Raw genomic sequence first — 72,089 nt, forward strand, 5'->3', positions numbered from 1 at the left:
CTCTAGCATTAAAATTACGGATTTTCAAGATGGCGGCCAAATTTCAAGATGGCGGGTGTCACAGTAATAAATGATTACTGCACTCTAGCGGGTAAGAATCAAACTAACTAGGTGTCAGCGCACTCTCGCCGCCGATACAATGATGATGGTTTCCAACATCGAAGACAAGATGGCGGACATGACGTCATGCTCACTGTCGATATATATGCTTTGAAAAAAGTGGTGGGGGTCAGTCTGTCAGCAGCCACCACAGGGGGAAGGATCGGTCGCCATTTTTAATTTTTTGACCTCGTCGGGTTCGAACCGAGGACTCCGAACTCCGTGTCTAAAAAGTTCAATATTTATAAATATTTTATTAAAATTTTATTAATTTAATTTTTTTTATAAATTTAAAAAAAATTTCATTAAAATCGGATAATAAATAAAAAAGTTAAAGATGGCGACCGTAACGGAAATTGCAACGGTGACGTCATAATCCAAGATGGCGGAAAACAAAATGGTGGAAAGTTCGAGAAAACAAAATGACGTCATCCAAGATGGCGGATCCAAGATGGCGGATCCAAAATGGCCGCCGTGATCTACTTGTCCCGTTACGTTATGTCCCGTTACGTTATGTCCCGTTACGTTATGTCCCGTTACACTGTGTCCCGTTACGCTCGTCCAAGATGGCCGCCGTGACGTCACAATCCAAGATGGCGGACAGACAATCACAATCCACACAATCCACAGCCTGAAGCCTGGCGCAGGATGCCCTATCCTATACTACTCCCCGAATAAAATCATCGTTTATTCGTTAAGTTCATTAGTCCTTAGAGGGGTATACTCAATTGACTGTCCATATAAGTCCATTTCAGGTCATAGAGCATAGCTCTCGTAGATATACATAATTAATAAAAATATATTTAAATAACTTTTGCGGGCGAACAATATACAAATTAAATAATAAAATTTCATAATAATAATAATAACAATCAAAATAATAAGACTTTATAAATAATAGTATCATTAAAATAAGTCATAACTTTCTGTGCATTATGAAAATAGTAACAGCACACTGGTTTGATGGAGCCATGCCAATATTTACAGTAAATAAATTAAAGGATTGTCTGCCACGATTTCATAGATATCTTAAAAATCGAAGCAATGTTGGTTATTTTATTTTTTGTGAAATTAAATATTTTTAAGGAAATCACTAAATTTATAACAATTGTTCTCTTTCATTTCATATTTATTCGCTCGTCACTAGAAATGTATCACATGTAATTAAATAGCTTTATAAAGGTTTCTAAGTGACCATTATAATCATTACTTTCCATGACATTACAAAAATTAAAAAAAAAAAATCTTTGTAGGTATATACAGTACGGTACCTGGTGACACAATTTGCGACGAAAAATTTCACGCCAGCCCGCTATCAAGATAAATTTATATATCCCTTAAATAAAAGTTACGACAAAAAAGTAAGAAAAAAAACACATTCAGTATTTAGATGTACGATACCCACACCGATTAATAATCATAACTTATTATGATATCAAATCGAGTCAGATATAGGTAAAAGCAAATCCCCATGACAATGTCTATGAACATTAATTTCTTTCTATTTCGTTTCTATTGATACTTCCTTACACAATGTCTATGTTCCATACAGTTTCAAAAGCCCGTGAAAAACAATTTTTCTTGCAATATGGCTCAAATGAAAGAAGAATATCTTCCTAGAACCATAAAACATTTGTGCTGTGTCTATCTCGAACAACTAAATGAATGTGTAAGATGTAGTTATAAGTTTTATTTTTAGCTTATTGTTAGTTGTGTTGGCATTTAGAAAGCATTATATTGCCTCTGAATACAGCTTATTGTAATAATTCATTTCTTAAGAATTTTTCCCCTTCAAAAATCATATAATTTCATTAAATTATTTACCATTAAATATTATTAACTTTGAAATATAACTGGCAAATGTTGATGTGAAAAAAAAATCGTTACTTTTTCATTTGCTAAATATTATTAACTAACATAGTTAAGTAAAAATATTTTAATATTATTACTTTGTATAATCTCATTAGTAGTGAACCTTGCTCTTTAATTAGTGGCACTAAAAGCTTTCCCAGTACTTATTCATGCTGTTATTAATTATTATTAATTAGGAATCAAGATTATTTGAAGTGAGCTAGGTAATTTAGTTTACATAAGTTACTCTTGCCACAAATTATAATTTCAATTAGAACCCACAATAAACCCACAGAATTTTAATCGATAAAATTAAATAATATGTCAGGACTTAAGATGAAACAATTTGGAAAAATCAAAGATAGCGGGTTAAAACCCAACTAATATTTCTGTTTTTTTTTCTTCATTTATTTGATGTAAATAATACAGTGATTGTCAGTAACATTTAACTGTGGGATCATAAATCAATGCCATGCTGTAATAATTACACAATGTCATTTTATCAATCTTTTGTTTCGGGTTCATTTATTCATGTCTTAGAGGCAACCTTGTCGCTATACCTTATCTGGGCTCTAACCCAAATATGACTTCAGCACAAGCCGGCTTCGCTAGCGTAAAACGTCCTCTCCAGTGTTCACCAGGTCCACAACGGTGAGCTCTGGCTTATAGCAGCTTAAGACTTCAGGTTCTTCACCAAATTCAACCTATGTTACGATGAATGAACCCATCGTGTACTAGGTTTACACTATAGGTTATTTCCTTCCTATTCTGGATCTAACAGTCATTTTAAGTTTTATTAAAACTCATAATATTATATAGATAAACACATCAACCTTATTTGAAATGTAGGATTTTTGTGTTTTTCTGTGCATTTAAATGCACTTTAGCCTATTAATGGCTTTTTGAATATTTGCCATCACCATAGATAACACTGACTCAACAGCTCCATACCCTGGAATCAAGTTTATTTCAACCCCATGTGTGTCTTAACATGATTTACAAAATTATCAATGTGCTAAACATTAATTTAACAACCTCATTCATAATGAATGTAGTGTGCAGCCAAATAGCATTTTTGGGCACAATTTTGAATTTGAATTTTGAACCATAATTTTTACCAGTAATTTTGCAGCTAAAACTTAAACTCTGTACACTCCCATTTAATATTTGTCAGACCAGTCTCCCCAAACCATTCCGAGCGCTATATCTGATTTGGCTGAGTTTTTGCTAGTCAGCCTGTGTATCATTTTATCCCAACTTGATGCACGCCCATCGCCTGTAACTCTCCTCCGAGCCGTTGAGGCCTTACTTAAGGCGCTCGAGTTTGAAGTCGGAGATCGCAGAAGGCAGTACCAACTAAATGCAGTGAGATATACGGTCCCTAGGCAAAAAAAAAATGAACTGAATAATAATTGAAAGCATCACTGCCTGTTTACTATTTAATTTTCCCGCTTGGGATTGGCTTGGTACATTGAATACAGAACCATTTACAAACATCTGCAGATCTAGATCTCGCATTAAAAAAAATACATCTAATGTAATTACTCATTACAACCACCATATTACGGTTAATTTTACCAACATTAATAAAGCATTAGTTTTCCCTAACAGGTCCGTTGATTACAATCTTGGATGACGTATTGTCTATAAAGTTTGTTTAGGCACATTCCCAATATTTTGGTTAAACCGGTCTCTAGTTATGACGTTATTATGCGAGTCTAACATCCCGCACCACAGTAACTTGTTAAGTCTGGCTTGCAGTTTACGTAATTTCTCACATAGCATAAAAGAAAAAAGGAGTAGAGTTTAATTCGCCACATTACGATTCAAGATGCTAGCAAGATATGAATTTGAGTTTATGATCACTCAAGCCTCTCTGCTTATTGTTTCCTTGAAAAACCAACCCGGTCTCTGGTTGTTAATAACGGTTGCGTCGAGGCTTACTTGTAGTCGCGCAGCATGTTGGACGATAACCCGGGCTGGCCACTGGTCGATGCGTAGGTGAATGGAACAGCCTTTCCATTTTAGCAGCGGCGCAACACGCCTGCACCCGTGAGGCGAAGTCGACTCCACCAGCCGCCACCACCGTCTATCCGCTCGCCAGCCGCAGACCGTCGCAGGTTAACGCCTCACCATGACGTCATAAGGCTCAGCGCGCCGCGCGGTGTTGGCTCGCGGAAACACACACACGCGCAGCGCCGCGAATGTCCGTAATGCTTTTGTTTTAATCAAGCTTCAGGGCAAGAATGAACCAAGTGCCAAACAATCTATCATAATTAATACCAAATCAATTTAAAATGACGTTACTGTTACAAAAGGACGTTAAAACGAACAAATAATAAAAGTGAAGTTAATGGAGGCGTGGCAAACGCCTCAATATCCCCCCCTTAAAAACAAAATTTAACACCACAAACCAAAAAAAAACTTAGGTAGTTTCGAACCACAATAAGGCGAGAAAACGGGGAAGCACTCAAAACACGCCATTCATGCAACTAACCTCAAAGAAAAGCAAGAAGAAAAAGCACCCAGTGGAAAAAAACACGCGAAGAAAAACACTTGAGAGAGACAAAGAAAAACAAAAATTAAGACCAAACAATGCTTTGTGCCACTTTCCCGTTTACTCGTTAACAAACAGCCACATACTTCAAAAAAAGTCTCTATTCACAAGGCTAAAAGGAGCGAAAGCAATCATTTACTTTGATCGGGTGTGAACCTCTTAAGATGACTAATATGCGCCTTACGTGTCTCAAAACTTTTGTCCACACGCTGCAAAAGAACGGTTACTCCCCCTAAATGCCTTATCACCTTGTAAGGCCCCTGGTAAGAAAACTCTAATTTAGCGGTTTTGTGCAGCGCTTTGTTACTGATGGGAAAACTTTTGCAGAGCACCCAGTCTCCCACTTTAAAAGGATTTTCCAAGCGCCCCTTATTATATTGTTTCGTAACCTTATTCTGAGCGTTCTGGAGATTTTTTATAGCTTCTACCCATTTACCTTCTAATAAACGTGGACTACTGATCGCCCATAATTCATCTCCTATACCCCAAACATTTAAAAGAGGGTGTGGTATTTTCCGCCCCAGAAATAATTCGGCGGGAGTAAAATGAGTGGCGTCATGCTTAGCCATGTTAAAACCTAAACTCAGCATATCCAAATTTTCATCCCACTGGCGATGGTCTTGATGATGATAAATAGTAAGTGCAATCTTAATATTTTTATTCACTCTTTCTACCAGGTTTGGGCAAGGATAATGCGGGCTGGTGTTAATGTGGCAAATTCCCCAACGAAAACACATGTTCCCAAATATTTGACTATTGAAATAGGCCGCATTGTCAGAAACCACATTCTCAGGTGCTCCAAAAATTTGCCATATTCTTTGCGTAAGAGCCTTGACAATTCTCGCCGCTTTCATGTCAGATAAGGGTAAAAAAAAATTAAATTTAGTGAAACCATCCACAATAATCAAAAGACAATTATTTCCCTCTCGAGATCGAGGCAAAGGACCAAAAATATCTATGAAAACCTTCTCCCAGGGACGCGTGGGCAGAGAAACGGAATATTTACCCAATTTCGAATTTACGGTTTGTTTACTTAGCAGGCAACTTTCACACGTGTTAACATGATTTTGCACATCTCTTTTCATATCCGCCCAATAGACTTCATCTCTCAATTTATGATATGTCTTGTCCACTCCTCCATGAGCCCCAAACGCACTATCGTGATAATATTTTAGCACCATAGGCCGTAAGAGCTTAGGAATATAAAGTCTTTTCTCTTTCCCCCTTTGTTGATAATATAATCTATGCTTCACTAACACGAAATTTTTATTTTTGCCCTGCAGTAAATCCCGCATTAAATTTTGCCCTTCCAAATCTTGTTCTAACACCTCCTCTACTTTGTTGAATAGTTCTGGCTCCACAGTAAAACGCCCACACCTAATTACTTCACTCTCGTCTTCCAAATCCTGTTCACCCCCTTCCTCCTCAAACATCCGCGAAAGGGCATCCGCGACCACATTGTCCTTTCCCTTTACATGAATTATTTTGAACCGAAACCGAGTGAGCCTCATTACCCACCGTCCTATTTTCCCTAGTTGTTTCGGATGCGAAAACAACCAGGTCAAAGCTTGATTGTCCGTGTAAAGGTCAAATTCGTCATGCTCCAGATAAGTGTCAAAGCGTTCCAAAGCATACACGCAAGCAAGGGCTTCCTTTTCATATGTGCTATAACCTTTTTCATGTCTATTAAGTGTTCTTCCAGCAAACATAATGGGTTGTAGACCCTTGCCAAAATCCTGCAAGAGAACCGCGCCTAACGCGACACTCGAAGCGTCAACCTGCACTACAAATCGCCTCTGGAAATCAGGTAATGCTAACACCGGTGGGTGGGATATGGCTTTTTTCAAACCGAGAAAAGCGGCCTCCTCTACCTTACCCCAATTAAAATTAACCCCTTTTTTTCTTAAATTATTTAAAGGGTGGCACAAATCCGCATAGTTCTCAATAAAGCGGCTAAAATAGCCCATCATGCCCAAAAATCTCATGATGCCTTTAAAATTTCGAGGTCTCGCGAAATCTACAATGGCCTCAATTTTGTCAGGGTCCATTACAATTTTTCCTTCCCCAACAATGAAACCCAGGAACCGAATTTTCTTTCTGGCCCAACAAACTTTTTCAGGATTGACCGTTAACCCTGCACCTCGTAATTTTTGCAAAACCCCTTCCACATGTTCCATGTGTTCCTCGAAAGAATTAGAAAATATACAGATGTCATCCAGAAAACTAATGACATTTTTAAATTGATATTCTTTCAGGATGTAAGATAAGATACGCGATAAGCATTGTGAGCCAAAATTTACCCCGAAAGGCACTCTTTTCCATTGGCACTGTCCCCACGGGGTAACAAAACCCGTGAACTTCTTGCTATTCTCCTCCAACATGCATTGGTGAAAAGCAGCATTAAGGTCTAACACCGTAAAATATTTCGCTTGCCCCAAATATTGCAGCACAGTTTCCACCTTGGGCAGCGGGAAGCCGTCTAGTTTTATGCGATCGTTCAAGATCCGGTAGTCCAATACTAAGGGATACTTCCCCGGTGTTTTTTTTTTTACTAAAAAGGCGGGTGAAGCGTACTCTGAACTCGCTTCTTCAATAACATTTTGTTTAAGTAAATCATATATGATTTCCCGAAAAACTAGCATTTTGGGAGGTGCACATTGATATGGCACACATCTCACCGGACGTTGATCAATTAATTCAATCCGGTACGGCATCAATTCACATTTACCCACCTTTTCCGTAATTACATCGGGATAACGAAAACAAATATCCCTGATTTCGTCCTTCTGTTTTTCTGTTAAGTGTTCCTCCACCCCCTTTAAACCTCCGCAACAAACTTCAATTTTATTCTTGGGTGCCTCAAGACTAATTTTGACTTTTTTATCAAACGCGAAACATAACCTCCTATTCTTACAATCCACTATAGCTCCCGTGCCCTTTAAAAAATCCCATTCTAAAATCAATTCTTCGAGTAGTCCAGGCATTACCCAAAAATCACGTGTCCAGGCAAAATTTTCTATTTTAAAGTGCAAACGTACTTTCAAGGAGATTTTCCGGCTTTTCCCATCAGCCAAATGTACCTCAAACCCTGGCTCCGTTTTTAAATTTTTTCTTAGTTCGGGATGTCTCGTTATTAACCTACTCAAAAACGCCTGCTGTACAAATTAATTGCTAGCCCCGGTATCAATTAAACCCGAGACTCTCTCCTCATAAAACCTTACCCTGACACACATATTACTTCTAGTTTTCAATACCGCCAGACGATGCTTATTTTCAAAACGAAACCAGCTAACCCTTTTTTTTTTGTAAACAATTGCGAGACAAATGCCCCCACTTTCCACAAAACCCGCACACTCGTCTGACGTTATTCCCCTGACCTTTACGCTGCTTCTTCTCTGCGCATTTAGCAATGAGATGCCTCTCACTGCCACATGCATAGCACTTCTTTCTAATTTTATGTTTATTACTTTGATCATACGCTGAAATTTCGGACTTTACACCCACCTTATCAACTTCACTGCACTTATCCACTCTCGTGACATTCAACTCCGCCTCCCCATTTATCTCAACGCTACTTTCACCCTCTTTTAAAATGTTTGATTTTTCCTCCTCTTCGCATAAATCGGAAACCCAACACACATTATCCACCTCCACCGCCCAATTACTAATATCGAACAAGCTGGTGGGCCTCTCCACAAAGCTACACTCCCTCCTAATGTGGGGATGCAAGTTTTCTAAGACTAACCGTATCCACTCCATTTCCCTCATTTGGACATTAAGGGCCAAACCATGGTCCAAAATGTAATGCACATAACTCAAAGTTTTTTCCCATTTTCTTTGGAAGCGACGGGTTTTCTCTATTATAAGTTCCTCTCTAACTCTACCAGGACATAAATTTTCCCATAACGCCTCCTTGCAATCAACCCAGGACATATGACTCTTATTACCCGCAATGACTATATCGTAAGCTAAGCCTGTGCAACGCGAAGCAACAGCCAAAATTAAATCACTCTCATTGGAAAAATAATTTGCGTTAGCTAGCTTGTCCACGGCCATGCAAAACTCTAATATATCCTCTACATTTGCTGACTGCAGTTTCGGAACATTTTCTAGTGATCGCAAAGCAAACTTATCTTTTAGGAAATTTGTACTAAACGAGCCAGACCCACTCGCTTCTGCCTGTTCCGTTTGCCACGAAACTCTTTCTCCTTTCAAATGCGCCACAAACTTCTGTCTTAAAACATCTATGCTTTCGTCCGCACTGTGCTCGACTGACGCAGCCCTTAAATTAGTCATTATCTCCTCTTTATGTAATTTATATATCCAAGCCAATGCCATACTGGTGATATAAAAAATCAATAAGTATCTTAAACACCGAAAACTACCGCGTCTGCGACTCTGACTAGCAGAGTTGCGCAGTTTTGAGGCCTTACTTAAGGCGCTCGAGTTTGAAGTCGGAGATCGCAGAAGGCAGTACCAACTAAATGCAGTGAGATATACGGTCCCTAGGCAAAAAAAAATGAACTGAATAATAATTGAAAGCATCACTGCCTGTTTACTATTTAATTTTCCCGTTTGGGATTGGCTTGGTACATTGAATACAGAACCATTTACAAACATCTGCAGATCTAGATCTCGCATTTAAAAAAAATACATCTAATGTAATTACTCATTACAACCACCATATTACGGTTAATTTTACCAACATTAATAAAGCATTAGTTTTCCCTAACAGGTCCGTTGATTACAATCTTGGATGACGTATTGTCTATAAATTATTTTTATGCACATTCCCAATATTTTGGTTAAACCGGTCTCTAGTTATGACGTTATTATGCGAGTCTAACATCCCGCACCACAGTAACTTGTTAAGTCTGGCTTGCAGTTTACGTAATTTCTCACGTAGCATAAAAGAAAAAAGGAGTAGAGTTTAATTCGCCACATTACGATTCAAGATGCTAGCAAGATATGAATTTGAGTTTATGATCACTCAAGCCTCTCTGCTTATTGTTTCCTTGAAAAACCAACCCGGTCTCTGGTTGTTAATAACAGTTGCGTCGAGGCTTACTTGTAGTCGCGCAGCATGTTGGACGATAACCCGGGCTGGCCACTGGTCGATGCGTAGGTGAATGGAACAGCCTTTCCATTTTAGCAGCGGCGCAACACGCCTGCACCCGTGAGGCGAAGTCGACTCCACCAGCCGCCACCACCGTCTATCCGCTCGCCAGCCGCAGACCGTCGCAGGTTAACGCCTCACCATGACGTCATAAGGCTCAGCGCGCCGCGCGGTGTTGGCTCGCGGAAACACACACACGCGCAGCGCCGCGAATGTCCGTAATGCTTTTGTTTTAATCAAGCTTCAGGGCAAGAATGAACCAAGTGCCAAACAATCTATCATAATTAATACCAAATCAATTTAAAACGACGTTACTGTTACAAGAGGACGTTAAAACGAACAAATAATAAAAGTGAAGTTAATGGAGGCGTGGCAAACGCCTCACCGTGATCATGATGGCTTATCCCTGCATTTTTCCATGGGGCCTGTTTTTTTTAAGCTCTCCTGAGGCAAACACCTAGAGGCACACTCGCGAGTTGTTTTACCCAACATCTCGGCACATCTGTGGCCCCTGTAGAGCTTGATTTCCCACCATCGTACAGTTTCCACCTGTCCCCCCCCCCCCCCCCCCCTAATGGACTATCTAGGGAACCCTGCCCAGGACACTGACCGGCCACTAACCCCGGCCGAAGCCATACGTCTTCGAAAGTACCGCCTCTGCCCTCTCGTGGCAGGTTTGCGAGTTATTTCCCCTGGGTGTTTGAACGCCCAGTAAACTCCTGCTCCCTGGAGCCTCACGCCACAAGCAGTGCCCTGTAATTCTTCTGCAAGTTACCAGAGTGCTGCACTAGTCTCCTCCATCAGTTCCATGCTTTCGAAGTCACTTCGTGCGAGAGATGCACTAGTCGATTTCTTCTTGGTTCAGCCTCTCCTCGGTAGGTCGCGCTGAGATCAACCACTAACACCAACGTCAAGATATCGAAGTCAGTATTTCTCGACCACCCTCTTAGGAACCTTTCGGTCCGGAAGCCGAACTTTTTTTAGTAACCTCTTAGGAACCTTTTTTTTTGTTGATAGAAAGTGCCTTTTTAATTAAGAGTCGCTGCCGCCCCGCAAGGACTCCGCGCAACGCAAGCAGACTGACCACCTCGGATCATCGGTCAGCAAACAACAAGACTTCAGTCGATTGTCGTACGAAAATTTAGTCGCCTAGTCAAGGAAAGTTATCTCTAATCCCTTTCTTAACCAGTAATTAGTCAGTCTGTGTGCCTAGTAGAAATTTGTTATACTTTGCTAAATTCCTAATTATCTTAATTTATGGAAACGTCCGCGGCAATCGCGCGTGCTCGGCGCTTGTCTTCGCCTCGCATCCTGGCAGGCTACCTTCCGAAGTGCTAAGAGCCCTGTTTGGTGAGTTTTTGCCAAACATTTTTATTCCCCGACCATCATCATTTTTGGTGGGCATTTTTGCCAACTTACTGACTGTCTGTGAACCAGTTCTGACCATGTTGTATTTGGGATTGTTCGCAGACAGGGTTCAAAAGCCTGGAGCGGGCATGGCCACCGCATCCTCGCTCCCTCCCACAGGGACCCAGAATGGCTATGGCGCCCAGTTAGCCTGTAACACGTCACCTTTGGCCAGCTAACTTCAAATCTCCAGACTTCCAAATTCTCAGTGATGTCTACAGTATGACAATTAGATTATTACATTGAAGAGACTAGAACATCCGAAACTATTACTTACGGGACTTAAACAACTCTAAGCACTAAAAATTAAAACTCTGGAACTGTTTATTTTAACATTTTATTGTTTCTGATTCATTTTAACTATGCCAAAGGAAACCTAATTGTTATATTATAATTAGGGCTGGCCCATACTTCAAATGCTACAGTTTTAATATATTTGCCAACCCATATAGCCAATGTTATAATTTTAAGATATTTGGTAAAGCATATATGTAAGTTAAGTTACTTTTTAACTTGTTGGCTGAGATCATGTTTTGTTGGTTGATGTTAATTCAATTAAAAGTAAAAGAAATATAGAGGCACAGACATTTAGACAAAATCGCATTTGTTTTTTTTGTTTTTTTTACATTTGAAACTAAAAGATCTACCAGTCTCCCAAAGTTATTTTAAGGGGACATTTATGTTACACCAGTGAAGAGAAGAGTGTGTGTGGCAGTAGGTAGCAAGAATATACAATGATACAGTTGCTTTGTATATTAAAATTTTTATAATTGTGTGTGACTTAATACAATAATGTTAGCTGGACAGTCATAGCAGTTGCAAAGAGCAGTGAAGAACTTGGACATGGAGTTATAAGGCTATGTACAGTCCAGGCAGCTGCAGAGGGAATCACGGCGACTCGAGGCACTGGAGCGGCTGAGCCAGCGAGAAGAGGCTGCACTGGGTGAAGTGAAAGCAGCCCTCGAGTATCGTGTGATATCGTTGGCATGTCTGGTGCCCATCAAAGTCCGAGCACTGCTGGAGCAATACGAGCAGTGCAGGCTCGAGTACGACCGAGTCATGGCCGCACCATTGCACATTCCTAACATCGTCAGCTGTACAACATCAGGTAAAAAAAAAAAAAAAACTCCTTCCAAGTCGTTCTATAATGCAATGGCATAAAATATAGTAACTTACTACAGTCATATTCCTTTAACCAATCAGAACTGGACATTTCTTGATATTACTCTGGCGACATTTTTGGTACTTTCTCTGCTCGCATAGATTGTTATGCCTAATCGTCAGTCCAACAAAGCACATGCGATGTGCGACTGGTGAAATACACCCAACGGAGTAGTGTTCGAGTAATTGATTGTTATCTGCGCGTAATCAACAGGAGGGTATTTGTACTAGTGGACATTTTCACATGATAATAAGGGCAAACTCTTTATCCAGTATTTAAAAGTGATTTACCACACTTTAAACCATTAATACTAATTTCATCAATATCCCCGTAACAAAATCGAAAAATAACACACGTTTCCCACCGAAACGTTTATCTGGTGGAGGTTTCACCTGCCAGAGGCCAGCAGTTCTTATTCAACATGTTCCGTGGATGGAAGCATTTTGTCCCACAGGGCCCATTACTTCTGGCTCATACTTCTGTGTATCCATTAGGTGAGTAATAACCTTTGTTTCTCCGGCCCCACGCCCAGTCCTACATGGCATATTTCATATTCGGAAAGCTTAATTAATATTTAAGCTCTTGCATAATTTTATCGCTGGTATGCAAAATCACATCTCCTGGACATGTATCCTGCCCCAGGCCCCAAACTAACTGGTATCGCCTTCAAAACATTCTTCCATTTTGCCAGCTTAGGGCCACTTATTTCAGTGACACATGCACAAATACTTCAATTTTAAGTGTTTCCGACAGAGTTTCCTAAAGTGGACACCGCTGTGGCCTGGGGTGCTGTGGAGTGTAAACAGGAGTGCAGTTAGGCGCGCGCGCTGCATGCATCACTCCCTGCGTTCACCGGTATACACGATCGGGCTGTGTTCGGAAATTGGATCACCAAACTCACACGTCACATTGATTAAATTGACACTTAATTTTTTTTTGTATTTTTATGTAAAAATAATATTGTAGTAACTTTGAGTTACCAATGTACAAACTGCACACCAGTTTTTGTTTGGTCATGTGCCACCAGCCTCCATCTCAGAACTGTGTGTCCGGATGTGTGTTGCCAACCTAGCAGCGAATAATATACCACACTCCACTCCTACCCATAGTAGCGAACAAACAACAACAAGGACACACGGACAAAGAGTACTATTAAAAATGTATGTTCACAAACATCACAGGTTCATCGTTTTTTTAGGACCCAGTTCCTTTTGGGGTATCGGTGTTGACTACTGGCATCACCACTCACGAATACACTTCCTTCCCCTTGCACAAACCCCTTAAACCCGTTTCTGGCATCACTACACCTACTCCTTTCTTCATCTTGGACACTGCCAGCTGCACTTTCCATCACATTTTCCTGTGGCTCCTTTTCTGTCAGTGCTGCCCTGCCGCCTGTAGACTCCGAAGTTGAGGACGTTTGGTGGCAGGGTGGCAGCTGTGCTTCTCTACCACTGACTCGCATGTTGTTGTTGCTGACTGTGTTTGCCTCCGTCTGCGACAACGGCGGAAGGGGGCGAAGCTGGTCTAGATGGCGGCGATGGGTGACTCCGCTGGCCCCTTGCACACTGTATGAGAGTGATCCCAACTTGCCAAAGACCACACCCTTCTCCCAACTCTGTTTCCCACGTGCATAAATGGTAAACCAAACACTGCCATTCACATAAAAACCTCTGTTCCTGAGGGCGGAATGTGAGATCACCGAACCCATTTGGCGAGTTGCAACAGTGGTAGCTACAGACGGGGCTAGTAATGACAAATGGTGACGATCAACCCTACCGAACATTAAACTGCTAGGTGACTCCCCCGTGACCATATGGGGGGTTATTCTGTAGCTGAACATGAACCAGGGTAAGGCTGTGTGAGCGGAACATTAGGGTGAACCAATGACTTTAGTTTGTTTTTAAAGGTTTAAAGGTTAAAGGTTTAAAGGTTTTCCGCCAGACCGTTTGAGGAAGGGTGATATGGAGGTAAAAACATGTGCTTTATGGCATTGTGATTACAAAAACGACTGAACTCTTCCGACGAGAACAGGACACCATTATCTGAAACTAGCTGTTCTGGCAACCCGTATACAGCGAACCACCAACACAACTGTGTTATGACTGCATCTGACGTAATACTGGGAAGCACACTGATTTCTGGCCATTTTGAATGGCTATCCTCAAGGACTAGGAATTGCTTTCCCATGAATGGACCAGCGATATCCACAAAACTCTTTGCCAAGGTCGGTCGGGCCACACCCACGGCAGCAGGATCGACTTGTCTGGCAGGGACTTGTTCTGGAAGCATGGGGTACAAGAAGAAACTTCCCTCTCCAAATCCTTGTCTATCCGATGACACCATACATACGAACATGCCAAGGCTTTCATTTTGCATATACCAAAGTGGCTGGTGTGCAACTTCTGCAACACTCGATCCTGCAAGACTTGGGGAAGACGACCCGGTGCCCCCACAAAACGCAGTCCCCTTCTAGTGCAAGTTCTTTTCTTTTGTCATAGAACGGTTTGAGCGTGTCGGACAGTTGCGTGGCCCAACCATTTCTAAGGCACCTAATGACTTTACCTAACACTCCATCCCGTTCAGATTCTCGCCTGATTTCCTGAGGCGTCACTGGCAAAAAAACTGACACTCCAACATCCAAATATGAAAATTGGGTTGAAGAAGGCTCAACATTTGGAAGTGGCAACCTAGAGAGGCCATGAGCATTCGAATTGGTGTCACCTTTGGCGTACTGAACTGTGTAGTCGAAACCCTGAAGAAGCACTGCCCAAAGCTGTATATTATTGGCAGCGAGCTGCGGATTACCATAATGGCTACCTAAAATGTGTGTTAATGGTTGATGATCGGTAATAAGGGTAAATCTTCGGCCGTACAAGTACTGGAAGAACATTTTAACTCCAAATATAATTGCTAAGGCTTCTCTATTGAGCTGAGAATACCCTCTCTCTGCAGACGACAAGGTGCGAGAAGCAAATGCAACTGGCTTCTCTTCCCCGCTGGGTAAGATGTGGCTTAGGACTGCTCCCACACCATACGGGGACGCATCGCATGCCAAACGAACTGGCAAATCCGGGTTGTAGTGTATGACAACATGTGAGGAGACAATCAGCTGTTTTAACTCTTTGAAGGCAGAATCACAGCTTTGCGCCCAAACCCACTTGTGACCCTTTTTCAAAAGCTCATGTAAAGGTGCCAAAACCGTGGCTAGGTTAGGGACAAAAGGGCATAATATGTAACCAGACCTAGCCACGCCCTCAACTGGCTGTCACTTCGAGGTTGCGGCGCATCTACCACCGCTTAACCTTATTTATCACTCGTATGCAACCCCTCCTTATCTACTCTATGCCCCAGAAACGAGACTGATGAACGAAAAAATGCACATTTCGCTTCATTTACCTTGAAACCAGAGTCCTGCAGACGTAACAGTCCATGAAGATTTCGCCAGTGAATTTCCTTGGTACCGCCTGTTACCAAAATATCATCTTGAAAAAACACAACACCTTCTAACCCCTGTAGGACTTGCTCCATTGTGCATTGAAAAATAGCAGGGCAAGATACTATTCCAAAATGGAATCTGCTAAACCGAAACAATATCCTATGTGTGTTGATAGTGCACAGCTCCTGCGACTTCTCATCGACCTGCAACTGCTGGAATGCATGGGAAAGATCAATTTGAGAAAAGTATTCCCCCCTCCCTTGCAGCTTGGAAATCAGCTCGTCAACTCGCGGTAAAGGATAATGTTCCACAATGAGGTTAGGGTTGACTGTGATCTTAAAATCAGCACAAATACGGACCGTACCATCACGTTTTGGAACCAGAACGATTGGGTGGCACACTCACTAAAAGACACAGGATGAAGTACACCTAACCCCAGAAGGCAGTCTAGCTCTTTATCAATCTTGCTCTTAAAACAAAGGCCAGGGGCCTAGCAGGTAAAAAGACAGATGCGGTCCCTTCACGTACATGCAATGACACCTTACTTCCAATGAACGTACCCAAACCGTCATCGAACAAGGTAGGGTACTGTTTGGTAATGATACTCAGCACTGACCTGTCCTCATCTGAAGTGGCCCTGATATGGTTGAGACTCGGTTTTGGCAACTTTAAAGCATCGTACCAATCTCTCCCAAGAAGTGGAGGGCCTCCATTAGGAACTACAAACAAATCTAGCTCCTTGGGCTTGCTTGAGACTTCACTTGCACCAGTACCGTAATTGTCCCGCACAGGTGTATTACACTGTTCGTGTAAGACTTGAGACTAACCCGTGTCGGAGACACGGGGTATTTTGAAAACTGTGTCCTAAAACAGCCTTTCTGAAATAGCGGATATGGACGCGCCACTGTCGATTTCCATATCCAGCACCACGTTCCCCAGTGACACCTCTATAACCCAAGGTCGTGACCTGGCTGCCAACCCACACAACGGGAACACAGACGCAAAATCCTTGTTCGATGTGTGTATACTTTGGCGATCAGGGTCTTCACGCACAACATAATTATGACGGGTCTGGTCCTTCGTATCAGCCGACATGAAGTTCGGGTACATTCGTTTAAAATGTCCTAAACTTTTACAATTATTACACTTGTACTTACGAAACTTGCAGTCATGCACTAAATAGTAACATGTGTACCTGCGTACACATGCAAGGGTTAGTGCCCCTGACTTGTCAATGAATACCACCTGCGCAAGAGTGAGCGCGCGGGCGTTCAAACGCTGCGGCAAGAGGTCGGCCGTCGTTGGACGAGTTCGTGCGCAGTCGGCTTCGCGCGGATCTGGACGGAAACGGAAGTTGGGCTGGCTTTCCCCAAATAGACGAGACTGTTCTTCTTCCAGCTCGTCAGGGAAGTCAGCGCATTTAAAAGGGCATGCGCCAAGTCAACCGAGGAGCAGAACAATTGGGACATCAGCAGGCATGCTGCCATGCTGCTCCGACACCGGTCGCCGGCCTACACCGTCAAAATACCACGGAGTTGCTGCCGCCAGAGGACCGATAATACTTCGACTGTGTGAGACCTCTTAAAGTTGTAAACCGGAATTTAGACAGTTAAGATGAAGCGGCGCTGTATTTGGCTTAAAATTCTTCAGAGTGGTTATTAACTAAATTCGAAGGTCCAACGACAAGTCCAAGAGAGCGCGTGATAGCAACTTTCGTGAGGGCTGAGCGAGCGGGTGTAGCGAAACCATCACGACCCGATCACATCACTTAAAAACTATACTGACTTTAACTCTCCACATCATGTAATGAAGAATCGTAGCCCTAACGACCCGAAGATAGTACGTACGGCATCTTCCCGTTGTAATAATGTGGGTGTTGTTAACCTTAACCATGGGTTGTGTGCTAAAATAAGGTTAAAGAAATAAATGTAACCACCTGTAAAGTACAGTGTACATGGACTAAGGACCTGGAGGTAACGTTAAGAGAATTAGTTATTAAGGTTATGAATGTCACATGCTGAACTGCTATGCCTACTGCCTTTTCGAAGGCGAGGTCATCGGTTTCCAGGTAAAGCCGCTAGGTAATGTTTTGTCCCTTAACCCTACCACAAACTGGTCATGCAAGGCGGCGTCTAAGAAGGTACCAAAATTACAAGAGCGCGTTAATTTCCGTAAATTTACCACAAAATCTGAAACTGTTTCCTGTTCTTGTTGGACACACTTTTGGATGTTGTGACACTCGGCAATCACAGACGGCCGTGGAGAAAAATGGCTCGTCAACAAGGTGACTAACTTCCTGTAGGTGCGCTCCGATGGCTTCTTAGGCTCATACAGATTGCATAGCACTTCATACGTTTGTTTCCCTACAGACGAAATAAGGATTGCATGTCGTTTAACTTGATCCTCTGACTTGTCTCTCACGCCGTTTGCCATGAAAAGCTGTTCCAGCCTTTCGACACACGAGTCCCACGTATCCTCGCTGGGCGTAAAACTTTCAACTTTAAACCCCGACATTCTTTCTGAACATTACACGAGCCGTAATGCACGCAAAGAAACCAATCCCGTCCTCGTCGCCAATGTAGTAACTTTGAGCTTACAATGTACAAACTACACACCAGTCTTTGTTTTGCCGTGTGCCACCAGCCTCCATCCCGGAACTGTGTGCAGACCCGTATCAGGCCTCTGCGAGGCCCCTGGCATTATCCCGAAAAGAGGCCCCTTTTGCAGGAGTGAACATACCCCAAGCAAAAAACAGGGGGTTCGGGGTCCTTCCCGGAAAAATTTGTATTTCGAGGTGCAAAATGGTGCTTTTATAGGTGTTTTATAAAACCAAAATATTGAATATACAGTTGGAAGAATTGCAATGTTTTCTGCTGTTGTTAATTTTTACACGAAAAAATAATAATTTGTATTACATTAACTTAAGTTCAGTTCCTGTGATTTAAAAAATTAATACAATTCCTAAGATTTTTCAATAAAATATATGTTTTACATTGAAAAAAATACACTGTAAGTCTTTTACTATATATTTATTTATTTTATTTATACTTATACTTAACAGAACTAAGTATTATTAATGTTTATATCAGATTACATCAAAACATGCAGTTATAATTAACCTATATTTGTTTTTAAATTATTCACTCTGCAACTGATTAATTTCTGAGGTTATATTGAAATCAATTAATGGTATTTACTACTGTAAGCTGTAACAATACCAATTTTTATTTCAATAATGCAAAAAAAAGTTAATGAAAGTTTGAACTTCAAAATAAAGTATAACTTCCACTTTAAGCACTAGCACCAAAGTCTACTTCAAAGTTTTCAACCTCTTGAACATAATGTCTATGCCTATCAATAATTTAAATAGGCTTCTTTCTACATTTTTTTGAGGCAAAGTCTTTGATGACATCACTAAAGTCTAGCGTTCTAAGTATGTCACATTCGATACCGAGAATGCTCAAACTGTTTAATCTTTATTGTTGCATAGCACTTCTTTTTATATTTTTAATAATCTTCAGTTTTGAAAAAGATCGTAAACCCGAAGCATTTGACACCATCATTGATAAGAACAATCTCAGAGAAATTTCCACATTCGGAAATGCTGGCAACAATCCATTTTCATACAGATGATGATAGATGGCTTGTAATTTTTTTTCCTAGCCTAAGTTAATTCTAAGTGTGTAGGGGAGGGTCCAGGTTAGGGGAGGACCTAAGTGTGTTTCAGGCCGAAGCCTATACACTCTACCATGCGGGTTTTTAACCATGCAGGACAAGGGCGCTTACATCGTGTGCTTATTGGGGTTTACTGGCCAGCCATGGCTGCGATTGGCGCCATGACTGGCGCCCCATTGGTCGCCTAGCTTAAAAGCTAGCTAATGTGACCCAGGTAAAACCTGCATAGACACAGGGAAAACCCTGGGCCGGGTCATGCGGGGATCAATTATCATGTATTATGCAAGCAGGTAACTACTGGACAAGAGGGAAGAAGGGTCCAGGTAAGAAGTTGGAGGGGCTGAAAAATCAACCATGCTGTAGTTGGGTGCTTGGGCCTTGCGGCCCGCATTTAAAGTTGGGAACTCCTGGGTTATTATTAACCAGGGGCGCATGCGCTCCCAGGGGCGGGCGACTTCACTCGTCAGCCCAGCCCAGCCCAGCTGCCCAGGCAGCCACAGTTAAAACAGAAGTGGGCAGACGAGCCAGTAAACCGGCTCGAACTGCGGGCGCACGGAGCGAAAGGCAGCCTGACGTTGCGCCATCTTCATCTTCCTTCTTCAGGTCAACAGCAGAGTACTTTTCAAGCCATGGTGGGGGGAGGGAACCAACCTCGCCACCCAAAATCCCCGAGACGGTTGAAGGACGCGCCGCTCGAGGCTACTACTACCACACCTACAGTAGCCCCAGCTGAAGGTCCCTGATGTCTTCCTTCAGAGTTCCGATGCATTTCAGTTCCGTTGCGCGCGCAGCAGTCCACAGCTCCGCAAGTTCCAGCCCGCAGTTCGTCTACACTTCGCTACTATGGCACATCGAGCTCCCCTGCGGTGCCTTCGCCAACGAAGCTGCTTCCTGCCACGCGCCGAGCTACATTCAGGCTACCTTTCACCCCGATAGCCATAATAACAACTCCACAGGCCGGCCATTGGTCCGCGGACTGCTATTAGTTATTCACAGTCACCCCAGCGAGATTGCAACTCTCGAGCTGGGCTCCCATATCCGCCACCCGAGGGACGCGGTCGGTAGCAGTTGGCACTGCTAGGGCGCCTCCCGTACGCCCACAAATCTCCCACGCACTGCCAGCCTTTGGTTACCCAATAGGGCGCAGGGAACTCCCAGCCAACAGCCCGCGAGAGAGATGCGCGCGCCCCGAGAGACGACCGCCGACCGGCTTGTAAATTGAACTTCTTTGTAGGAGTAGATCGACACCCAGCATCATCACCTCCTTCCAAATTTTCTTCGTACATTACAATATTTCTTTCCCCTTCTGCTTCACCAGAGTTTGCACAATCGGAACCATTATAAAGGTGTACAAGCTGCAAAATGTCTTTATTTTCTGACTTGTTTACATATTGTTTGTATACAGAAGCAAAATAGTCGCAACAAATTTTCAGTTTGTCTTCTTGAAGATCAATTAAATCCTCCAGAAATCCGAATATCTTCATAACTCTTCTGTATGCTTCTGTGCGTATATTTAGATTCAATACCAATGGGTCTATGATTGGAAGGTAGGTCTCAACTCTAAGTTTATCTCTTCCTTTGAGAATAGTATCTGGGTTGCTGCTGTTGTCGAAAAACGTAAGCCGAGTGCTGCGTCTATTTGTTCTGTCCTCAGAATTCTCACTATTAGTGTTTTCAGTTGATGCCAAAGCGGAACTTTCGTAGCTGTCAAAACTGCCTCTTTTCTATTCAACATATGATTTTAGAGACTCGAGAACTTTAACAGCTACTGACAGAGTAAGAGTAGGTTTTTGTAGGACTGTGTTGACCTTGTTGATTCTTCCCAAGATATCATTCCAAAAGTAAGTGAGAAACACTGTCTCAAATCTCTCCATGCATTTCTTCAAACCCGTAGCTTTTAATTTCGTGTCAGCATACTGCTCGGTGTCATTTCTAATCGCATCCAGTACTGACTCAATCACTTCATATCCTTCGCTCAATGCTAAAACAGCATCTGCCCTAGCTAACCATCGAGTGTTGGAGAGTGGTTTTAGCTTTTTACTTGAATCAGTCATAGCAGATAACAGAATGTTCCATCTGCTAGTTGATGCTGAAAAAAAGTTGTACAGTGATTGAATGAAGTCAAAATATTTTGTCGCATTTTGGTTGCTTTCTGCTACTACTACACCAACAAGATTCAAAGAGTGGGAAGAATATGGTATAAATTCTGCTAGTGGGTTTTCTTGTCTGATTCTTGCTTGCAAACCAGTGTATTTGCCACTCATGTTTGATGCATTGTCGTAAGATTGTCCCCGACAATTAGCCCTATAACTTCACAAACAATCTTGTTGCGACACCTTCAAAGAAAGGACCCTTCCTCAGATTGATCACATTGTCATCCCGTTGGAGTCGTTTATATAACTGATGGAGTCGGTGATTTGTTGACTTTTGCTGAGGGTGCCAAATATCCTGGTTTAGCGATCCTGTGGGCTAGTTCGCAGGCAGAGCGAAACTCGTCTCAAGGCATGACCTCACAATGTGGCAGGCAGAAATGAGTTAATTGCTATTGCAGCCACTAAGGATGCTGGGTTGATGACGGGTTGACACATACAATTATATATCGCGAAATCTGATAAGATTGTTTTTATTCAGTGTATTTACTAGTACATGGCACTACCTGACACATGGCTTGCCCTACGCCTGAACTGGGGTTCGACAGCGGTCGCGTGTTCTGGTTGTTTCCACAACATGATAGCGGTCGAAACTAGTCCTACCGTCCTTAGGGGCCCACTGCCTTAATCATGACTATACACCAACAGAGGTGCTCCTGCCCCCATTATCACTAGATGTGGGGGTGCTCTCCGCACAAATGGCATAAATTAAATGTAACAAGGCACTAGCTGCTTTTACGAGTGGCAGCATAATCACACGGCACTGAACATAACTGAACACTAGTGAAATACCACATATGCAGGTGCGCGGCGGAGGCCTTCACAGCAGTGCACTGCTCAGACGAACAAATACACTAAATAGTAAGAATAATAAAGAAGTAAAAATAATAAATTGGCAACAACAACTCTCGAGTGGTACAATAATTATGTTAGATACAGACTAACCATTGACGTATAGCCCAAAATTAATAGATCACCACATGGGCAGTAAGAGTACACGACCTGAAGTCCTCGGGCTGTCTTATGGAAAAATAATGTCAGTGCCTGTATCGCCTTACATGTGCGGGCAAAATAGCGAAGTCTTCTGGTTACAAATGTTCATGGATTAAGTCCTGAGGCGAAATTTGCGTCCTGGTTAAACAAAGAATTGCATAATACAAAGATAGAGTCCTTAAGAGGACACACACGTTTAGGTGAAGCGGTCTGTGAGTTTAGGCCGACCGAGAGGCTAGCCGCGGAGCCAATTAAAAACACATTCTAGAAAACTTACTCTATTGCTGAGATGAAAAAACGACCAAAGATCGTAGGTCTCACCAGAGTTTACACACATCTAGCCACGCCTAGAGGTGATGACGAACTACCGAGTCCTGATACTCAGCGCGCCAAAAAGGACCAGCTTCGCACGTAAATATGCTGTGTGCAGTGGCGTCTCGTCAGGGCAAGCAAGGCAAGCAGTGCTTGCTCAGGCAGTTTTCAGACATTGTATTTTTTAAATAAATATTTTATTCAGAATAGTATTTTACTTTGGCTCGTGCCGTTAGGTGTATGCATTTTTTACACTATCTTATTGGGACCCAGTACTGTGCGCTGTGCGCTATAAGAAAAGAACTCGTTGACATACAAAACATGCTGTTTTAGAAGCGTTGCTAGGTTTAGAAGCGCTGGTAGGACCGCTTTCAGCAGGAAGGCTGCCGCAGTAGTTTCCTTTCGGAAGGGGGGGGGGGGGGGGTGGCATGGTACAAAGGTTCAGGGAGGGGATTGGCTGTAAAAACACGTGGTAGAAGCTACGATTTTTTATTTTTTATTTTTCCTAACCTAACTAAAACTAAGTGTATTTTGGAGGGGTCCGGGTTAGGGAGGGACCTAGGTGCGTCTCAGGCCGAAGCCTATACGCCTAGTCATGCTGGTATTAGCCATGCAAGGAGAGGATCGCATGCATCATGTGCTAGGAGGGGATTGGCCAGCCATGGCAGCGATTGGCGCCATGACTAACTCCCCTCACTCTTAAATCTAGACTATAACTAGAGATAGGTTGGGCCCAGGTAAAACCTGCATAGACACAGGGAAAACCCTGGGCACATTCATGCGGGATGCAAATCGGCATGCATTACGTGTAGGAATTTACAGGAGACAGAGGATGGTCTGGATGGTCTGGATGAAGTGTTGGACAGAGTAGAAAAGAGTCTACCATGCGGGGGTTGGGCACTTGGACTCGTGGTCCGCTTTTCCAGTTGTCCAGTACTGGATTTAGTGACCAGGGACGCAAGCGCCCCTGGTGGTGAGTGGTTGCACTGACCACTCACTCCGCCGCCAGTCAGCACCTAAAAAACTAAGAAACTAAAACAGAAAAAAGATAAATGACTTTCAAACTAGGCATTTCGTTACGAAATATGCAAACACCCAACTCAGGGATGAGCGTGCAGTGCTTAAGATAAAACTAAAATAAGAACTAAAAATATATATTTATTTTTTTAAATTTTTTTTTTAAATTTTTTTTTTAGATTTTTTATTATTATTTTAGAAATATATACTTTTGATGACTATTACTAAGTATCTAGGACTTATTAATAATTTAAAAATCTCTAATATCTAATACTATACTACTAGTTAAATATAGAGGAACTGTCGGTGTATAAAGTTACAGGTGAATTAAGTCAAGACCTATTCGCATTCTGGCATTTGTTGCAAGCTTGTAATTCAAAATCCCATGTATTTCAGAAACACAACCGGCACTGGAGGTGAAGCCTGCCAGGCGGGCCATGCCCATCGTGCACAGGGAGTCAGCCCTAACACAACAGGCAGTGAGCTCCCGGGAGCCAAACCTACACCTGCGTGCTTCGGACCATTTTGAATTAGCTAATTATTCATTAATGTCTATAATTTAAGTTTCAACTCGCGGGAGACTGATTGGCCGATCGCTCAGCCAGCCACAGCACACTACGGAGGTCTGTGAGCCAAGATTTAATTTGGCATTTTATATTTTCCATGCAACTCTGGATCTTGTTCGCCCAGTGATGAAATATATGGGTTTCTGCTTATGGCACATTTATCATAGAATTTTTGCGCAGTTCGGAAATAATAATGTTTTAAAAGTTCGAGTTTGAGCTCTCTGTGCATACCCCTTACGGGGCAACACACAGGCGCATCTGTCGCAATACGAATACTCTTATTCTGAATTCTCTGTAGCTTGATTAAGTGAGATTCCACTGCTGTTGCCCACACCGGCGCTGCATACGTGATTATTGGTTTTATTAGTGCGTTATAAATTATTATTCCGTTTTTAACAGAGCTACCTAATCGTCTGCTCATGACGGGGTAGAGGGCCATGAGCCTAGTGAAAGCTGTTTTTCTTTTCGCCTCTATGTGATCGCGCCATAGTAGTTTCCTATCCATGTGCACGCCTAAATATTTAACAACATTTTTGTGAGGAATTTGCTCATTGAAAAGTGTTAGTCGTGGTCTATCTTCGAGTGGCGGGAGATGTTTACGCGTAAAAACTATAGCTTCTGATTTAGTAGGGTTTACCTTAATTCGCCATTTTGTGCACCACTGTTCTATTGAATTTAACGCGGTTTGCAATCTGTCTGCTGCGAGTTCTAGAATACTAGATCTGCTAAACAATATCGTCCGCGTAGCAGCCAAACTGAACTGATCGGTGTGCGGGCTTAGGCATATCATGGATATAAATATTGAATAAAACCGGCCCCAAAATGCTGCCTTGTGGGACTCCTGCTTTAATTATTTTTAAATCGGACTGTGCTCCTTCTGTCGTGACTCTAAACGATCGATTTTCTAAATACGAGGCCAGTAATTTAATATAACAATCGGGGAAGCCAGTTTTATATAATTTATAAATTAAGCCTTCATGAAGTACTCTATCAAAGGCTTTTTCTATGTCCAAAAACGCTGCGAGATTATAGCTATTGTAGAGTCAGCTAGTGTAATTATGTAAATTATTAAATGTACTTAATAATTCCAGTTTCTCTAGCCTTCCTCTATCAGTTTTAAGAATTGTTTCTAGAAGTTTGTGTCTGAAAGTCAAAATTACAGTGTGTCAAAAGTATGTTAAATACTAATTTCGTGACTAGACCTGGTAATGACGTGTAAACAAATTCAAATGTAATATTTATATTTGCGTGTAAGGATTTGTGCAGACGGTGACAATATACTTCGACAGGCACAATATCACACTTTATATAAATATCTTAACTAAAATAGTTTATGTTAAAATACAGATGGAATTTGTTATTATTCTCGAATTCAAAGCTTCTACCAATTCTTTCATTAGAGTAAATTATCTTTAGGTTAAAATTTTAATCATTTGTGTGTTATTTATTTTAAACTAGCTTCAGTCCGCAGAGCGTGGACTACTGGGCACGTAACTTGCAGTACCCGTCAAACAAAATAGCAACATGTTCTTTCAATATCAAGTTCCATCTATAATATCTAATATTATTAGGTTCGGGATCGCGATTCCGTAATTTAAATGATAAATCTAAAGATGAACAAGTACACGGTCTTTCTATACAAAGAATACGTTTGATAACAAAAAAAAATTCTAGTTCGGTGAAAAAATGTTCGTCTTGTTTAAATCGTCATTTGTGAGGATACTTGTTTAATCAGCGAGTCTTCGGGTGATGGGGTAAGGGACCAAACCTTGCTGCAGAATACCCACGAGACGTGTAGGTTCTCGGAGGGTCCTTGGTTCGCCTCAGTCAGGACTGCGAACCTGGTGTTGCTCCTCCGGTCTCTAGCGGGCGGCAGGAATAAGCGCCGTCACGACTCCATCCTTCGGGCTGTGGGCGGGAACTGAGCTGGACTGCACGACGGTCATCCTTCCCGGGCTCGAACTGCGACTTTTCATTCTTCGACTGAATTCTTCTTTCTTCAGAATGATCAACGGCATCTATTCTTCGTAGTTTCAAAGCAATTTATATTCATTAGACGCTCTCTTGAAATCTGGATATTCGTCGCCCTCTCTTCTTAAATAATCGTTTGAATTCTTGACGTTTGAGTTTTATCTTCGTTGATTCAAATTAGTAATTCCTTCGAAATCTGATTCAATATTAGCATTAATAAACATTTTCAATTCTTCTAGGAATAGTCAAATTATCAATTAAGGTCGAAATCGTTGCGTTTTTAGATGTTGCCTTCATCGAGTCTCAATTTGTTCTAAAGAATCTTTTTCCCCGTTACTAATAAACGACTCTCTTAAAGTTGTTGATAAAACAAAACTATTAAAATTACTACCAATTACTGTCGTTGTTCATCTTTAAATTAATATTGGTTTCAAAAAAAATACTGCTATACTAGCTTTGACAATAATTTAAAATGAAAATTAACATAGAGTAATACATGTACAAAACGATAACCAAAGAACTTTAAATCTGAATTACTCATAGATGACAAATGTAAACATGCGGAATAAAGTGTAATTAAACAAAATAAATACTAAGGAAATTAAATATTTACTTTCTATAAAGTGACGCCGTCCCCGCTACCTCTGAGTATTTAGACGTGATTTTGTTCAGTTCGTGATCTCAGGGAAGGTTCGGCCTTGTGGCTAGAGGTAGGGGTCAACGCAGTAGGGCCCCCCGAGCTGTTGAGGCCACTCGGGACGCCTGAATAATAACACAAAACCTCTTCAGATAGTTGGTGAATTTAATACAGCACAGCCCAATACATGGTGCTGCCCGTTCTGGCCGTAACGGTTTGCCCGACGCGACTAGTCACACGCGCAGCTCACTTCCTCAGTGGCGGCTCACGATTCTTATGCGCGTGAGGGGCAGACTCGTATACGTGACGCGAAAGTTACAAAAGACACTCTGACATGGCACACGATATTTTGAAGCACAATACACTACACTAATACCTAGCTCTGGATAAACTGGGCTAGCAACACGTAGGCCCGTGTCTCCGGCGACTCTACGTGGTGACTAGGTGTGTCCCAGGGACTGAATCGTTATTAAGTTTGGTGGCGCACTGCAGTACGACGGTGATACATAAGCCCTGACATGACGAATTACACTTAGGCGAACAACTATTCCGCTAACACATTACACTTGATAAACTGGGCTCGCAACACGTAGGCCCGTGTCTCCGGCGACTCTACGTGGTGTCTAGGTGTGTCCCAGGGACTGAATCGTTATTAAGTTGGATGGCACGTGTCGCCTGCTGGCTGCCCCGTGCGGGCCAAAACTAAGTAGCCTGTAGGCTAGGTTGGGCGTGAAGCGCCGACGTAAAAACACATACTCTCCCCACAGTACTTACGTATGACGTAAACACTCATCTCGGAGCACTGATTGAATTAAGTTAAGTACCTCATGGTAAATTTAGGCCGACCGCGGAACTGTACAAAAGGTTGAAAAGAAATTACACTATGGAAAACTACATGTCGGTGAATGCAAAGGTTGAAGGTTCCGCGTTGCGCGCAGGCTGCCGGCCTGGTTGAGCTCTCGAAGGACACTAGCGGTGTCGCCGCGCGCGACCCCCCTCCCCCGCCAGCCCTCCCGCGGAAACGTGTGAATTTCGCGGGAAACTGAACCGGCCAGGTTCGGGACAAATCGCACATTGAAACATGATTTTGCAAAGACTTAATTATTAATTAATAAAAAATAATGTTTAATAAAATCCTGTGGAAAAACATAATTATAACAATTTGTTGTAGTGCGGCGGAAGGATATGCCACACCCGGCCGGATCCTTGCGCCGGTGTAGCACTCGTTGTATGGCGTTCGCCTCGTCGCACGAACTGCACTTTGCTGCGCGCACGGGCGCGTTCGGTGCACACGCTTTTGCGAGACGTTGATGAGGCATAGCGGTCTATGCGACAGAGGAGCATTGGCGGTCGGCGTCAAAAGGGTAAATATTGCCTTTATACTATTCTGATTGAACGCAGTTATTATTTGTTCTGTCAAACGGACCAGTTGATGCGTTGTTGAATGCGCGCTGCGAAAACCAAATTGTTCGTCCGGCAGTACGTTATTTTCTTTAATGTGAGCATTTAGTCGCTGCAGAATTATGCATTCGGCTACTTTTGACAATGTACTCAGCAGACTAATGGGCCTATAATTTTGGGGCAGTGTCTTATCTTTTCCGGATTTATGAAAAACTATCACATTGGCTTCTTTCCACTGCAATGGAAAATACTGTAGTTTAAGTATTCCATTTATTAATTGAGCTAGATATTCCAAAATTTCGTCGGGCAGTTTCTTAAGGACTACTGCCTGAATGCCATCGTTTCCCGGTGCCTTACGTGGTTTCATACGCCTGATAGCCTGTTTAACTTCCTGAGATTGAGTTAAGTAAGGTTTTGAAGTTAAAGGCTAAGTTTAATTGTAAGGTCTCTGTATATTCCGGCATTAAATTGCGGGTCACAGGGTTCGATATTAGGTTGAAAGGCTAATTCAAGGGTATTCGCGAAGGCTTGTGCCTTGTCTGTCGGTGTAAAAGCGAACCCAGTGCGAGTTTGTAGTGGAGGTATTTTATCTATCTTATGTAGAAGCTACGAAGGTAGCGCTTTCTTGCCGAACTGAAGCGAACATGGCCGAAGCAGACGGTGGAATTCTTCCGCCGACTGCTTCGGCTATGTCCGCCACAGTTCGGCAGGGCAGGTGGCAAGGTCGCGTTTCAGTCGGCAGTCGTCTCTCGGGGCGCGCGCATCTCTCCCGTGGGCTGTTGGCTGGCAGTGCGTGGGGGATTTGTGGGCGTACGCGTCCCGCGGTTGGCGGATATGGAATCCCAACTCGAGAGTTGCAATCTCTCTGGGGTGACTGTGAATAACCAATAGCAGTCCGCGGACCAATGGCCGGCCTGTGGAGTCGTTATTACGGCTATCGGGGTGAAAGGTAGCCTGAATGCAGCTCGGCGCGTGGCAGAAAGCAGTTCCGTCGGCGAAGGCACCGCAGGGGAGCTCGATGTGCCCTAGATGCGAAGTGTAGACGAACTGCGGGCTGGAAATTGCGGAGCTGTGAACTGCCGCGCGCGCAACGGAACTGAACAGCATCGTAACTCTGAAGGAAGAGATGGCGGCGCGACCTTCAACCGTCCCGGGATTTTGGAGGACAAGAGGGTCCGACTCGCAAGATACTTAATTCGCCTGAACGACTTACCCCCACCCTGGCTTGAAAGGTTGTTGGCTGTTGACTGGAAGAAGGAAGATGAAGATGGCGCAATGTCAGGCTGCCTTTCGCCCCGTACGCCCGCAGTTCGGCCGGTTTACTGGCTCGTCTGCCCACTTCTGGTTTAACTGTGGCTGCCTGGGCAGCTGGGCTGGGCTGACGAGTGAAGTCGCCCGCCCCTGAGGGTGCATGCGCCCCTGGTTAATAATAACCCAGGAGTACCCAACATTTAAATGCGGGCCGCAAGGCCCAATCACCCAACTCCAGCATGGTTTATTTTTCAGCCCCTCCAACTTCTTACCTGGACCCTTCTTCCCTCTTGTCCAGTAGTTACCTGCTTGCTTAATGCATGTTAATTGATCCCCGCATGACCCGGCCCAGGGTTTTCCCTGTGTCTATGCAGGTTTTACCTGGGTCACATTAGCTAGCTTTTAAGCTAGGCGACCAATGGGGCGTCAGTCATGGCGCCAATCGCAGCCATGGCTGGCCAGTAAACCCCAATAGCACACGATGCACGCGCCCTTATCCTGCATGGTTAAAAACCCGCATGGTAGAGTGTATAGGCTTCGGCCTGAGACACACTTAGGTCCTCCCCTAACCTGGACCCTCCCCTTACACAGAATAATTTAGGCTAGGGAAAAAAATCGTGGCTTTTCAGGAATGATTGACGTGCCAGTTTCTTGGTACACGTACCAGTTAACAGAGTTTCTGATCACGTATGAATATAATTTCTTTTATGTTGGTACGAAAAATACCAAGATTTAATTTTTCTATTCTAGTACATTTTTATGAGGTTCTTCTCTTTATTTTAAGTACTTACTTTGCCATGTGTTGTCTGTTAATATATTTTGTACCAGATATCGATGATACTGCACTCCCACTTAGTATATAAGTAATGTAGAGTAGGTATTTTACTATCAGAATAATGTAAGTCAAATATTATTTTTTTTAAATAATTTATTTAAAAAAATGTCAATTTTTCTACCTGTGGAATAGTCAATGTTCAGTTAAGAAAACTACTTAAATAGCACCATTTTGTACCTTGACCTTGGCCCCCGGACCCCCCCCCCCCCTCCCATCATGTTTTGATGTGAACGGAGTTGTTGCTTCCCCTCATGTAAACCTCACGCCTCGCCACTGGCTGTGTGCAGTGGGTTAGGTCAAGCCATGTTTCGGATACAGTCGTGTGAATACAATGAAATTGTTACTTTTTACTACATTGCTTTTTGTAATAAAATAATGTCTAACATTAATTGATTATCGAAAAACACAAATGCAATTACCGCTACAGGGGCAGTTGATTGCCACTCGAGCAGCAATCGACCTTCCAGTGGTGTCGGCTTTTCGAGATGCCACATTGCATTGCACTTGCATTCGTTCATGGCGGCGAAAAGACATAATGGCCTGTGCAAGTGGAGGGAGCATTAACGGGTGTCATTAAAATTATAATGTGATGGGTAAGAGACTGTCCCATTTGACGAGCATGACTTTTGCAGGCACACTTCTGGCCACGCTGGTGGAGAAGATGCGATCTCAAAATTTAATTATCAAGAGCCATTTCAACTCCATGCTGTGCCACAGCTTCTGCATCGGCCCGGCTGGTCATGTGTATCACCAGGTGAGAATACATACTCTACACCATTGCAAGAGCAGAGCTTAAGTTTAGAATGCATCACGAATATAGTTTAACACAAATCAATTATACATGTTGAAATACAGTAATTTGTGGGCACTCACTTTACACACATGTCCCTGCCAATAGCAGAATGTATGGTATTTCATTGGCTATTCATTCAGTAAATAGGAGAGGAATGGATATGTTTGCCTCGATGTCAAAAATTGTTTTGTGGATGAAACCCAGGGTGAGCTAAATGGGTGCTGGAATGATTATGTTATTTATCCAAGAGGGTGCCAGGCTAACTCTTCCATCTAACCACTGATGCGGGGTGGGTCGGTGGCCCCAGTATTGTCTACTAAGCTCGTAGGCTGCGACTGAACTATTGCCTAACTAACTGATACTCTGCTGCACATTCCCTGCTCAACGTAATGCACTGATGCCTGACTATAAATACTCTAATGAAACTCGGTGAATTACTTAAAACGTTTTGTAGAAAGTGTGGTTTTAATAACATGTTGCACTTTTAATATGTATATATAATTTGTGCTGACAATGTACAATGACGATGGAAAAATAAAACATTTTGAAAATTACTTTAAATGCGAAACACACTAGAATTGATCCTGCGACAATCTTGTTACGCAAATGATTGTTTTGATGGAGGTAGCCAATCCCGTAAATTGCTTATTTATAAACAAATGTAGATCGGACTCTACAGCATGAGATGTGATTTTACATATATTTTGCTGGAAATAAATATGTTTCATGCCGGCAGATGTATGTATGACTTATTTAAGTGAAGTTCTGTTCTCTGTAGTCGGCCAGTGCCGTTAGCAATATATCACACAGAGGAAGGACCATGCGGCAGGTGAAGTTAATGATGACTGGGTTATGACCTGCACTGTAATTGATTCGCAGAATCACATCACCTCACACCATAACCCACAAAAAAGAACTGAAAATTCTATTACATAAAACTTACAAGCTTAACATTTTACATATACTTTTTAAAATAAATTCCTTGAGTAAAAATAAAATGTCTGAAGACTTAAAAAAGTTGTTTTTAATTTTACATTCAATAATTAGTTGAAAAAAATGAGTCAAATATAGACTATCCATCGCTTGCTGTGACTGCTCAATTTAATACTAGCAGGTGTTTTTAACATTAGTAAACACAATCAGTAGGCACAATGAATAAATATTGGCCCAAGGAGGAATTAGGGGTGTTCGTTGGTGCCCTTAAGAGGCCAACACACATGTTTCACAATGAACTACTTTTTGTGGGTGTTTTGGGGAAGAAAATGCATTACTTTAATCCTATGAGATTTATTTACGATCACATAATAAGATAAACAATATACAAGACACTTACACATTACTTGCATTATGACACTACTGTGTCCTGAATTCGTGCGAATTTGATGGGAGGGTGTGTTCCGCCAATGGAAACTGGTACCTACTGGTGGGGTGGGGACCCGACTTGAATGCCACAGGTGGTATGACCTCGCCTAAATGGCAACAGAAATTTCAGAACATGGTTTGAACAGGAGGTTTAGTTTAGGTAAGCAGTGCAGTATTACACTCACATGCATTAAGTTTGAAGGCGTTGATTCTTTCTCCTTAAGTTTCCATGACTTTCTCTTAACAGAAAAAGAAATTAAGCACATAAATTACTTTATTATTGCACCAAAAACACAGCAAGAGATTACTAGATACTGCGTAACAAGTATGCCAAAAAATCTGATGGCAGTACATCTCCAGACGATATAAAAAATTTGACAGATTTTATGTTATTCCTTTGTGTCATTTGGGGACATTAATTAGCCTTACTATATCGCCAGCTAAGGTAGTCTCTCAGCCTACTGTGAAGTTCCCTTCTTGAAGTCTCCCATCTTGTTTCAAGGTTGTCGCTCTGTACGTATTATCTGGCTACTACTGTCTTTCACTCATGTGTTGTTGCGAAACACCTGCTAAGTATTGGCGCGTAGGAACCGGGGGGGGGGGGAGGGGGGGGGGGCGACACAGGCGACTGCCCGGCCATAACATTTCATGGCCGGGCAAAGTGATGGTTTTGCCCGGCCATTGCATCAGATGAACACGAGGCATTGTCTTCATTGCAATGCTAAGTGGTTTTGTGGGATTTTCTTGTCTGTTCGCTACTTTATTCTTAAAATAAATTAAGACTTTTCGATAAGTGTACAGGCACAATAAATACGGCAACTGTTCTTGTTTTCTTCTAAATATTCACGTTTCACAGTGCTGATAGCGGAAATATTATTGGGGGAGATAAGACTAGTAAATGTTTCCGCTCGTTGCAGTAGCTTACGCTCCGTTTTTGTCCACCCTTGTCTACCTGACCTTCAGACCCTTGCATTCACCCCACCTCGTTTCTACCTAACGGTAACGACCTGACGTGCAGAGCGCTTTCCACATCAGTCATCATTCAACAGCTCTACGTCTTGCTTTTAAGTCCAAGAAACTTTGTGAGCCGTACTACAGAACTGTTTAAAATAAACTTATTTATCTGTAGTATCGTGAGTGAGTAGTGCGAAATGGCAGTGATGAAAAACATTTAGGGTTTAAGGAGAAAATTTAAAGGCTAACAGTATTTTAATTTTTGCGGCGTACAATGACTCAGAAAAGCATCACCTTTTTCTTCAACAACCGTTCTGCACAGTCCTGCAGTTCATCACAACCACCGCCTAAAAATCAGTGCACATTAGGCTGTAATGCCTGTGAAGACAAAGATCCTGAAGAAGAGTTGGATTCATTTAACTCAGGTATTACTTTTGAGCAGTTTAGATTGAGACAAATTTTTACATGATCCCGAAAACCATATATAATATACCTATTTAACATTAAAGTTTAGTATTTCGGTACATTATTTTTTTTCCGCTCGTCGCTCGTGATTATTTCATCGAGTAATAAAAATTTTTCTTTGAATCTACAAATCATTGAACAAGAATTTATCAAGCAGATTTGCAGTTATTTTTAAGCATCTTCACTCGCCTATTCTGTGGGGTTCGCATTTTTAACTTATTCTTAAGTGGAGTCTGACAGAAAAAGTATTAAAATATTGACTTTTTTAATTTTTAATAGCAAAATAATATTTCGACTTTCCTGAATAAAATGATATGAGTGTTATTGCGAAAAGCTTTTTTCCATCTTCAATTTCAATCTTTGCCTTTTCTACAGCTCTAGATAACTTGATGATATATGGGGACTAAATTTGAAGGTGCTTGTAATTGATGTACTCTGTGCAGTGGGAAAATTCATCAAATTGCCTTTAAAATGAATTCTACGAGGCGAAAACTGAAAAGTGAACACTGTTTTGTGATGCCGAGCCTTAAGTAAATTTGTTATAAAAACAGTTAAAATTTCTGCTAGTAGTACATTCTATTTTTATGTCCGAAAGATGCTTAAATAGCACCAATTTTCTCCTTAGAATACAATTTTTTTTCTACCAGGGGAGAGCCCCCGGACACCCCCTTTGTTAAATCCACCACTTATGATGATACTCTCCTTTGCCCCCCCATTAAATATTTGCTTCCTACGCGCTTGGCTAAGTATTAGTTATCTTCTTGAGCCTTTTGCATACAAGTAAATATCCCATACCGAAACATTCTTACATAAAAAAGCAGGAAATTAATTTTTTTTTTACATTCATGACACCTTATTTGGGGTAGAGAGGCAACATAGCGTAGGTATGCAACTACAATTATTAAAGAATGCTTATAATTAAATTTTACTATTATTTAAAACAAATAACGGTTACATCATTTAACATTTATTGTACATAATTTAATTAAGCTTCATTAGAGTTTGAGTGTGTGGAAGCTTTTTCTTATCGTTTTCAATTTAAGGATTACATGATTAGAAAACAACAAACTAATATTTAGTCCGGTCAATTTAGACATCCGAGGGTACAAAAACTCGCACCCAGCTGAAAATTGGTATAATTGTTCAAAAAACCATCATAAATGAAATCTAAAAAGTCCTTATCGATCCGACACCTGGAAAAAGCTTTACTCGGGGTCAAAGGTCACAAAATAGGGTTTTCACGATTTTCAGCAAAACGGTAACTTTTATCATAAAATAAGCCCAGACATAAATTATAGATCAGATAATTATCTATAAAAAATGTCAAATAATTATTTTCCTAAGAGCCACCGTCTTTGAGATATAACGATTCAAAAAGTTGAAAGAGTTGTAATCGTCATAATATGCACATGTTTCCACGCCACCTTTGAGGTAGTGTACTTAGCGCATTTTTTTAAATGTGGTTTCCCCGGTAGGCCTATTCCACGGATTTGTTGTGATTCTGTTTAATTTGAAACTATTGAATAATTAAAGATATTGGCAAGGGTTGAAATTGATAAAAGTGATAAAAGCTATGTAAATTTAAAACAAAAATTAGGGAAATTCATCCATCTGATTCATAATTCTCTAATACTTCTGCTTACTCTTCTCCTTGTTCTTATTCTTCTTCTTGATCCTGGGTGCAAGTAAATTGCCCCAATAATGACACATCGCATGTCTCCTCGTTAGTATCAAATGAATCCTCAATTTATTGTTGGTGGTTCAACATTGGAGCACGACCGGTCTTGGCAATTTGTAGATGCTACAGAACAAAACAGTCTACCGTAACTTTTTTGCAACCACATTTAGTACTACATCCCTTTTTACAGTTGCAAAAAAATTGTGTTTAGCAGTTTTTCCGGCGCAGGTGGAAGTAAAGTTTGAACTGGTTCTAATGTATTGTCGACCAACTTCCAACCCCAGGCTTTTGGGTCTAGCTGTTAACCAAGCCACACTTGAACTTAGTAATATACTCGAAAAAGATGTTGATGAGTAGCCGCTGAGGTTGTAGGAAGACAAATTATTACAGATGTTGCTCAAGGTTACACTGGCGTATAAAATGAGGGACTGGGTTTCTTTTAACCCAAAATTCTCTTTATTTATAATATTTTATATGTGTAAGTTACACTGACCGATAGAATATTTTTTTTACTTGCATTACAGCTTCATTGATGTATATACGTGGTGTACTTACACATATTATGACGATTACAACTCTTTCAACTTTTTTAATCGTTGTATCTCAAAAACAGGTGGCTCTTAGGAAAAAAAGGTATTTAGACTTTTTTTTAGATAATTATCTGATATACAATTTTTGTCTGGGCTAATTTAATGATAAAACTTACCGTTTTGCTGAAATTCGCGAAAAACCCATTTCTGTGACCTTTCACCCCAGTAAATTTTTCCAGGTATCGGATCGATGAGGACTTTTTAGATTTCATTTATAATTATGTTTTGAACAATCCTACCAATTTTCAGCTGGGTGCGAATTTTTGTAACTTCATCCCTATTTTTTGGTCTAATTTGACCGGACTAATTGTTCGCCTTATAAAATGAACATAATTTTAAATGGGTCTCCAACATATATACCTCCGTAACAACAGTCCTTACTTGTCTGAAATACGAATATCGTTTGTATTTGGTGTCGCACTCATCTGTTGCTCGATGAGAATTGACTCTAAGTAGTTCGAAATAGTTCCACCTTAAACTTCAATCAGGATCAACGAAGCACAGGGGATTCGGAGGGCCGTACACTATGGTGTAACAGCTACTGGATGGTACTGCAACAGGCCTCACTCCTTCCTTCCAAGTAGTGGTCAACGGATCTATGATGAGCACGGTTGTAGTCGCCTTCCTTCTGCTTGAATGTTCTTGTTTAGCTGTCGGGTTGGTATTAATGACGTTTTGTCATAATTGCCACTTCTTTCAAATTCTGCTTTCCTGAAAACTCATTCTAACGTAAAATGTGGTAGATACGAGTCATAGTTTCTTCATATGATCATGCTTCTTTTTGTAGAATCGCTGAAACACTATTTCAATGGTATAATTATGTGGTATTTGATGGACATATGTTTCGAAGACGACATTAATTACCAATGTCTGGATTCTCACAGACGGAACTTCAATCTTAATTAGTGCATTTGACGAAATTTTATATGATGTTCTGTGTTGTTTAAATGATTTCTTTTCGAAATATCAAGTTTATTCGCTGTCACTTGATAAATTTTACTATACTTTGGAAGCTTAATAAATATCTAATATTATTCTCATAGAATTGCTTCCTATTTCGACAGTCTCAAATTCAAATCTAATTGCCAAACGATAACTTCTCAATTCGTAACTATTTACAGCACAAAACAAACATAAGATACCTGATTTTTTTCCCTGTAAATATCATAGTTTTAGTCGTTATAATACTATTTTGTTTTATTCCCAATGTAAGTTTGTTTCCTATTTACTTTACCAAAGACTACAAATAATTTTTTGATATAAAACATTGGATCTTGTAAATAAACGAATCAAACGACATTAAAAAGCAAAATTACAACCTTAACTTGAATATTCATTAAAGAGGTCCCTGGGCGCACAAGTGCTACCCTTTATACTACGCCATCTGTACATGCTTAATGATACATCTGTACGTGCGCACTAGGGAGACGAATGTTTTGTCTGGTGAGGTTAAATAGAAATAAATGTACAGTTGCGTTCATGAGAAATGAAAGTCTACCATATATTTTTTAATAATTATGGGTGTGTAGTAACTTTGGGATTACAATGTACAAACTACACACCAGTCTTTGTTTGGCCGTGTGTACAAGCCTGCATTCCGGACGTGCGTTGCCAACCTAGCAGCGAATAATATACCACACTCCTCTCCTACCCATTGTAGCGAACATACAAACAACAAGGACACACGGACAAACAGTACTACAAAAAATGTATGTTCACACACATCACAGGTTCATCATTTTTTGGGGACCCTGTTCCTTTGAGGGTACCGTTGTTGACTAGTAGCATCGCCACTCAAGAATGCACTTCCTTCCCCTTGCACAAATCCCTTAAACCCATTTTCCGCATCACTACACCTACTCCTTTCTTCATCTTGAAAACTGCAAGCTGCACTTTCCATCACGTTTTCCTGTGGTTCCTTATCTGGCAGTGCTGCCCTGCCGCCTGTAGGCTCCGAAGTTGAGGACGTTTGGTGGCAGGGTGGCAGCTGTGCTTCTCTACCACTGACCCGCATGTTGTTGCTGCTGACTGTGTTTGCCTCCATCTGCGACAATGGTCGAAGGGGGCGAAGCTGATCTAGGTGGCGGCGATGGTTGACTCCACTGGCCCCTTGCACACTGTACGTGAGTGGACCCAACTTGCCCACGACCACACCCTTCTCACAACACTGTTTCCCACATGCATAAACAGTCAACCCAACTCTGTCATTCACATCAAAAGCTCTGTTCCTGAGGGCGGAATCTGAGACCACCGAACCCATTTGGCGAGTTGCAACAGTGGTAGCTACAGACGGGTCTAGTAATGACAAATAGTTACGAAAACCTATACCGAACATTAAACTGCTAGGTGACTCCCCCGTGACCGTATAGGGGGTTATTCTGTAGCTCAACAAGAAGCGGGGTAAGGCTGTGTTGAGCGGAACATTAGAGTGAACAAATGACTTGATTTTGGTTTTAAAGGTTCTGACCATGTTTTCCGCCAGACCGTTTGAGGAAGAGTGATATGGAGGTGAAAACATGTGCCTTATGGCATTGTGATTACAAAAATGACTAAACTCTTCCAACGAGAACTGGACACCATTATCTGAAACTAGCTGTTCTGGCAACCCGTATACAGCGAACCACCAACACAACTGTGTTATGACTGCATCTGACGTAATACTGGGAAGCACACTGATTTCTGGCCATTTTGAATGGCTATCCACAAGGACTAGGAAATGCTTCCCCATAAATAGACCGGTGATATCCACAAAACTCTTTGCCAAGGTCGGCCGGGCCACGCCCAGGGCAGCAGGATCGACTTGTCTGGCAGGGACTTGTTCTGGAAGCATGGGGTACAAGAAGAAACTTCCCTCTCCAAATCCTTGTCTATCCGATGACACCATACATACGAACATGCCAAGGCTTTCATTTTGCATATACCAAAGTGGCTGGTGTGCAACTTCTGCAACACTCGATCCTGCAAGACTTGGGGAATGACGAACCGGTGCCCCCACAAAACGCAGCCCCCTTCTAGTGCAAGTTCATTTCTTTTGTCATAGAATGGTTTGAGCATGTCAGACAGTTGCGTGGCCCAACCATTTCTAAGGCACCTAATGACTTTACCTAACACTCCATCCCGTTCAGATTCTCGCCTGATTTCCTGAGGCGTCACTGGCAAAAAAACTGACACTCCAACATCCAAATATGAAAATTGGGTTGAAGAAGGCTCAACATTTGGAAGTGGCAACCTAGAGAGGCTTTCAGCATTCGAATTGGTGTCACCTTTGGCTTACTGAACTGTGTAGTCGAAACCCTGAAGAAGCACTGCCCAAAGCTGTATATTATTGGCAGCTAGCTGCGGATTACCACAATGGCTACCTAGAATGTGTGTTAATGGTTGATGATCGGTAATAAGGGTAAAGCTTCGGCCGTACAAGTACTGGAAGAACTTTTTAACTCCAAATATAATTGCTAAGGCTTCTCTATTGAGCTGAGAATACCCTCTCTCTGCAGACGACAAGGTGCGAGAAGCAAATGCAACTGGCTTCTCTTCCCCACTGGGTAGGATGTGGCTTAGGACTGCTCCCACACCATACGGGGACGCATCGCATGCCAAATGAACTGGCAAATCCGGGTTGTAGTGTATGACAACATGTGAGGAGACAATCAGCTGTTTTAACTCTTTGAAGGCAGAATCACAGCTTTGTGCCCAAACCCACTTGTGGCCCTTGTTCAAAAGCTCATGTAAAGGTGCCAAAACCGTTGCTAGGTTAGGCACAAAAGGGCATAATATGTAACCAGACCTAGCCACGCCCTCAACTGGCTGTCACTTCGAGGTTGCGGCGCATCTACCACCGCTTAACTTTTTTGATCACTCGTATGCAACTCCTCCTTATCTACTCTATGCCCCAGAAACGAGACTGATGAACGAAAAAATGCACATTTCGCTTCATTTACCTTGAAACCAGAGTCCTGCAGACGTAACAGTCCATGAAGATTTCGCCAGTGAATTTCCTTGGTAGCGCCTATTACCAAAATATCATCTTGAAAACACACAGCACCTTCTAACCCCTGTAGGACTTTCTCCATTGTGCATTAAAAAATAGCAGGGCAAATTACTATTCCAAAAGGGAGTCTGCTAAACCGAAACAATCCCCTATGTGTGTTGATAGTGCACAGCTCCTGCGACTTCTCATCGACCTGCAACTGCTGGAATGCCTGGGAAAGATCAATTTGAGAATAGTATCCTCCCCCCTTTGCAGCTTGGAAATCAACTCGTCAACTCGCGGTAAAGGATAATGTTCCACAATGAGGTTAGGGTTGACTGTGATCTTAAAATCAGCACAAATACGGACCGTACCATCACGATTTGGAACCAGAACGATTGGGGTGGCCCACTCACTAAAAGACACCGGATGAAGTACATCTAACCCCAAAAGTCTGTCTAGCTCTTAATCAATCTTGCTCTTAAACGCAAAGGCCAGGGGCCTAGCAGGTAAAAAGACTGGTGCTGTCCCTCACGTACATGCAATGACATCTTACTTCCAATGAACGTACCCAACCGTCATCGAACAAGTTAGGGTACTGTTTAGTAATGATACTCAGCACTGACCTGTCCTCATCTAAAGTGGCCATGATATGGTTGAGACTCGGTTTTGGCAACTCTAAAGCATCGTACCAATCTCTGCCAAGAAGTGGAGGGCCTCCATTAGGAACTACAAACAAATCTAGCTCCTTGGTCTTGCTTGAGACTTCACTTGCACCAGTACCATGACTGTCCCGCACAGGTGTATTACACCGTTCGTGTAAGACTTGAGACTAACCCGTGTCGGAGACAAGGGGTATTTAGAAAACTGTGTCCTATACAGCCTTTCTAAAATAGCGGATATGGACGCGCCACTGTCGATTTCCATATCCAGCACCATGTCCCCCAGCGACACCTCTATAACCCAAGGTCGTGACCTGGCTGCCAACCCACACAACTGGAACACAGACGCAAAATCCTTGTTTGACGTGTGTACACTTTGGCGATCAGGGTCTTCACGCACAATATAATTATGACGGGTCTGGTCCTTCATATTAGGTGACATTAAGTTCGAGTACATTCTTTTAAGATGTCCTAAACGTTTACAATTATTACACTTGTACTTACGGAACTTGAATTCACGCACATAATGATTTTAACATTTCCACAGCAGAAACACCCGTGCCCACCCTGGATTTTGACGCCATCTTCCCGTGAGCATGTTTTCACAACGTGTACATTTACTGGTCCCTCGGCCTGTTCCGCCGAGCCGTATGAAATTTCTACTTTCGGCATATTTACACGAAGGGCTGCATTTCCCATGGCCGCTTCATTCTGAACTGCTATGCCTACTGCCTTTTCGAAGGCGAGGTCATCGGTTTCCAGGTAAAGCCGCTGGGTAATGTTTTGTCCTTTAACCCTACCACAAACAGGTCACGCAAGGCAGCGTCTAAGAAGGTACCAAAATTACAAGAGCGTCTTAATTTCCGTAAATTCACCACAAAATCTGAAACTGTTTCCTGTTCTTGTTGGACACACATTTGGATGTTGTGACGCTCGGCAATCACAGACGGTCGTGGAGAAAAATGGCTTGTTAACAAGGTGACTAACTTCCTGCAGGTGCGTTCCGAGGGCTTCTTAGGCTCACACCGATTGCATAGAACTTCATACGTTTGTTTCCCTACAGACGAAATAAGGATTGCATGTCGTTTAACTTGATCCTCTGACATGTCTCTCACGCCGTTTGCCATGAAAAGCTGTTCCAGCCTTTCGACACACGAGTCCCACGTATCCTCGCTGGGCGTAAAACTTTCAACTTTAAACCCCGACATTCTTTCTGAACATTACACGAGCCGTAATGCACGCAAAGAAACCAATCCCGTCCTCGTCGCCAATGTAGTAACTTTGAGCTTACAATGTACAAACTACACACCAGTATTTGTTTTGCAGTGTGTACAAGCCTGCATCCCGAAACTGTGTGTTCGGATGTTCGTTGCCAACCTAGGTATGCATTATATACCACAGGGTGTGCTGCACTGCTTCTACATTATGGATTAAAGTATAATTGTTATAGCACTGACGTCGTCCGACCGAAGGCCACCCTAAAGCCCGACCTGCAACCGCCAGTATTCACCCCGCTAACGGAACGCGCCCCTAGCCATGACCCACCCGAGTCAGGCGAGCCACCAACAACTAAGGTAGAACCCGGCCTTCCCCAAATAAACAGACCGTCACTTCAATCAACCACGTATAAAAACAAACACTAATTATTAAACTATATTACGTAGTAATTTAAAGTCGATTGACAGAAGTGCGACGTAGGAGTGCCCGGGCACTCACGTGTGCAACTACATAAATACGCGTGTGAGTGTTCCCCTGGCGGCCTTCTGCCTGAATCAATCAATCAGACCTTATGACATAATTATTCAAACCTTGTGTTGCGTCATTAACCACACCAGAACAATCTGACAAGAAACGAACAGTCGCTGGTGTGACGTAAAAATTTCAAACACAATAATTCTTAAATATAATAACTTTCAATTCATAGAAGGGACAAATAACCTTAATTCAGCCTTTATAATTTATATAAGAATTTAACATCATTAAATTCTCTTATTAACTTATCAGATCAGAAATTAACGTAATGAGGTCAACCCTGGCGCGAGGGCCACCGAGCCTCGGCCGGACACCATGACATGATGCCAGTACAGCGCGACTCGTGGACCGGGGCGGACGCACGTCACACGGAGAGACATCATCCTTTGTCCACACCGAGTTCACTTCTGGTAACTATAGTCATTCTTCAAAACCTTTTTAATAATCTCTCCGTGTGTACCCGGTCCAGCTTTTTCGGTCCAGGACCTAATCCGGCCGCATAAATATCACACCCCCCCCCTGCACCACACTTGGTCCGCGGGGTAGGTGCACTATCCGGTACGGGCCAACTCCCGAGGACAGAACTTTTGTTAATCTCAGTCGCTCCGGCGCTGACGCTCCCCGTAAGGGAACTCTTGAGCGAATTTAGCTGCGGTTCGCGCTCCACTGCCGTGGACGCGAGCACCGCCTCAATACGCAGATTTACGGGATTGGCCGCCTCCAATCACCCTCACCCCTCGTTGAGCAGTCAGGCTCAGAAACGCCTAGGGACACGATAATACGGAACAACTACTGACGTTGTAACATTCTTTTATAAACTTGTGCAACGCAACCTCGTGTAACATTTCTTTTGTAAACTTGTGCAACGCACCCTCGTGTAACATTCTTTTGTAAACTTGTGCGACGCACCTCTCCACGTAACATTCGTGAACTTATATAACGCAACCTCGTGTAACATTCCTTTTGTAAACTTGTGCTACGGTAATTCAGTAACTCTCAGACTCAGTTGAGTGTAATTGTGTAATTTGTATCTTGTAACGTCACCTATTGTACGACGTGGCGTGTAACCGACAACATTACACCAGAGCCACTGTCGACTGAATAAATGACACACGTCATTTATTAACTCACTCCAGCGTACGCTTCTTTAAACCTGCTATCCCCAACCACCGCCGAGTAGGGAATCTCTCAGACCCACGTAACACCGCCGACGGTCCTAGTGGGCCACGCAGGGCAATCGACCCCACGACCCAACTACCGACTAGCACCAGAACTAGTCTGGCGCCCACCTGGAATCATTACATTCGCAACAGCCTCTCCCGCTAGGAACCGCACCGGGACTCGAGCCCGAGACCCCGGACGACGGCATTTGGCGCCCGCTGTGTGGGGCGAAGATAGAAAAATCAAGATTTTCCCCACACAAAATTGCAAGAATTTTCACGAAAAAACGGAAATTTTGAGCCATTATTAAATCATAAATTTTTTTTCCCGGCCACGCCAAGCCACAGCACGGACACGGGACGGCTATTTTGCACAGGCAAAAGTAATTAGGGTCAAGACAGGCCGGCGCGACGAAGCAAGCGGACAAAGGGGCTTCAACCACCCCCCACCCCACTCGGCATTCCAGCGCCAGCCGCGACGCAGAAGCCTACGTCACAGCCCGACCCCCCTCCACGCAGCAGCCATCATCGGCCTCCGCTTTGTGCGAGTGTCCGGGCGCCCTCGCCCGTTGCCTCGCACGCTCATCCGTAACCCCTCCCCAACGCGGACAGTTCTCGACCTCCGCTTTGTGCGGCTGTCCGGGCGCTCTCGCCCGCCGCTGCGCACGACGATCTGCGCACCACCTCCGCCGCGGCCATTCTCGGCCTCCGTTTTGTGCGGCTGTCCGGGCACCTGCCCAGCCGGCGAGCGCGACCCCGCGCGCAAGCCTGCGCCGCGCGCACAGAGCCGCGAGCGAGAAGCACAGACCAACACCGCTAAACACGCACCTTAACTAGCGCAACATGCAAACCCGGAACTCCGACGTTGTATGCGCCCAGTGCTTGCTGCCCAGGGGGACAGATCTACTGACGGGATCGAGACCATGGTACATGACCTGCCAATGCACCCCCCACAGTCAGGACCCACACGACCACTCATGCGTACAGCCGTGGGACGGACAGTTCCCGGGGAAGAACCAAGCACCAACCGTAAAGACGGAAACAGTAACTAACACCACCGTGGTGAGCACCCGCCCGACCACCTGCACGACATGCACACACGCCGCGAAAGAGGAACACCATGCGCAACAGCCAACGCCACCTGCCGACCCAAACCTCGTTACGTACAACCGCCCCCAAGGTTATCAGGGCAAGTTCACACTACCTGAATTCGGTGGCCTCACACATGAGGACCCACGGACTTTCGTAGAAAACTGTGAAGTGCGATTGACCCGAGCAGGTATACCAGTAGACGAGTGGTCGGGACAGGCCAGCGGACAACTGCGAGGCACAGCCCACGAATGGTGGGACATATGGGGACGGTTCGGCATGCCGTGGACGGAGTTCGCCGGCGCACTAACCCGCCGATTCGACACTGAACAGGCATTAGTCGACTGCACCTCACAGTTCTATGGCGAGCGGCAGAAGGACGGCGAGACGGCCGAACAATTCGTAGCACGGAAACTACGTCTCTTCGCGCGCGTCAACCCGCACGCTCGACCCACGACAGCGCTACCCACTGTCACAGCGTTACTCCACACCGGCCTCCAGCCTTTCATGCGTTGTTGTCGCCCAGAGTCGGTAGAGGAATACGTGCAACAAGCAGCGGCCATCGAACAGAACCTGCGCGACCTCTGGCAACGGGGCACACCGAACACGAGTCGGGGACGCCTCAGCCAGGCCTCACCACAGGAAGGGGCTGACAACCAGCCACCGACCCGACGACGAGCCATCGAAAACACGCCCCAAACCAACGCCACACCCACCAGGTCAGCAACACAGGACGTCCAGGGACTACCACTGTGCCAGCGAGGTTGCCCAGATGGTACACGCCACTGGCACAAGGATTGCCCATTACCACTTCCTCGCGCGAACAAACCGCCGGGAAACGCCAACCCGGGGGCGGAGCATTAGGTACACCGCTCCCGGTTGTCACGGGAAGGGAAAGACCCCCCCAACTGTACCAGCTGACCCACCCGCGGGACAGCCTCCTGCGCATCCCCGTAGAGGTTGACGGGCGACCCGCGGCTGCTCTAGTCGACACAGGGGCGAGTCACGTATTCGTAGCCCCCCACCTGGTACCGCCCGGGAAACACCAACCTCAACAGACGGAATTGAAATTAGCCACGAACACCCGACCAGGCCTGACCGTAGGGCGAGCGACACTCCAGGTTAGGATAAGGGGCTACACCACCACCGTGACCGCCCTCGTCGTCGAGGATCTCCGCGAGGAGATAGTCCTGGGGCAGCCCTGGCTAGCGGAGCAGGACGCCGTAATCGAGACCAAGGCCACTCGGGTACACATCGGCACGCAAGAGCGACTGGTAGTCTATGCCGTCGGGTCCCTACCCACACGGGCTCATGAAACCGTCACACTTCACCAGGTACGTCACGACGTCCCACCCGAGTACCGCGCCGCCGTAGACCGGGTACTAGCAGAGCGACAGGAAATATTCACGGTGTCCGACCCCCTCAGACGAACCACGGTCACCGAGCACCACATCCCGACCACCCACAACAACCCGGTGTACGAGCCCCCCAGAGGATACGGTTTCCGGGAGCAACGTGCCATACGGGAACAGGTCGCGGAGATGCTCCGGGATGGTGTTATTGAACCGTCGAATAGTCGCTACAACGCCTGCATAGTACTCGCGCCGAAGAAGGACGGATCACTGCGGTTCTGCGTAGACTTCCGGCCACTGAACACTATCACAGTTAGCGCCCCGCCACCCCAGATCAGCATGGAGAACGCGGTAGCAGGATTAGGACGAGCAACGGTGTTCAGTACCCTCGACCTTAAATCAGGGTACTGGCAGGTTCCCATCCGGACCGAAGACCGCGAGAAGACCGCATTCACCATCCCCGACGGCCGCAAATTCCAATTTCGAGCGATGCCATTCGGACTGAAATGCGCCCCTGCGACGTTCCAGGGGATGATGACGCGTGTACTTGAGGGCTACGTCGATCGCTTCGCACTAGCGTACCTCGACGACGTAATCGTATTCTCGGAGACCTGGGAGGAACACATCCGACACCTTACACTGGTCCTAGAACGCCTTGCTACCCACCACTTGACCGTCGCGCACCACAAGTGCCACATCGGGACGCAGGAAGTCGAGTTTCTGGGGCATGTCATGAGCGCCGCGGGTAACCGGCCGCAAGCGAGCCACCTCACGAAGATCGCGGAAGCCGAGGTACCGCGAATGCGGAAACAGTTACAGCGCTTCATCGGCCTGATCAACTGGCTCCGGTGCTACGTCCCTAACTTCTCGAGGACAATAGCCCCCCTGACGGACCTCCTGTCACCCCAGGCACGTTACCGGTGGAACGACCATGCCCAGCGTGCATTCGAAGAGGTCAAACTCGCCTTCACACAGTGTCACACGCTCACGCGTGTAAACCCAAAACGTCACCTCTACCTGCAGACGGACGCGAGTAACCTCGGGGTGGGCGCGGTACTATACCACGTAGGCCCGGACAGCGAGCGTGAGGTCACAGACTACGCTAGCGCAAAGCTCGGCTCGGCAGAGCGCCGATATCACAGCAACGAGCAGGAGTGCCTAGCCGTAGTCTGGGCCATGAAAAAGTACCGGCCACACCTCGAGGGAAAGACCTTTACACTTCGGACAGATAACCGATGCCTGACGTGGCTACACACAATGCAGGGCAGGAAGGGCAAACTGATTCGGTGGGCCTTGTTTCTCCAATCGTTTGATTTTGAGGTAGAGCATGTCCCCGGCACCGAAAATCAGCTGCCCGACCTGTTATCACGAGAACCCGACAAGAATACCGAACTGCGGGACGACGACGACTGGGACGCCATGCTACCCCCAGTCACGCCAAAACCACCCGAACACGGTGACACTACATGTAGCCGCCTCACGGCCGACACCCAGGACGAGGAAGGACCGCCCAACACCGCCGCCGACCTGTATCGGCACGTATGCCAGGCCCAGGAGACGTCAGCCGACGCCGACCGCCGACGTCGACAGATCCCAGCGGCCGAGCACGGTACCTGGCGTGTGCAGGACGGCGTAGTCATGACGCGGACCCCAGGCAACCACGGCGACTGGCGAACCTACGTCCCCACGGAGGCGCGAGAGGCCACATTGCGGTTCCACCACGACCACGACCTCGCGGGGCACCCCGGGACGGACCAGACCCGCCGCGAAGTGGGCCGACACTACCACTGGCCAGGTCTGACCCACGACGTCCGTGAGCACGTACGCGAGTGCGAGGTCTGCCAGAGACAAAAGGCACGCCGACGGGACGGGGAGGAGCAACAACGGCCCAGGGAGCCCACCACCGCCTTCCAGACCATTGCACTGGACGTGATAGGCCCCTACCCCCGCACACCTCGCGGGAAACGCTTCCTGCTTGTCGTGACGGACTTGTTCACGCGGTGGACCGAAGCGTACCCGTGCAGCAACATCAGGACCACCACTCTACTTCACATCCTGACCAACGAGTTTATGTCACGTTGGGGCTACCCCCAGTCCATATTAACAGACAACGCCAGCCAGTTCCTGGGCCGTCAGTGGAAGGCCTGGTGCACCGACCACGAGGTCGAACACCACTCGACGCCAGCCTACCACCCGAGGGCAAACCCCACCGAACGACGGAACCAGGAGCTGAAGGCACAACTGCGCATACGACTGGGGGCGGACCACACTCAGTGGGATACCCACGTGCCAGACGCACTGTTCTGCGTCCGGAGACGCACCAACGCCGCCACCGGCCGCACACCGGCAGAGATGGTGCAGGGGCACAACCTGCCACTGCCAGGGGAATGGACCACACACGGACCACCCCACCCGGCGGAAGACACAGCCGACTGCGATCGGCGGCGCACCGCCGAACATGACGAGGCTCGACAACGTCAGAGGCGATACGCACAGGAAATAACACCCACGACCGAACACCCCCCGCCTGCGGTGCGAGTAGGCGACCAGGTGTTTGTCCGCGTGCACCCCCTCTCCAATGCGCCCCGCAACTATTGCGCTGGACTCGCCCCAAGGTGGAGCGTCCCCCACCCCGTACGCCGACGGCTCGGGAGGACCGCTTTCCTAGTACGCACCGGCGGGAGACGGGACAGGAAGGTACACCGCGACGATCTGCGGCTGGCCCACCTACCCGGGGAGAACCCCCCCGACGAGGAGGTAGCACCCACACCGGACACCGAGGGAGCGCCTGAGGGGGACACGCCCGCCGAGACCACCCCGGCACGAAGCCCAACTGGTCAGAGCCGACCACAGACGCACGTGTACGAGGACACGACGGCCACACCGGCACCAGAGGTAGCCGACGAGCCTAGCGGGACACCTACCCGCGAAGACGAGCCCCAAGGACCCCTCATCGAGTGGCTTCCGGACACTGACGATCCCACGACTACACCGAGACCGCCAGAGGACGGCGTCGAGACACTCTCGATCACCGAGCTTCCGGACCCCCTCAGCACCCCGACAGAGGACGACGAGGCTGAGACCATTCCCGTGGTGACGGAGCCAGACGACGAGACCACCGACCTGGGGCCGCCTGGCATCCCAGAGCGGGAGAGACGTCCGTACCACACTACGCTTCGTTCAGCCCCGGACGACCTACGGCCAGACGCCGCCACATCGCCCCAGGAGCCCCCGGGCCCAGGAGACGCACCAGGGAACCTCCCCCCGAGGAACCGCCGGCCACCCACGACCTGGACGACTACGTACGGGGGAAGGCGCCACGGGCCCCCGCCCACGTCCCACCACCTGGACTCACGACGCGGGATGCACCAGGTCCAGAGCGCGGGCCCTATCAGCTGCCGGACCACCTCGGGCACTCGACGCGGGACGCACCAGGTCCAGAGCGCGGGCCCTACCAGCTGCCGGACCACCTCGGGCACTCGACGCGGGATGCACCAGGTCCAGAGCGCGGGCCCTACCAGCTGCCGGACCAGCTCGGGCACTCGACGCGGGACCACTCAGGTCCAGAGCGCGGGCCCTACCAGCTGCCGGACTACCTCGGGCACTCGACGCGGGACGCACCAGGTCCAGAGTGCGGGCCCTATCAGCTGCCGGACCACGCCGACGAGCCAACACCCGGCTGTTCGACGTGGGACGACCTGGATCCAGTACGCAGGCCCTACCAGCTGCGGCCGCCGCGAGCACCACCTGGCTGGAGCTGCTGCCGAAGCTAGGGGCGCCCCCACGTAGCGGGGTCACTAGCGGCGCAAGGTCGGGCTTCTCGAGGGGGGGGGCATTTGACGTCGTCCGACCGAAGGCCACCCTAAAGCCCGACCTGCAACCGCCAGTATTCACCCCGCTAACGGAACGCGCCCCTAGCCATGACCCACCCGAGTCAGGCGAGCCACCAACAACTAAGGTAGAACCCGGCCTTCCCCAAATAAACAGACCGTCACTTCAATCAACCACGTATAAAAACAAACACTAATTATTAAACTATATTACATAGTAATTTAAAGTCGATTGACAGAAGTGCGACGTAGGAGTGCCCGGGCACTCACGTGTGCAACTACATAAATACGCGTGTGAGTGTTCCCCTGGCGGCCTTCTGCCTGAATCAATCAATTAGACCTTATGACATAATTATTCAAACCTTGTGTTGCGTCATTAACCACACCAGAACAATCTGACAAGAAACGAACAGTCGCTGGTGTGACGTAAAAAATTCAAACACAATAATTCTTAAATATAATAACTTTCAATTCATAGAAGGGACAAATAACCTTAATTCAGCCTTTATAATTTATATAAGAATTTAACATCATTAAATTCTCTTATTAACTTATCAGATCAGAAATTAACGTAATGAGGTCAACCCTGGCGCGAGGGCCACCGAGCCTCGGCCGGACACCATGACATGACGCCAGTACAGCGCGACTCGTGGACCGGGGCGGACGCACGTCACACGGAGAGACATCATCCTTTGTCCACACCGAGTTCACTTCTGGTAACTATAGTCATTCTTCAAAACCTTTTTAATAATCTCTCCGTGTGTACCCGGTCCAGCTTTTTTGGTCCAGGACCTAATCCGGCCACATAAATATCACACCCCCCCCTGCACCACACTTGGTCCGCGGGGTAGGTGCACTATCCGGTACGGGCCGACTCCCGAGGACAGAACTTTTGTTAATCTCAGTCGCTCCGGCGCTGACACTCCCCGTAAGGGAACTCTTGAGCGAATTTAGCTGCGGTCCGCGCTCCACTGCCGTGGACGCGAGCACCGCCTCAATACGCAGATTTACGGGATTGGCCGCCTCCAATCACCCTCACCCCTCGTTGAGCAGTCAGGCTCAGAAACGCCTAGGGACACGATAATACGGAACAACTACTGACGTTGTAACATTCTTTTATAAACTTGTGCAACGCAACCTCGTGTAACATTTCTTTTGTAAACTTGTGCAACGCACCCTCGTGTAACATTCTTTTGTAAACTTGTGCGACGCACCTCTCCACGTAACATTCGTGAACTTATATAACGCAACCTCGTGTAACATTCCTTTTGTAAACTTGTGCTACGGTAATTCAGTAACTCTCAGACTCAGTTGAGTGTAATTGTGTAATTTGTATCTTGTAACGTCACCTATTGTACGACGTGGCGTGTAACCGACAACGTTACACCAGAGCCACTGTTGACTGAATAAATGACACACGTCATTTATTAACTCACTCCAGCGTACGCTTCTTTAAACCTGCTATCCCCAACCACCGCCGAGTAGGGAATCTCTCAGACCCACGTAACACCGCCGACGGTCCTAGTGGGCCACGCAGGGCAATCGACCCCACGACCCAACTACCGACTAGCACCAGAACTAGTCTGGCGCCCACCCGGACTCATTACATTCGCAACTGCCACTACCGCTAGGAACCGCACCGGGACTCGAGCCCGAGACCCCGGACGACGGCAGCACACATCAATGTGCTATAACTCTGTGTGTTGTTGAAACACTGAGACAACCTGGAAGCAATTGGGTGATGGGACACATTGGGCTCGCAGGAGGGGCATAGCTCCTGGTCGACATCAAAGTTATTAAAAAGCCTCACTTCAATTTTTATACTTTGTCTATGTAATTCTCTGCTTATGCTTCTACTGCTGAATTTTATATTTTATTTTATGTTTATTTGTAGCTGCTACCTAATGTACACAGCACTCTAGTTTGCCTTAACAATTGCTGGATAAAACCATAAACATGGAGGCATACAGGTTTGTGATGCTATATTACTTTCTTAATTATATGATCCATATCTTAAACTAATTCATTAATCAGCAGCTACCATATTTGAAGCTTTTGTGTTAAAAATTAAGGACTTGGATGACTAAGCATGCAAAAAAACCTTTCATAGCTATGAAAACCTCACATTTTAGAAATTCTCCATGAACAGTTAAACTATCATGCATACGGACTACTGACTGGCAAATGTTACTGAGCTGGTTAATGTCGACATATATGAGCGACTAGAAGGTGAGAATAGTGCAGCAGAAATGCACGTGGTGTTGCAGTGCAGCATGATGCTTGAACGCCTGTCACGTGCTGATGAGAGCCTGCGCAGCTATGCACACACCCACCGTGCACTGAGCCTACTGCGGGCGCTGGACACGGCTCTGAGCACGGCCAGCGACACGTTGTACCCACTTGAGCCGGCACCCGAAGCTGATGAGAGGCTGGGCGAGAGTGGCCCCTTCATGCCGCTGGTGCGCTTGCTTTCCGGCCAGCTGCTAGGTACGGACCCTGCCGTCACTGCCTGTGTCATCTGTTACTGTCAAGTCCACTGAATCAGGATGTGCTGAACACCAAATGATTTTAATCTTCTACTCTACATAAGAGAAGGGCGATTAATGAATAGCGAGCATTAACTTTAAGTGTAATGGAAACCTGTGTCCAATTAGAACATTGCTACACAAGGGTGCCTGCATAGAAGGCTCCCCTGACCAACATGCTGGCAGCAAGAAAGAAGCAATGCAGCACTGATGCTGGCGTGGGGTTGTGCAGGCGAGGAGGAGGTGACTTGTACGGAACCAAGCGTGCGAGAGGAGAGAGTGGCCCCCGTACTGCCTCCCCCGCCTGCAGTGGGACTGCCACCCGTGGTACGCTGCCTGCTGGGAGCTGCTCCACGCATAATTCGGGTGCTATGTCCTGCACAACCCTCCCTCCAGCCCAGGTACCCACCCCACCGACACATGCTCCATGTCCAGGCCCACTGCCAACATGTTAGGCGCCATCACATTGAAACAATAGGAACATAAGTACAGTTCTTAATAGAAAGTGGGAATGGCCAGTAATTTACTGTACACATGTTTGGCACTACACAGGTGGCAGACACGGTCTCACTGCGTGGGGAAGCTGCCGAGCTACAGCTGCTGAGCGCTACAGGTCATCCGCTCCCCAGCCAATGCTTGAGCTGCCTTCTATGTGGTTTGCAGTAATAAAGTGCGCAAGAAAGAATATTTTACTGGCATTTTTATTGCTTACAGATACTGGGGCATGGCCACTACACATATTAAATTTTAAACTTCACAGATAAAAGTGTAAGAATGCGTGCCTGTATGTGAGAGTAATTATACCAGTGAGAAAGTAAGCAAGTATGCAAATAGACAAGTAAAAAAGCATAGAAGGGTGCAAGTGCACAAATATGTTTGTGTGATCTAATGTAAACATGTCATCACGCACAAGACTCCTAAGCCTCTTCCCCTCTCCACTATCGGGTGTTCCACTCATTATCGTTGTAATTTTCATTGACCTCTGTACATGACACTTTCACCTTAAGGCGATTGGTGCATGGAAAATATAACGACAAAACTAATTTAACTGTACATATTTGTTTTTGATGCTTCTTTTTAAGACATAATATACCTAGGATATTTTTAATAAACTTTTTTTACTGAGTTATTTCATTTTAAATGCATTTATTTTTATTCCAAGCCAGAATTATTTAGAAAACACATAATTATGTTAAACTTAAGTATAGTTCAAGAAACGAGTGTACGAATAGGTTTCTGCACATATAAAAGTAAGAAGAAAAAAATTTCATCGTCAAAATTACAGTTTAATATTGACAATTTCCATTGATCACTGCTGGACTACTTCAGGAGCGATTTAAAGAATAAATTTAAATGAAAATGAAAACATAATTGGCAGAACACTATTGAGTTATGTATATATTTTCATATCCTTTTGTTTTTGATACGATCCGACTCAAAACATGCCCTCTGGAGTGACAGTTCTAGTGCTGCGTGTAAAACTCTCGCCGCCGGGAAGAATGTCCCCGCGACGTGGCGCTGAGGGCGGCGCTTGTCGGAACCAGGTAGTCCGGCGGAGCTCCGGCCGGCGGGCCGCAGCCTGCGGGTGGGGAGGGGGAAGAATGGGGTGTAGAGGGATGACGAGAGAGGAGACCGAAGAAATGGTCTGTCTAGGTCGCGCTCATGGAGCTAATATACAGTAATACATCTGGAGAGGACAAGGGAAGACAAGCAGAGGATGCGAAGTGAAGCCGGGTATCGGCTTCCTACGCTGAAAGAAAATGAAAAAGACCCAAACACGCCTCGCGCGGCCGAAGAATCTTCCAAACTAAACTCGCAACAGCTCCGAAACTATCAAAACAATCAAACTGAAAATTTTACTGGAGTATCTATCAACATTTTTCCCCACATCGCTTTAATATTTTTTTCGAAACATGAATGCTTTCATTTTTAAAAATTAAATACTTATTTACTGCCAAAATTTTTTGTGATTACGCAGAGTAAATTACAACATCGAGGAAAAATTTTTGTTTGCAATTGTAAGTGGGGGACACTAGCGTATGAAATAAGGAAGAAGCCTCAAATTTTATTTATATACCCCTTTTGGCGCATTCAACCCCATACTTTTATTTTTACAGAGAGTTGAAGTGGGAATAATGTTTCAGTGGGTAACACTACCGACATATGTCTTCGGAACGCTCTTCTTTTTGTTATTATACATCTCAAAATTTATAATTTCATACACAATGTTTATAAAAACGAATTCTTACTTACCTCATTTAATCTATTACAAACCTCTTGTAATATATGTGTATTAGTAGAAGAACAAACGTAACATGCAAACCTTAGGTAAACACTGGTAGAGAATTGTTTGGAATAACTGTAATGCTATGCATATACTGACAATGTAAGAAACTTCCCTTTTATTAATTGTTTGCATAAGAATTAATAATTTTAAAAAAATCATAGAATAGGCCTTTATAGACTGAAAACCTTTCACGTAGTTTCAAGTCGCGTGAATAAAAGTTTTTTAATATATATAATTACCAAATATTGTTGAATATATTTAACATTTTTATACATGTTACAACACACATATAATAACAAACCTATATAGTATATAAAAAGACAAACGCCAAATTTTAGCATTTTGTATTTCTTTTCTCTGTGTGAATAAAATAACAGTTCTTAACGTAGTTGCTAATACTGTACTATATTTCTAAAAAAAAAAATTACGAAAACCCCTGACATCGTCACCATAACAATGATAAATTTGCAAAATAATTAAGGCACATTTTTTAATGCTACGAAGCACACTCTTAAGAGAAATGTTTTAAACTTATGTTGGGATGTAACTAATTCTTAAAAGCATTCTGAAACCGTTACTTTGAGGGAAACCTTAATATACCGAACACCATACCATCCTTTAATCGAGTACGATTTTCGCTTCTTAAGACCCATTTGTCTTCAAAATGCACTGTACTGTGTAAGTATTAAATCAGTCTTAAAATCAGTTAATTATTTTATCTTCCTATTTCGTATTCTAATTGAAATAAATATCAGATAAGCATGTGTTACTTGTATCACGACATCAAGGTATTATTTATCAGTAATTAATATTTCAATTTATTTTTTTGTTAACTAATGTGCATAGGGCAGTGCACTAGACATCACTACCTGTGTGTAGTGTTGCGTCACACTTTTTAACGCATTAGAGTTTACATAAAATGATAAATTCAAAATTTCGTTTATAGGTATAAATATCAGCGATCAATTTAATTAATGTCCAGTATAACTCAGTCAGTAAAACATTCGGAAATATGTATAGGACCTGTTAACCTAAATATTTGTTAACAGTTAAACTGAACTAAGATGTGTTAGAGTGGTTTTTTCAATGTCCGTATATTAGAGGTATGGAACATCAATAAATATAGTTTAAAAAACTAAAGAAACATGCTTTTAAAGATTATCAAACTAAAAAGTTAAAAATAATTTTAAAATTTAATTTATGACAATAGTATATAGGCAATACAATGACGCCACTCCCGCTGCCTGTTTTAGCTTTTTAATTAATTATTAGTGTTGTAAAATATCTCAGGGTTTTTAACGGGGGTTCGGCCTCGTGGCTGCAGGCAGGAGCGCGTCTCGGAGTTTGAAAATTACGTTCAGAAATTACCTGGGCTGTTTAGGTCACCCAGGACGCCTCGTAAATGAATGGAAAACGGTTTACAGGACACTGCACTTTATTCAGTATCAATACACTCATACGCCCCGAGACTGGCCGCGTCCGTTGTCGGACCGCTAAGACACGCGTATCTCTAAACGTGACGGTTCGCGCGACCAAGATAGATTGCAAAGTTATATTGACAAGCTGAAACAGTGGCTTCACGTCCCTATGAAAGGTTTAGCAAGTAAATGAATGGCTGTTGCCGAAACTTAGGCCAGCACGTGAATACGCAGGCAAGATTCTATATTCAGGATGGTTTGCAGTCTAGCCTACTACGAAATATTAACGTCTCTAACCAAGACGTGGGCATGCCGACTGAAGACGTACACGTAAAAGTTCCTACAAATAAAAGTTAGTCACTTAAAATACACGTTACACTTTGCACATAAAAACGGAGAAAGTTACAAGACGAAAGTTAGTCAGTGCTATTATCAACACTTATATGGAGGATCTACGACGATAACGATTAATTGGCTCATTAGCCGAAAACTGCGTACCACTACTACGCGGTCCTTAAACTGGACATGGATTACGTATGAAAAGTAAAATTCCCTGGTGGGAAGAATTTAAATTAATTAAGAGCCGCACGAAGTATCGTGCGACTGGGTTGGGGTCGGCGCCGAGTTAATTGAAAGGTTTCCGAAAACTTACACTATTGCTGAAATGTTGAAGAGATGCTAGAGCTGATGACCCGACGTTCGCGGAGCGTCCGACCCCTTCGAGCCCCGAACGGTCACTGAGCGCGAGACCGCCCTGCGGCCTCGCGCCTAACCACGTGAAACGCGGGAAAACCGACCCGGCCAGTTTTGGACTTAAAGACAAGTTACAAAATATATGCTTATAAAACAATTAGACATAATTTCCCTTACATGAATCCTCTTTTAAATTGTTATTAATTTAGTTGTTTTAATTTGACAAATAATTATATATAATTAGTTAGGCGCATTGCCACACCCGGCCGGGCGCTGACGTCGCTGCGGCGTTCGTTGCGGTGCACTTTCTCACACTTTGTGAAGATCACGCTCGGGCGTGTTCGCCGTACTTCGGAGCCAGTGTTGTTGTGGCATAACAACCTTTGCGGACCAGAGGGAGCATCGGCGGTTGGCGTCAACTAGTATAAATGAGAAAAAAAACTTGAGACGCTTTGTGCCATATTTTTTGTATATTAAGCGCCCCATGCTTTTTTCTCATTTATACTAGTATTGCTTATATACTATTGTCATAAATTAAATTTTAAAATTATTTTTAACTTTTTAGTTTGATAATCTTTAAAAGCATGTTTCTTTAGTTTTTTAAACTATATTTATATTTAACTTTTTAGTTTGATATTCTTTAAAAGCATGTTTTTTTAGTTTTTTAAACTATATTTATGTATAATTATCATAGGGAAATGAGTTACCGACATTACCTATTACCATCTGAGATAACTATTTGGAGTTTCAACGTCACAAAGAAATGGTAAAGTCTCTCCGAATCATTTACAGTTAGATGTATGGATATAATCTTAGAATTTACCAGAAAAAAAAAAAAATTTTTTTCCGGCGTGGCCGGGAGTAGAACCCACGATCGCTGAATACGAAAGCTGACGTTCCAGAAGTTGCCTTAGACCGCTCGGCTAACGAACGTGATGAAATTGGTGGGACATTTTACACTAATGAGGCACTCACTCTTAGTCGAAAGAGTTACAGACGGACAGACAAACAAACATACAGGTGAAGCTAATATAAAGCATGTAATAAAATACGCATCTGTCACCCATTTACTTTAAATACAGAATTACAAACTACATATTGTGAAAACATTCTGCAGAAGTTTTTGCTGAACGGAAAAACACGGATGAGAAGACAGACGAAATGTGTTTGGTAAGTGATTTTTCGTCAAATGAAATGGAACAGGACAGTGCTTATCATAATGAAATTACAGAACTACTTTTGTGCAAGGAAATGTATTTTACAAAGACATTTCAAGAGAAATCACCTTTAAATGAAATAGATCTTACTGACATGGAAGAAATAGTCTTAGATTTTGAGGCCAGGTTCCTTTCAAGTGACGAAATTTCTCTTGACGGGCTGAAATATGTTTCTGGCTATATAGCTCATCGTTTCAGAAATAAATATCCTGACCTTGGCCCTACGGATTTCAATTCGGAGGACGATAGCTGGATACACGTACAATCAAAGGGTAACTTAAAATGTCCCACTAATGAATTTTTGGAATTAATAAAGATCGCTGAAATGTGTTTTGATAATGTTCATGGCAACAATTTGTGCAAAAAAGAGCGGATTTTTGAATCACTGACTAAAATTATTTGCGGAACTACTGAAAATAAATATCCAGAATAAGTTATATACTGTTTTGTCAGGACAAGAACGTATATGCGTATCAAGTATTTGAACATGAAATATTTTAACGAACAAGACCAAAAACGCAAAGAAAGAAATAAGATGAGGAAAACTACCCTCTAAGATTTTTCAGTGTGATAGTGTCCACTTTCCTTCACCATAATATGTATGTTCATAATTTATTTACGATGTTTTTTAATTACTATATTTAAGAAAAGCATTTATTGTGAATATCGCAGCAATTATGTAGGGCTTAAGGTATTTATTGTATTCCAAATATTGAGTATGCCATTTTTATTGCCTTTATTAAAAATAATATATATGTTAACAATGTAACAAAATTGCGATATTTTTGTATTGCTATTGTAATTTCGTTTCTTGTAAACATTATTGTAGACTTTTTCATATTGAAATTAAATTTGCTATAGGGTTGTTTGTATTTTAATTTTACAGTTATAAGATTTTTTATTTGTTGTTTACTGTTTACAAACATTTGAAAAATATTTCCTTAACCATATTTCAATTTCCATGGCAATAGTCTTGTTAGCTTTTCGGGTAACTCTTCTACATGGATGATAAGATGGTGCGACATCTAAAACATATCACACCACCTTTACATAACTATAAAACTAAGAGGTGTTTTCTTTACATAATATTAAAGCACAATGTTTCCTTGTTGCGTAGGTGATTTAGAATTTCCATTTATCTAGAAAAATGGGCTTTCAGGATGTTTTTTAACACACAGTGTTTCGGAAGGTTTTTGAAGAAAAAAATTGACTACGCATTTTATTTTTTTGCAGCTGAATTCGGGCACGTGCATGAAATATAATTAATCTGTAGGAAGCGCAATGGTTTAAAGTATTGATGTTGAAGATTTGAAAAGATTTATTGAAATAGTGTGAGAGAACGAGTGAGTTGAGTGAGAAGATGTGCGCTCTCAGCCACATGACGTGCGCAGTTGCGAACAAATAAATAATCCATTCCGCCTCTCCATGGCGAAGGATGAGTGAAAGAGAAAACCTGCTAACCCCTTCCCCTCCTCCGGGCACGATAGAACTGTATCGGCTGTGTGTTAGAGGGAGAGGGAGATAAAACCTTCGAGGTTCTGTTAATTCCTCCTAGATGGCAGGCCGCAGAGCGACCACCAGCAACACCCTTCCCGTATGAAGGCCATCTCGCCACTGACGAGCTGGAACTAAGCTCCTGACCTCCCTACATAGTAACAGTCACCCACATAGGCATCTAGACTCTTTAATGATCATATGATACAAAATTCATTGCTTTCGGGCCTGTGACCGTTTTTTACCGTGCACCAATCGCCTTAAGTTACCCTGCTGGCTGTAAAGAAGTTTTACTTCAAAAACTATAATCTGCAGGTAGTGATCCAGTTATTATCGTAGTACTCCAGTACAGACAGTTTATTTTATCTATAGGTTACTAAATGTTATAACAAGTCCTTTACTAGAAAAGTTATATTCTCTTTACAAAATATATTATTTTACGTTGGTATGTTATAAATTAGATGATACCTAACTGTGCAGAACTATCATTTAGCAAACAAAATTAGGAATAACCAAACGGGTTATAAATAAATATGTATGTAGTATATATATATATTGTCTATTATATATTGTCTATAAATAAATAAGTAGTATATATATTGTCTATTATATATTTGGGCACCACTCTTTAAAAGAGTAGCAAAAAGAAAGGGATTTATATATACTCTATATTATACTTACTCTTTAAATTAATATTGTAATTTTACTGTGTCTGTAATCCGTGATACTAGTATACTGCTACTAGTACTAGAATTTTATATAGTAAATATACACATAGCTGGCCAAAATACATAGATATTAGAAAATCATTAACACAATATATTAATATTTAATTTAACTTAAAAGGAAAGAAAACCAATCCAGTTTAAAAGACTAAACTGAAATTAGAATATAGTAAAATCATAAATGTTGCCTCTAGGTTGGTCACACCTAACAAATGTGATGTCGTACCGACCATGGCCTTTAAGCCTGCGCTCCACACCACCAGTCTGAGCAGTACCGGATCCTGTTTTCGGAGCGCACCCCTAGCCCAGCCGGAATGAGTCAAGTGAACGCCCCGGGCGTGACCTCAATTAACTGAATTAAACATCAGGACACGAAACCCCGGGGACTCGACTATGGAAAACAATTCCCAAACGAGGCATTAAGACAAAATTAATTAATCACAAGCAGTGAGCAAGTGCGTCGTAGAGACTCCGTGCGTGCGCGGCACGCACTGGACAGGAAAAAAACCTCGTTACTAGCCACAGTGGCTACTGGCCTTGATTAATTGGCCTGTGATAGTAGTCTAGCCAAACTAAGATAATTCAAACCCAAACAGTGCACGTTGAGACAATTTATAGTTAAATTTACAGTCGCCAACTTGGTGCCGCTTTTTAAATTATTAAATCATTTAAAACAACTGTTAAGCCTTAGGCAACTATTTACCAGGTGCAAAGTTTTAATCAAGCACCTGGAACATGTTTTTTACTCATGGTATAACAAATTAGGTTATTTTAAGTTTTTGGCGCCGACTCACAAAGAGGTGAAAGTTCCCTCCCTTGCGAAGCAGCCATATTTCGGCAGTCTCCAATCACTCCGCGCCAGGAACAGACGTGTGTCCGTGGGCAGCATTCAAGTTAGTTTCACTGATTATTTTTATTCTGCACTATACCTTCATAACTAAATCCTTTTATTAATTCACCGCTGCCCACGTCGACTTGGCGCGTATTTTGCGGAACCGGTCCTATCCCGACCGTCTTCATTGTGATACTGCGCTGTGTATCAGATCACGAAACTTACGGTACTGGCCGACTCCAACGAGAGCATTTTATTTAAGTACGCCGTGCATATGCCTGCCGGCTGCACTATCACATAAGTGTTACTCCGAACATAGGAGCCCGCTCATCGAGGCCCCCTGCACCCGTTCACTTTCGGCGCTGGCCGTCTCCAGCGAGCATTGACCCACGTCCCTCGAGACTGCCGCGGTAATCATTTCAGTGTTGTGTAGTGTTGTATATTTTTTTTTGATTGTTTTGTAAGTGTAACTGTGTAACCGCTAGACATTGCCAAGTGTTGGTGAGAGTTTTTGTATTGGGACTGAACAGCGGAGCGAACGTGTAGAGCGTCCCGTGTACCCACGAGGACCCCCGGTGAAGCTCTTAAATTAAACGTAATTATCACCAACTTGGGTTACAGTCATTTCCGTAGTCTTCCATCCTCCACACGGCCGAGCGGCCTTCACAGCCAAGGGAAAAACATTCAGGTTAGATTTCAAGCTGTGTACCTGGCGGGGCACGCGGGGGCAGAGTACCCACGACCCGACATCTACGGCCTAGCAGTCCGCTAGCCTGGCGCCCCTCCGGACAACAACAGCATCGCGACGCCCTTAGCGCCCGTCAGGTACCTCCCGGGCCTTTCACAGAGGTCGGGTGACGGCAAATGTTCATAAACTCAGGGAAATAAAATTAATTTTGCTCGGTTCGCAACAGCCGGAAAGACGGAATCTTGACTTCATGGACCACTGGGTAGTCCACTACAGTTAGTCGTTGGCCACCAAATTCACCAGGGAAAATTTCACAAAATAGTTTTAGAATGCTGATTTCAATGTTAATTACTGTTTGAAATAGTTTGCAATGGGTTTCAGGGCTAGTGCGGGACACAATAGGCACTGCGTCACTTCCCATGTGCCGAACACCAGGAACAATATGTCCTACCTCTATGCTGGATAGCATCCGTCGCAGCTTCTTGTAGATCTTTCGTGCGGGGCCGAAAAACGAGAAAAACCTATTTTCACAGCTGCACGGCTGTACTGTAGCCTCAATGTGCAAGTGTGCTACCTCGCACAAACACCCTATAAAAGCACTTTTCACGCCGGGTGCATGGAGGTCCACACCAATCCTACACGACTTCGAAACCAAAGATGGAGACTCATTCTCTCCAAATCAGTCCTTAAAGTTCAGGAAAAAACGCCAACTTAATTCAAAGGCCTGGGCAACAAGGCCTTGTTACCCGGAACCAATCAACAGTCGTGTAGTATCCACTGATTCTGGAACATAATCAAAATAAATGTTTAAATTTAACTGAAATTGCCCAGAAATTATTTCTAACATCAAAAAATGTGATTTAAAATCATTCTAATAATAATTTAGTTCAGTTTGTGGCCGAATATACACTTAAAAAAAAACACCGTCCAAATAATGTAAACAAAACCAATCATGGTTTCTATGGCAATGGCGGCGATGGAGCTAGCGGCGTGTCCATAGAGTAATAACTCTATATTCACGTGTGATTATAGATGCCGCTCCCAGACTAAAATGGATTCACTGTTACTGTTAATTCAGTTCAGTCTGCAATTTTGAACTTCGCGCTCTGGCCTACCCGGTGATATGGCAATAGTTCGATCCGGCGGCGCTGCCATCGATAGTCGATCCACACTATCGAACTCGACTCTCCAACGGCCGTTAGCTGAACGAACACGTCTTCCGCGTCGGGTCGTATGCAGCTCCGGTCGGGCGTTGACAAGCTGCCTTGGCGTGGAAAATAGGCACAGGGTGTCTCGGAATGATGAACAGGATGTAGGCAGGAACACTGGAACACTGGAACAGTCACTGGAACTGGCGGGAGGTAAATACAGCGTACAATGGCGGACTGCGTCGTGTCTAAAGCCTCAATTCCACTGAGGCAACATTTTGGCAACATGTAGCTTGCGCCTGACGACAGCTGTCGCCGTGTATAGCATGCGGCTTGTCGTCTGCAGGAAGGTACGGTGCCGCATGCTACATGTGTTGCCGTGTGTCGCATGCGCTCCTTGTCGAAACGTGTAGCATGTCACAAACGCAATTCCACTGAATCGACACTTTGCTGGCAGATTCCGGTCAACAAGGATGTCTTTACAAACTATTGCGGTTGCAGCTTATATCGTGATTGCGAATGTTTGCAGGAGGAAATGGCCCCGGTGATGGAGGTGTGAATTATTCATTAGACCACAAGAGAGACAAAACGAATTTTATGACCAATTGTGTGCTGACGACAATGCACACTTCATAAATTTTGTGAGGATGAGTCAGGAAGACTTCTACATTTTGCTACAGAAGATTATGCCCATTATAACAAAGTGTGACACCAACTTCCGTGAAGCAATTCCAACAAAAGTGCGATTAATGATAACACTCAGATTTCTCGCAAGTGGGGACAGTTACGCGTCTCTGATGTACTTGTTTCGTGTTTCGGAACCCAGCATCTCACGAATTGTACCAGAAGTCTGCAGGGCTCTTACAGAGGTGTTGAAACATGTTGTGAAGGTAAGTAAACAAAAATATACGCTTTAGTTTACATTACCATATTAACGCCGTCCCCGCTGCCTGTCTTGAAATTTGGTTAATTGAATTTAGATATAGTGAATTTAGTCTCAAGGGCGGGGTTCCTGGCCTCGTGGCTGCAGGCAGGGACGCGTCGACAAAGGGCCCCCCGGGCTGTTATGGCCTCCCAGGACGCCGTATCAGAGAAGCACACACGTAAAGTTAAACGATTTATTCCGGTAGCACACGTTACAGAATGTTACATGAGGCACTGGCACGTGACTGGCCGTATCGTCGTCGACCTCCACTCCGCCTACACAGCCCTCGAATGGCGGCACTGGTTACATCTCGCGGTGTTCCGGAGACTGCTCCACCAAGGGGTGCAGGCTATCCTGAGCTACAGTGACAACGGTTCGTGGCGCGGCCCGTCTGGTGCATAACATGTGGTAGTTCGGAATGCCCTTCCTGACTGGAATTAATACTATCTAGGTGAATTAACTATTAATACAAACTGATGCACGGGCACGATGACGCCGACATACACTACTCTATAACACATTAATTGACACTGAATAATTATTGATAAGTCCCGGACTCGAAGTGGGTACGGCCTCCAGACTTCTATTGGTCACGGAAAGTGAGGCTGGTCCTCGTAGTGGCGGGGCCACGTTTAAGCTGGGCACGGACACGACAGGACCCGACGAGGTCTCTCGTTCGCGGCCGTGGAACGTCCCAGGTATTGAAGCGTTCGTACCTTGATGGGGCGCGTTTGGCGCAATGCCGCCCTGCGCGGGCAAAGTTCAAACTCCTCGTGTGGGAGGTCTTACAGCGTGAGGCGCAGGCACCTCGGCGGGCGGCCTTGAATTATAAATACGTATTACGTTAAAGACCCGTAGTCGGGTCACACACTTTAATTATGGACCGCACGACAATTCGTACGGCCGGTTAGGGCCGACCGGGAAGCTGAAGAAAGATGATTCAGAGATAATTACCTATTGATGCTAAACGTGGTTATTGGCGCGAAAGTTGGATGCTCCCCGTGCGCGGGGCTGCCGGCCCTGGCGAGTGCTGGATGGCTACTGACGACTTTCCCTGGCGGCCGGGCCAGGGAGGGGAGGAAAACTCGCGGGAAAACGACGGAGCGCGGGAAGGCGATGCCGGCCAGTTTTTGTGCACGGAATTAATTTACAACATTATTAATTAATGAAACACAATTTTTATGCTTGTTAGAATTGCTAGTTTCTATTTGTTAAACCATTTGCATGTGCACTGAATACCTGTTGCGCATGCCACACCCGGCCGGGCGCTTCGAGCATTTAGGTGGCCGTGACTGACGTCACGCCATTCGAGGCACTGCGCTAAACTACACGCGCGGGCGTGTTCGGCGCACTGACACTGATTCAGGTGTTGAGGACACATAACGGCCTGTGCTCTCAGAGGGAGCACCGACGGCGGCGTCTATATATATATATATATATATATATATATATATATATAAATTTGTACTTTTGCGATGAAAGTGACAATCACATTATACACAAGATTACATATGAATACCTGAAAATAATTTATGGATACTCAAGAGTAAAGAGTAAACTAACATATCACACAAACACGTTTATGTAAAGGAAAAAGGTGTTATAAGTTTAAAATACAACCTCCACAAATCACAATATAGTCCAAACCTATTAATTGTCATAGAGTAACTATAGTAACATTTATATTTTATAGCATTCCAGACACACATTAGGAAATTATGTCTGGATCTCCTGTGAAATCGATAGTACAAAATTAAAGTCTCCATTGTTGCACTGTACTTGTGTTTGGGTCAAGTCGCTGTCGTTAGGTGCTAATGATGGCGAAGTATGAACCTCTGGTGAAAGTAGTGAAGGTGAAGGTGTTTCACTTGTATAAACAGATGAAGATGAATGCGATGAATAAGCGATGTTACATGCTGAAGTTGATGGTGTATAGTTGCAACCGCCTGTAGAGGCAGAAGGTTGTAAATCGTAATTGCCAATTGTTGCCTCAAACAAGATGTTGTTTATGTTGTGTTTCGCTATTGTCTATGCACTTGGTGCTAATTTGCGTAATTCGTTAGCCACATGTTCTCCATATACTGAGCAGTCATCTCTCTTAAGAGACACCTATAAAATTGTGTATGCTTCTTCCCTCCTTTCCTCTTCCAGTGAAATTTTCCTTTTCTTGTAAGTACCCTTTTCATTATCTTTCTGCTCACTCGGCTGAGATGGAAGTTGATATTGAGTCATGTTTACCAGTCCCATTCCATCGTTCATAGACATAGCTGTCGATTCCTGACTTGCAGGACTTTGTTCACCATCTATCACCTCCGTGTCATCCTGAAACAAATAACGTGTGGTAGCTTACAGATAGATAACACAAACACGTTTAGTCTATTCGTGGTAAAGGCCAAAGTGAGCACATAAGGTGCCTCTCTATTGTAACGCTGTACACCAGAATGGCATTACGTTTCTTGTTCACAGAAACATGTATTAACTGTGTTTTAGTGGTAAGGGGGGGGGGGTTGTGAGTGTGGCGTCCTCTCTAATTTCCCACGTAGGGCGATGTATGTAATTCGCTCTCTATTAGGTATCGTTATAATATAAGAGAATAGGAAATGTTTACAAAACATTTATTATGAATAGAAGTAAACCTATAAACTGTACATGAAGGGAGCTGCCATTACAATAAAGTAAATATCTGCATATATGTCTTACTCTTCTAAATGTATTTGTTACGAATGTTCTTGATTACTGCATTCCAGATTCCAAACAGTCCTGAAGATTGGAAAAGGTTAGCACAAGAATTCCGTACTGCATGGAACTATCCGCACTGCATAGGCGCCGTGGACGGCAAACATGTACTGATTCGTTGCCCAAACAACACTGGCAGTCAGTTTTATAATTATAAGGGAACATTCGGCATAGTTTTAATGGCAGTTGCCATTGCCACATATAAATAAATATATATAAATATATATATATATATATATATATATATATATATATATATATATATACATACTAGCTGCCCGACCCGGCTTCGCACGGCTATACTAATGGAAAAAAATTAAGCCGCAACTCCCATTTACAGTAATGGTAAATAATAATCAAAATTCAGTGAAATTTTTTTACAATGCTGTATAATGTACCGGAGAAAAAATGAATAGCACCGATGGTTTCCCGACTCGTGCACACAACGTACAACTGATGTACCCGTACTTCGCTACAGCAGTCTACAGGCAGATCACTCTTGCGCCGCTCATTATACATGCCCCTTCTTGTGGGTACGCCACTGCCGCGCGATGCCCGTTGCCATGGAGACGAAGAAGGCATGAACAATGCAAAATCCTGTTCTCATGCAGACAATGTACCCACTGTTGCCTGGTTTTAACCACCCATGGGATCTAATTTTCGGAATATGTCATCCTGCGTAACATGAGGAACATTACGGTGAAGTTTCAAGTCTGTAAAATATATATACTTGAAAAAAAGGGCAATTTTTGATATTTAAAGTACCCGCAAAATTTAAACGGTGATGAGGACTGCACTAACAATGAAATAGTCGTTGCCATATAGACGAAGGAAGCATCAACAAAGCAACAGCCATTGCCATGGTGATTTCCTACCAAAAACTGGAAATTTTGATATATTACGGCCCCGAAACTCCCCTTGGGATCGGATTTCCGCAGAATCCGTTCTAAGTGAGCGTCTACATCACAAAATGAGTAACTATGCTAAATTTCAAGTCAATCGGGTGTATAGTTTTAGAGATCTCGTGATGAGTGAGTTAGTGTGCGGTATTTCGCTTATATATATATATATATATATATATATAAACATACATACATACATATACATATATATACATATACATATATATACAAGTCCATGTCAGAATTGTAACGAGAGAGGAAAAAAAACAATAGTATAGGTTTGCGATTTGAAGTAATAAAAAGTATTTAAATACTAATTTAACTCTTATGAGGGTACTGATTGCTTCGTTGTTAATATCACACTGGTGATTTTTACTTGTATGGGAAAATTTATAATGATAAGGCATCTAGTGCGTGGCAACAATGTTAATAGGCAATAGGAAATAAACTTCTAGCGCCTGCGGCATTGTCAACATACACTTTGTACGTGCACTGCATGTTGTATCTAACCCCCTCCAACGCATTTGATTCTAAATCGGACTTCTAGTAAGGATCCCTAATGTTATTGTTAATATAATATAGCCTATAGCCTTCCTCAATAAATGTACTATCCAACACTGAAAGAATTTTTCAAATCTGACCAGTCGTTCCTGAGATTAGCGCGTTCAAACAAACAAACAAACAAACTCTTCAGCTTTATAATATTAGTATAGATATGAGGTTTCACTATTCCGAAGTTGTGCACATATTTACAGGTCGTGGTTACAGTAACTGCATTTTCTACACTTATCTCCATTGGCTTTCGAAAAACACGGAAAACACTCGACATCAATCCACAGCAGTTTTCTACTATCAGACGTGCACGCGAATGTCTGTAATTGTAGATTCTTTGTGGTGAACCTTTGTCGTGGCAACCAGCATATGGTTTCATAATGTGCACTTCCAAGGGTAATGCATCGTCAGTAACGAGGACATAGGGTGAAGGTTTTGTCCTACCTGGCAGAGCCCGAGGAAGTGGAAGAGACAATTCGTTCTTGGAAAGATTCTTGTAGAAATCAGTTTGTCGGAAAACACCACCGTCTGATATCCTACATTGACATCCGATGTTTGTGCGCGCGCGCGCGCACACGCACGCACGCACACACACACACACACACACAGCAGATATATATATATATATATATATATATATATATATATATGTGTGTGTGTTTTTTTTAATATTTGAGATTTCATTTTTTTCTCTATTGGTATTTTTTAAAATATTAATATTTAGATATGCATAAAATTATGTTAAAAACACATAAGTACATAACAACGCTTATTTACATATACAATCCTTACATACAATAATCAAAATTCTGACATTATAATTATTACATAATATTGTCTTCGACATTTCACAGGAAAACATTATACACATGACACAATACAACAATACAAAATACCCTCACATTACAAACACCTTAATTACAATAGACAAGGCACAACGACATTACAATACAAAACATATTTACCATGAAATAAGTTATTATTTTAGTTAAATCGCAACTAAGCGTCGCTAAAGCTCTATATGCTGTCAATTTATTACCGTCACATTCTTTTGTAGTGTTGAATTCATGTTGATGATGGAGAATATAGTCTAATAGTACCTCTCCTTTAACATCCATCACTTTGTCCTCTTGACACTGCAATAACAGTACACCAGCTTTAAACACACTGCAAAAGAAATTGTTCAGTACTGAATATTCTTCAATGAAATAAGTCTTTGTGAATCTCTTCCAGATAGGCAGCAACGTGCCAACGAAAAAAAAAAATTACAGTGCATATGTGTCGAAATAAAATACACAGGTTCGCGGTACATTCCCTTTAGGTCAGCGCCTAGGGACAAGAGCATTCTACTCTCGTACCGAACCCAAATAGTATAGGAAGATTTGGCTTCTCTAGACTACACATATCAGCTGAAACACAATACGACATCCCTGTGCGAGCGGCGGATTGCCTGTCCTCGTCACAGGACAAAATATCAGCTGACAAACACAATAATCCCACTCAGCTAGTGAACAAATGTACACAGTTGTTACAGTTGTTCCACATGAGTGGTATACAGCCTTAAATGATTAATGTTGTAATTGCCAACATGAGCTCCGGTGTTTACATCCTGAAGTACATAGCAGTTCTCACGTAGCACTTTCGTAATCTGGTACGGGCCATTGTACAGAATAAATAGCTTCCTTGTGACGTTCGCCCACTTTTGGCTGGTAGGCGCGGTGCATTTCAGTACCAGTTGACCTAAATATAGCTTGTGCACCTTACGTTCGGACTTATGCTTCCGTTTTCGGGATTCCGCTGTGAGCTTGTCCTTAATTAGCTCGTTTATCTCTTGTCTGCAGGGAATGTTGTCCTTGTTGTCGTCGTGTGTAGGTAGGTATTGAGGTGGTATTAAAGTGGACCGGAACAGACAGATAGCTTTGTGAGGGGTGACGCCAGTAGACGTGTGTACAGTGTGGTTAAGCACAAACTCTACTAAGGAGAGGCGATCTCACCAACTTTGTTGTGCGTCATGACAGTATGTGCGTAACATATTTCCTATCGAATTCATTTGCCACTCCACCGGATAGCTTTGTGGATGCCGAACAGATGACGTTGTAGGGATGGTACCCAGTCTGCATACACCCTCTTGCCAAATCTCACTAGAAAACTGCGTACTTCTGTCGCTTATCACAAAGGCGACAGGACCTACAACTTCATTGTAATCATTTTGCTAGTACAGTCTTAGCATTTGCTGTCACTATGGCATAAAGATTTGTGTATTTACTGAAAATGTCCAGCATGACGAAAATATATTTCACCCCGGCCTTCGAAAGGGGTAGTGGACCGAAGAGATCGACAGATCCCAGCTCTAAGGCTTTCTGCGGTAGTATAGACTGCATGTCACCGTGCAGCCGCTCATGCGGGTGTTTAGCTTTCTGACACAGATCGCATGACGCTGTCACTCTCGCCAATGATATAGCCATGTTAGGCCAGTACAACTGCCGGCAGATGGCTCCGGACAGCTTACTCACACCAACATGACCTAGGCTCCTATGCAGTTCGCAGGCTATCTTGCCTCGAATAACTTTCGGCACCATGGGCCTCCAATTATCTTCAAAGTAGGCAGGTGTTTTGCTATGGTGAAACAAAACTCCGTCAGTAGACCAAATAAATTGTGTGTGTGGGTTCACATGTTGCCAACTTTTTAATAATTCATAGGAAAAATGTATCACTGCCTTGCAATTTTTCTATTTCTGCTAGCATTCCCTTCAAATTTTTATTTTTATAGATATCTGTGACCTTGGCTGGCGCGACTAAGAATTCTTTCGCCTTCGTTTCGGGCAGTAGCTCGCGTTTCTGACGTTGGTAGCATGCTCAAGTAATCGGCTACGGTATTGTCGGCTCCCTTGATGTAACACATATCAATGTCGTACTCTTGCATAAGTAAACACCATCTCGTTGGTCTATTGCTGAATACTTTTCCTGCTCGTAGGCACGTTAGAGCTTGGTGGTCAGTGCATAGCTTAACTTTCTCGCCCAACAAAAGGTTACGATATTTCTGTAAACTCCAAATAATTTCAAGGGCTTCCTTTTCAATCACAGTGTAATTTCTCTCGGCTGCATTTAACGTACGGCTGGCCATGGCTACTGTTTTTTCTACGCCGTTGTCATCTTGTTGAGATAGCTTACAACCCAGCACATAATCAGATGTGTCGGTATACAGATAAAAATCTCTGCCTTGAATAAACGTGTTGTAACGCCCCTCGTGCCTCAAAATTGAATTATTTTAAATTAATTAAAAAGAGCCTTGGAAACTTGCTGGGTAAGAATAATTAGAAAAATAAGTTTATTGACCAGAGGTGGCACGAGGTGGAGAACAAGACAATTTAGAACTCCCTGACACAAGCAACTGGGGAGCTGGTGGATCGTTTAAGGGAAGAAGGTATATCATAAATAAATTAACACTACACAAGTAGCTTGGTCTATAGGTTTTCCTAGTTTATTATTAAGGAATTTCGTATACCTGACAATAAAAATCTCAGTAATTAACAAAATTAAAAGGGGCGCCCCGGCATTATTTAAAACAATTCATATTACAACCAGACAATCAAATGAATACATTAACAAAATTTCAAATATAGCTCCCAACGATTACATATATATATAAGAGATTCCTCGATTTTCCAGATTCTTGAGGATGACGTCCTTAAAACACTGCTCGCTGGTATCTTTGTTTTAGTTCCTTCTAGTTAAGTGAAAAAAATATATATATATATCTCATATCACCCGGGTCTTTCCAGGAGGACCTCGGACTGCGGGCCAAACTCTTCTAACAAGGGGGGGGGGGGATCAGCTGGAGGTCCCGAAGATCA

The 72,089-nt window shown here is 43.7% G+C and overlaps 1 protein-coding gene across 1 annotated transcript; it reads left to right on the forward strand.

Moving 5' to 3' along the window:
* Nucleotides 1-1,633: 1,633 nt before the first annotated feature.
* On the forward strand, nucleotides 1,634-53,305 carry LOC134529306 (uncharacterized). Its single transcript, XM_063363219.1, has 6 exons — nucleotides 1,634-1,768; nucleotides 11,898-12,138; nucleotides 31,072-31,193; nucleotides 52,361-52,580; nucleotides 52,851-53,019; nucleotides 53,171-53,305. Exons 1-6 carry the CDS (start codon nucleotides 1,688-1,690, stop codon nucleotides 53,220-53,222), a joined length of 885 nt encoding a protein of 294 aa, XP_063219289.1. The 5' UTR covers nucleotides 1,634-1,687; the 3' UTR covers nucleotides 53,223-53,305.
* Nucleotides 53,306-72,089: the final 18,784 nt, after the last annotated feature.

Source organism: Bacillus rossius, chromosome 1 (genome assembly GCF_032445375.1).
Source record: "Bacillus rossius redtenbacheri isolate Brsri chromosome 1, Brsri_v3, whole genome shotgun sequence".
In the NCBI taxonomy this organism is placed as follows: domain Eukaryota; kingdom Metazoa; phylum Arthropoda; class Insecta; order Phasmatodea; family Bacillidae; genus Bacillus; species Bacillus rossius.

What these genes read in the sequence shown, in the direction of transcription:
- LOC134529306 (XM_063363219.1), top strand. Translation starts at nt 1,688, where the DNA reads ATGGCTCAAATGAAAGAAGAATATCTTCCTAGAACCATAAAACATTTG. An exon ending in CTGGTCATGTGTATCACCAG is followed by an intron (nt 31,194 to 52,360) that starts GTGAGAATACAT and finishes GTGGTGTTGCAG; the next exon opens with TGCAGCATGATGCTTGAACG. An exon ending in GCTTTCCGGCCAGCTGCTAG is followed by an intron (nt 52,581 to 52,850) that starts GTACGGACCCTG and finishes GGGGTTGTGCAG; the next exon opens with GCGAGGAGGAGGTGACTTGT.